General features: G+C 39.4%; 1 protein-coding gene across 1 annotated transcript; it reads left to right on the plus strand.

The window, feature by feature from the left end:
- The first annotated feature begins 13,622 nt into the window (after window positions 1-13,622).
- Window positions 13,623-41,010, plus strand: LOC128646841 (killer cell lectin-like receptor subfamily B member 1C). Its single transcript, XM_053699639.1, has 4 exons — window positions 13,623-13,866; window positions 20,158-20,297; window positions 40,419-40,507; window positions 40,711-41,010. The coding sequence occupies exons 1-4, from the start codon at window positions 13,623-13,625 to the stop codon at window positions 40,826-40,828; spliced, it is 591 nt and encodes a 196-aa protein (XP_053555614.1). The 3' UTR covers window positions 40,829-41,010.
- The last annotated feature ends 31,079 nt before the right edge of the window (window positions 41,011-72,089 follow it).

Consider the following 72,089-nt stretch of genomic DNA (forward strand, 5'->3'; position numbering starts at 1 on the left):
AGTTATTAACCCCTATCCCGCCGCTCCCAGACACCGCCGCAACCTAAATAAAAGTATTAACCTCTATCCCTCCACTCCCGGACCCCACCACCACTAATCAAATGTACTAACCCCAAATCTGCCAGCCCCCCACAGCGCCATAAATTAAATTAAGCTATTAACCCCTAAACCTAACAACCCGCTAAGTTTATGTTAAAATGACAACATCCCATCTTCAAATAAATTTAAACTTACCTGTATAATTAAAATTAACTAATTTTAAATTATTACTTAACCTACCCTAACTATTATACTAAAATTACATTAAACTAGCAATTAAATTAACTAAATTAACTAAATTACAGGGGGTGGAGCCAACAGCTGAGGAGAGCAGTCTTTGCCTTGTGCTCCAGCTATGGACTGATTATAAAACGTTGAAAAGCCAAATTGTCTTGTTTATTCATGGATTTCCTCTGCACACATAAACAGACAAGAGGGGAGCAACTAATTTGATGTTCTTTTTGGGGTCAGACATCCCCTATACTCTTCATATGAGGGAACAGATTTCTGAGGCCTGGGTGATACCCACACGGACGACTAATGTTGGCTGGTGGAGAGCCTGCCGGGTGTTCAGCGCTCCACACTTCAGTCGAAGATATAGTGGACTCCTATAGCGGCAGACGACCGATCATCTAAACAACCATTTATCAGAGGCCACGACTGCTCTTAATCTAAACTAAGTTGTCGCCACCACATGGAGGATTTTCACAATACGGCACGCCCGGCGGGTGTCCAGAAGCTAATCATGACCCTTCTACAAGACATGGCCACTCGCCTAGACTCGCACCACGAGAGCTGCATAGCTATTCTGCGATATAAAGATAGCGCACCCACACTGCCGCTCACCAAAGCCGAACTGAGTGGCTGTCACTTGGCCGGATGAAACGAAGAGATAGTGAGCTCAGTAAGTTATCGAGGAGAAGTGTGGGGCAGGATGTGGGTGCTTATAGTGCTGCACACGCAACACACTCCCGGGCTGAGTCAGGAAACTTAAAGAAATCTACGTGGACGCAGAAATCATCGACAACGACCGATGCAGTTAGGAGATCATTATTGTTTTGTGGTACACATGTCCTCACTGTTTGGAATCCGGATGTCCGCAAAATCGTAATTCTAGTGGTGACACAAACAGGGCTATGGAAGAGACTTGAGATACTGATTTATTCAGAGCTAGCTGGACAGTTGAAGAGTCCCTTTGACCCAGGGGGTTACTTCTGCCTATACTTACTCTGACTGCTTACGTGGCATGTATGAGAGCCACTGGGCACAGGAGTATATAGACGGTATCTCATATACTAGATCAACCTGTAATAAACTGTGGCTTCCAGATATGGCCTAAACAAGTCTAGGCTATGGATGTTATTTACAGTCGCGTGCTGAATGTTATGTTTCATGTTATAATATAATGTTTGTTTATACACACTGTTATTGCAGGTATATAAAATACATATCATATACACTCAGTATAAATAAGAGTTAATACAGGTGTCAGTGGGAAAAGTATAGCACTGTGGTTAGTCTACCTTTGAAAATTGTTGAGTTACTGCTATCTATTGAATACTAACGCACTGTACCTCACCCAGCACTAGGACGCCATGCGCAACACTGCCACCCTCTATATACCCTATAATTTATACTGAGCACTAGAGAACAAAGAAATGGGTGAGACTACATAGCTATTGTTACCGCACTTAGTATAAGAAAGCGTTTGGTTTTCCCCCTAAAAAAGTTAAAAGTTAATAGATTATTCCATCCCACATTATTGCTGCTTATACTGTTATGGGTGTTATTCATGCTTTACGTTGTCATACTAACGTTGAAGCTTTATTATTTATTGGCTGCTTAGTCTAACCTTCATTTTTATGTGAACAGACAGTTACCTAATGAAATAAATTGGTCCTTGGGGGTATATGTGTATATATGCAAATATGTGGGGGTACCATACACGTGTTGATCCACTGTACCTTCGGTCTCCCCCAGCCGGCGGGGGAGATGGGAGATTGCTAGTGATAACATGCAGGTTGCCTTATCTTTTATCATTGTGCAATATACAGATACTGCATATAAATAATGGTACCTATTCCATCTGAGCTCCAGTCACTGTAAAAACGACTCACACTATTGATGGTTGGATATCTGAGTAATCATTCACTACTATAGAGCTGTTACTTTAATGTGTGGGTACAGAGTAAATGAAGCAATAAGTACAGAAAGGCTCCGCTAGTAGCGTATGTATGGCAACAAGATGTATATAAGTATACATAGAGTCATTTTGGAGCAAAAGTAGATAACAGATCTGCACTGCCTATATTCAAACTACCCCCCCCCCCGGGTTAACGTGAGTTCCTGGGAGGTAATATTAGCCATTCACCCAACGTGGTGAATTTTTTTCTGCGGTTTTAATCCGTATCCTCACATTTATTCAGATTTATAATGCATGCCCATAAGTGGCTATATATCATAATATTTACCTCCAGCGTCATAAGCTTTCAGAGATGGGTTCAAGAGTAGCCTATAGAATTAGATAGGAGGTATTTAAAATTAAAAAACTGAGGTTCTTTAGCTAAATATGTTTTAGTGGAAAGATATCTCAATTTGTTCAAAATTATTTAATTGAATCTATACTCATGTAAATGACATATGCATGTTAGAACATATTTTGCATATCAATGTTATATGAAAAAACCTCAATAAAAATCTTTGATTCAAAAAAAAATAATTAACTAAATTACATATTAAAACCTTATAAAAAATTACTAAATTACAAAAAAATAAACGCTAAGTTACAAAAAATAAAAAACACTAAATTATGAAAACAAACAAACCACATTATCAAAAATAAAAAAATAATTACACCTAATCTAATAGCTCTATCAAAATAAAAAAGCCCCCCCAATAAAAAAAACGTAGCCTACAATAAACTACCAATAGCCCTTAAAAGGGCCTTTTGCAGGGCATTGTCCCAAAGAAATCAGCTCTTTTAACTGTAAAAAAAAAATACAAACACCCCCAACAGTAAAACCCACCAACAAACCAACCAACCCCCATAAATAAAAAGCCTATCTAAAAAACCTAAGATCCCCATTGCCCTGAAAATGGCATTTGTATGGGCATTGCCCTTGAAAGGGCATTTAGCGCTTTTACTGCCCAGACCCTACTCTAAAAATCAAACCCACCCAAAACACCCTTAAATAAACCTAACACTAACCCCCAAAGATCCACTTACAGTTATTGAAGTTCCGCTTGAAGGATCCATCCAGCCGGCAAGAAGTCTTCATCCGGGCGGCCTCTTCCATCTTCATCCAGCCGGCGAAGTCTTTATCCAGATGGCCTCTTCTAACTTCATCCATCCAGCGCAGAGCAGGTCCATCTTCAAGATCTTCAATCTTCAAGACATCCGGCGCGGATCTCCTCTTTAATACGGTCGCCGCCGTAAACTGGAACTTGAATGCAAGTGACATCATCCAAGATGGCGTCCCTTGCATTCCTATTGGCTGAAAAGTTCCAATCAGCCAATAGGATTAGAGCTGCTAAAATCATATTGGCTGTTCCAATCAGCCAATAGGATTTAAGCAGTTCTCATCCGATTGGCTGTTCCAATCAGCCAATAGGATGAGAGCTCAATCCTATTGGCTGATTGGAACAGCCGATCGGATGAGAGCTGCTCAAATCCTATTGGTTGATTGGAGCAGCCAATAGGATTTTAGCAGCTCTAATCCTATTGGCTGATTGGAACCTTTCAGCCAATAGGAAAGCAAGGGACCCCATCTTGGATGACGTCACTTGCATTCAAGTTTCAGTTTTACAGCGGCGACCGTAATGAAGATGGTCCCGCTCTGCGCCGGATGGATGAAGATAGAAGAGAGTGTCTGGATGAAGACTTCGCCAGCTGGATGAAGATGGAAGAGGCCACCCGGATGAAGACTACTTGCCGGCTGGATGGATCCTTCAAACGGAACTTCAATAACTGTAAGTGGATCGGGGGTTAGTGTTAGGTTTATTTAAGGTTTTTTTGGGTGGGTTTTATTTTTAGAGTAGGGTCTGGGCAGTAAAAGAGCTAAATGCTTTTTCAGGGTACGGGGGAGCTTAGGTTTTTTAGATAGGCTTTTTATTTGGGGGGTTGGATGGTGGGTTTTACTGTTGGGGAGTGTTTGTATTTTTTTTTACAGGTAAAAGAGTTGATTTCTTTGGGGCAATGCCCTGCAAAAGGCCCTTTTAAGGGCCATTGGTAGTTTATTATAGGCTAGGTTTTTTTTTTTATTGTGGGGGGCTTTTTTATTTTGATAGGGCTATTAGATTAGGTGTAATTCTTTTTTTATTTTTGATAATGCGGTTTGTTTGTTTTTTGTAATTTAGTTTTTTTTATTTTTTTGTAACTTAGCGTTTATTTTTTTTTGTAATTTAGTCATTTTTTATAAAGTTTAATAGTAGATTTAAATAATTTGAGTAGGGTTAGGAGTTTTTAATATGTAAAGTAATTTAGTTAATTTAATTGCTAGTTTAATGTAATTTTAGTATAATAGTTAGGGTAGGTTAATTAATAGTTTAAAATAGTTTATTTTAATTCTACAGGTAAGTTTAAATTTATTTGAATATAGGGATGTTGTAATTTTAATGTAAACTTAGCAGGTTGTTAGATTTAGGGGTTACTAGCTTTTAAATTTAAATTTAGTTTATGGTGACGTGGGGGGCTGGTGGTTTGGTGACAATGTTTTGAATAAAAAAAATATTAATCTTTCTGAGATTTTTTTTTCTCAGAAAGTGTATATATGAGTGTAATAGTTTATTTTTATATGTTTGGTGAACATTTTATTAACCCTTGCACTCTACGCTAGGTCTGAAGTCGCGCTAATACTTTAAGAGTAAAGTAGTTTTTTTGCGCTCAAATTCAATCATTTACTATCAACTTGTAATTTGCACATTAGCGCGGTTGTGATATTGTTTGTGTTCCACGCTAACATACATAGGTAACATAGTTACATTAGTGTTCCACTTGTAATCTAGCCCTAAATGTGTACATTGTTTTAAAGGTATATGGTATATGACAAGGTGTTGGATTAAGAAGGTGTTTATATTTGTGTGTGTGGATTTGTACCTGTATATGTATATATTTTATGTGTATGTGTGTTTATACTGTATTCCTTTAAAATGCTTAGGTCTCTATTTATCAAACCTTCAACCTCAAATACGCTGGAATTCTGCAGCGTATTTATGGCGAGGCTGATTCGCCATAGTTATCAAGTCCTACAGACCGGCAAAAGTAGAATATAGTGACGTAACACACGATCTGCCAGACTCAGTCCGACACAGATCGATGCTTACGTCACTCAAGATGTGCCGAACACAAGTTCGGCACAATCTGACTACTTTTGGTAGTTATCAAAGAACAACCAGGTACGCTCGCCACTATTCCGGCCTGGAGGTGGCGGATCCCATAGCAATCAATGGGAGTCTGACAGCAGCGAAAGCTCATGCCATTGATTCCTATGGGAAATGTCTGCACCTAATACCCTAACATGTACCCCGAGTCTAAACACCCCTAATCTGCCCCCCCTACACCGCCGCCACCTACATAATACTTATTAACCCCTAAACTGCCGCCCCCGGACCCCGCCGCCACTCTAATAAAATGTTTAACCCCTAAACCGCTGCTCCCGGACCCCACCACCACTCTAATAAAATGTTTAACCCCTAAACCGCTGCTCCCGGACCCCACTGCAACTAAATACAATGTTTAACCCCTAAACCGCTGCTCCTGAAGCCCACCGTCCCCTACATTATACATATTAACCCCTATCCTGCCCCCCCTATACCGCAGCCACCTACATTACATTAATTAACCCCTATCCTGCCCACCTTCACCGCCGCCACTATATTAAACTTATTCACCCCTATACCTAAGTCTAACCCTAACCCTAACACCCCCTAACTTAAATATAATTTAAATACATCTAAATAAATATTACTATTTACTTACCTATAAAATAAACCCATACGGCTAGATTTAGAGTTTTGTCGGTAAGGACCCGCGTAGCTAACGCTGGCTTTTTTCTGGCCGCACCTTTAAAATAACTCTGGTATTGAGAGTCCACAGAATGGCTGCGTAAGGCTCCAAAAAAGGAGCGTAGAGCATATTTAACGCCACTGCAACTCTCGATACCAGAGTTGCTTACGGACGCGGCCAGCCTCAAAAACGTGCTCGTGCACGATTCCCCCATAGGAAACAATGGGGCTGTTTGAGCTGAAAAAAAACCTAACACCTGCAAAAAAGCCGCGTTCAGCTCCTAACGCAGCCCCATTGTTTGCTATAGGGAAACACTACCTACGTCTGCACCTAACACTCTAACATGTACCCCGAGTCTAAACACCCCTAACCTTACACTTATTAACCCCTATTCTGCCGCCCCCGCTATCGCTGACCCCTGTATATTATTTTTAACCCCTAATCTGCCGCTCCGTAAACCGCCGCTACTTACATTATCCCTATGTACCCCTAATCTGCTGCCCCTAACACCGCCGACCCCTATATTATATTTATTAACCCCTAATCTGCCCCCCACAACGTCGCCTCCACCTGCCTACACTTATTAACATCTAATCCGCCTCACTAACCCTATAATAAATAGTATTAACCCCTAATCTGCCCTCCCTAACATCGCCGACACCTAACTTCAAACATTAACCCCTAATCTGCCGACTGGAGCTCACCGCTATTCTAATAAATGGATTAACCCCTAAAGCTAAGTCTAACCCTAACACTAACACCCCCCTAAATTAAATATAATTTTAATCTAACGAAATTTAATAACTCTTATTAAATAAATTATTCCTATTTAAAGATAAATACTTACCTGTAAAATAAATCCTAATATAGCTACAATATAAATTATAATTATATTATAGCTATTTTAGGATTAATATTTATTTTACAGGTAACTTTGTAATTATTTTAACCAGGTACAATAGCTATTAAAAAGTTAAGAACTATTTAATAGCTAAAATAGTTAAAATAATTACAAATTTACCTGTAAAATAAATCCTAACCTAAGTTACAATTAAACCTAACACTACACTATCAATAAATTAATTAAATAAAATACCTATAATTATCTACAATTAAACCTAACACTACACTATCAATAAATAAATTAAATACAATATCTACAAATAAATACAATGAAATAAACTAACTAAAGTACAAAAAATAAAAAAGAACTAAGTTACAAAAAATAAAAAAATATTTACAAACATTAGAAATATATTACAACAATTTTAAACTAATTACACCTACTAGCCCCCTAATAAAATAACAAAGCCCCCCAAAATAAAAAAATGCCCTACCCTATTCTAAATTACTAAAGTTCAAAGCTCTTTTACCTTACCAGCCCTGAACAGGGCCCTTTGCGGGGCATGCCCCAAGAAGTTCAGCTCTTTTGCCTGTAAAAAAAAGCAAACAATACCCCCCCCAACATTACAACCCACCACCCACATACCCCTAATCTAACCCAAACCCCCCTTAAATAAACCTAACACTAAGCCCCTGAAGATCTCCCTACCTTGAGTCGTCTTCACCCAGCCAAGCCAAATTCTTCATCCAAGCGGAGCAAGAAGAGGTCCTCCATCCGGTAGAAGTCTTCATCCAAGCGGGGCAGAAGAGGTCTTCCATCCGATTGAAGTCTTCATCCAAAAGGCATCTTCTATCGTCATCCATCCGGAGTGGAGCGGCAGCATCCTGAAGACCTCCGACGCGGAACATCCATCCTGGCCGACGACTGAACGACGAATGACGGTTCCTTTAAATGACGTCATCCAAGATGGCGTCCCTCGAATTCCGATTGGCTGATAGGATTCTATCAGCCAATCGGAATTAAGGTAGGAAAAATCTGATTGACTGATTGAATCAGCCAATCAGATTGAGCTTGCATTCTATTGGATGATCGGAACAGCCAATAGAATGCGAGCTCAATCTGATTGGCTGATTGGATCAGCCAATCGGATTGAACTTGATTCTGATTGGCTGATTCCATCAGCCAATCAGAATATTCCTACCTTAATTCCGATTGGCTGATAGAATCCTATCAGCCAATCGGAATTCGAGGGACGCCATCTTGGATGACGTCATTTAAAGGAACCGTCATTCGTCGTTCAGTCGTCGGCCAGGATGGATGTTCCGCGTCGGAGGTCTTCAGGATGCTGCCGCTCCACTCCGGATGGATGACGATAGAAGATGCCTCTTGGATGAAGACTTCAATCGGATGGAAGACCTCTTCTGCCCCGCTTAGATGAAGACTTCTACCGGATGGAGGACCACTTCTTGCTCCGCTTGGATGAAGAATTTGGCTCGGCTGGGTGAAGACGACTCAAGGTATTGAGATCTTCAGGGGCTTAGTGTTAGGTTTATTTAAGGGGGGTTTGGGTTAGATTAGGGGTATGTGGGTGGTGGGTTGTAATGTTGGGGGGGGTACTGTATGTTTTTTTTTACAGGCAAAAGAGCTGAACTTCTTGGGGCATGCACCACAAAGGGCCCTGTTCAGGGCTGGTAAGGTAAAAGAGCTTTGAACTTTAGTAATTTAGAATAGGGTAGGGCATTTTTTTTTATTTTGGGGGGCTTTGTTATTTTATTAGGGGGCTTAGAGTAGGTGTAATTAGTTTAAAATTGTTGTAATATATTTCTAATGTTTGTAAATATTTTTTTATTTTTTGTAACTTAGTTCTTTTTTATTTTTTGTACTTTAGTTAGTTTATTTCATTGTATTTATTTGTAGGAATTGTATTTATTTATTGATAGTGTAGTGTTAGGTTTAATTGTAGATAATTAAAGGTATTTTATTTAATTAATTTATTGATAGTGTAGTGTTAGGTTTAATTGTAACTTAGGTTAGGATTTATTTTACAGGTATATTTGTAATTATTTTAACTATTTTAGCTATTAAATAGTTCTTAACTATTTAATAGCTATTGTACCTGGTTAAAATAATTACAAAGTTACCTGTAAAATAAATATTAATCCTAAAATAGCTACAATATAATTATAATTTATATTGTAGCTATATTAGGGTTTATTTTACAGGTAAGTATTTATCTTTAAATAGGAATAATTTATTTAATAAGAGTTAATTAATTTCGTTAGATTAAAATTATATTTAATTTAGGGGGGTGTTAGTGTTAGGGTTAGACTTAGCTTTAGGGGTTAATACATTTATTAGAATAGCGGTGAGCTCCAGTCGGCAGATTAGGGGTTAATAATTGAAGTTAGGTGTCGGCGATGTTAGGGAGGGCAGATTAGGGGTTAATACTATTTATTATAGGGTTAGTGAGGTGGATTAGGGGTTAATAACTTTATTATAGTAGCGCTCAGGTCCGCTCGGCAGATTAGGGGTTAATAAATATAATATAGGGGTCGGCGGTGTTAGGGGCAGCAGATTAGGGGTACATAAGTATAACGTAGGTGGCGGTCGGCAGATTAGGGGTTAAAAAAATTCATTGAGTGGCGGCAATGTGGGGGGACCTCGGTTTAGGGGTACATAGGTAGTTTATGGGTGTTAGTGTACTTTAGAGTACAGTAGTTAAGAGCTTTATGAACCGGCGTTAGCCCAGAAAGCTCTTAACTACTGACTTTTTTCTGCGGCTGGAGTTTTGTCATTAGATTTCTAACGCTCACTTCAGCCATGACTCTAAATACCGGAGTTAGAAAGATCCCATTGAAAAGATAGGATACGCAATTGACGTAAGGGGATCTGCGGTATGGAAAAGTCGCGGCTGAAAAGTGAGCGTTAGACCCTTTTTTGAGTGACTCCAAATACCGGCGGTAGCCTAAAACCAGCGTTAGGAGCCTCTAACGCTGGTTTTTACCGCTACCGCCAAACTCCAAATCTAGGCCTAATATAGCTATAATATAACTAATAGTTACATTGTAGCTATTTTAAGATTTAATTTTATTTTACAGGCAACTTTGTATTTATTTTAACTAGCTACAATAGTTATTAAATAGTTATTAACTATTTAATAACTACCTAGATAAAATAAATACAAAATTACCTGTAAAATAAATCCTAACCTAAGTTACAATTACACCCAACACTAAACTATAATTAAATAAATTAAATTAATTAAATACAATCACCTACAATTAACTAAAATTAACTATAGTAAAAAAAACCCCCACTAAATTGCAGAAAATAAAAAATACATTACAAGAATTTTAAACTAATTACACCTAATCTAAGACCCCTAATAAAATAAAAAAGCCCCCAAAATCAGAAAATTCCCTACCCTATACTAAATTACAAATAGCCCTTAAAATGCCTTTTTGCGGTGCATTGCCCCAAAGTAATCAGCTCTTTTACCTGAAAAAAAAGAAATACAACCCCCCCAACATTAAAACCCACCACCCACACACCCCTACTCTAAAACCCACCTAAACCCCCCTTAAAAAACCTAACACTAACCCCCTGAAGATCACCCTACCTTGAGCCTTCTTCACCCATCCGGGCCGAAGTCTTCATCCAATCAGAAGAGGTCCTCCAGACGGGTCCTCCAGAAGAGGTCCTCCAGACGGGTCCTCCAGAAGAGGTCCTCCAGACGGGCAAAAGTCTTCATCCAGGCGGCATCTTCTATCTTCTTCCATCCGACAAGGAGCGGGTCCATCTTGAAGCCATCCGATGAGGAGCATCCTTCCAGCATGACGACTACTCAACGAATGATGGTTCCTTTAAATGACGTCATCCAAGATGGCGTCCCTCAAATTCCGATTGTCTGATAGGATTCTATCAGCCAATCGGAAATAAGGTAGGAAAAATCTGATTGGCTGATGCAATCAGCCAATCGGATTGAAGTTCAATCCGATTGGCTGATCCAATCTGATCAGCCAATAGAATGCGAAGTCAATTCTATTGGCTGATTGGATCAGCCAACTTCAATCCGACTGGCTGATTGCATCAGCCAATCGGATATTTCCTACCTTAATTCCGATTGGCTGATAGAATCCTATCAGCCAATCGGAATTCAAGGGACGCCATTTTGGATGACATCATTAGTCGAGTAGTCATCGTGCTGGAAGGATGCTCCGCATTGGATGGCTTCAAGATGGACCCGCTCCTCGTCGGATGGAAGAAGATAGAAGATGCCATCTGGATGAAGACTTCTGCCCATCTGGAGGACCTCTTCTGGCCAGATTGGATGAAGACTTCGGACCGTCTGGAGGACCACTTCTGGCCGGATTGGATGAAGACTTCGGCCCGGCTGGGTGAAGACGGCTTAAGGTAGGGTGATCTTCAGGGGGTTAGTGTTAGGTTTTTTAAGGGGGGTTTGGGTGGGTTTTAGAGTAGGGGTGTGTGGGTGGTGGGTTTTAATGTTGGGGGGGTTGTATTTCTTTTTTTTTTTCAGGTAAAAGAGCTGATTACTTTGGGGGAATGCCCCGCAAAAAGCCCTTTTAAGGGCTATTTGTAATTTAGTATAGGGTAGAAAATTGTATTATTTTGGGGGGCTTTTTTATTTTATTAGGGGGCTTAGATTAGGTGTAATTAGTTTAAAATTCTTGTAATTTATTTTTTATTTTCTGTAATTTAGTGTTTTTTTTTATACTTTTAGTTAATTGTAGGTAATTGTATTTAATTAATTTAATTTATTTAATTATAGTATAGTGTTAGGTATAATTGTAACTTAGGTTAGTATTTATTTTACAGGTAATTTTGTATTTATTTTATCTAGGTAGTTATTAAATAGTTAATAACTATTTACTAACTAGTCTACCTAGTTAAAATAAATACAAAGTTGCCTGTAAAATAAAAATAAGCCCTAAGCTAGATACAATGTAACTATTAGTTATATTGTAGCTATCTTAGGGTTTATTTTACAGGTATTTAGTTTTAAATAGGAATAAATTAGTTAATAGTAATTTTATTTAGATTGATTTAAATTATATTTAAGTTAGGGTTAGACTTAGGTTTATAGGTTAATAACTTTAATATAGTGGTGGCGGTGTAGGGGGGGGCAGATTAGGGGTTAATAAATGTAATATAGGTGGCGGCGGTGTAGGGGTGGCAAGATAGGGGTTAATAAATGTAATGTAGGTGGCGGTGGGCTCGGGAGCGGCGGTTTAGGGGTTAAACATTTTATTTAGTTGCAGTGGGCTCCGGGAGCGACAGGATAGGGGTTAATAAGTTTATGTAGGTGGTGGCGGTATAGAGGGTGTCAGCTTAGGGGTTAATATGTATAATGTAGGTGGCGGTGGGCTCCGGGAGCGGCGGTTTAGGGGTTAATAACTTTATTATAGTTGCGGCGGCGTCCGGGAGCGGCGGTTTAGGGGTTAATAACTTTAGTTGCGGGGGGCTCCGGGAGCCGTGGTATAGGGGGTAAAACAGTATAGTATAGTGTGGGTGCTTAGTGACAGGGGTATCAATAAAGCTGGGAAAAAGCCAAAGAGCACAGTCCGCTGCTCATCGCTCCGTACTTGGTGCACGGCTTAGCGATGTTAGGCGAGCGTATTGGGGCCGTCAAATGCAGGTAAGTACGGAGCTTGATAATTAGAGGCCTTAGTTTAATGAAGACATGTTTTACTTTTAATATAGGGAAATACTTTATTTTAATAAGTTTTACTTGTGTTTGTATAGACTGTTATCTCGCCCTAGCACTTTACTTCAGGTCTCCAGTTACGCTAACTTATTCACTGCTATTATATGTTGCACTCGAGCACATAATTTCCCATTTATCGTGGCTGCGCTATCTATTGAAAGTAAAGGGCAGATAAAAATGTCATTCTCTAGGGGCGGAGCTAGCCATGAACTGACATGGATGTTTCCTGCTGAAGCTCCACATTTGACCTGGCATTGAGGGAGATTATCGCTGGTCCAGACATGTTTGGACTGACAGAACCAAGTGAGAAGTGAGGGGAGAGAATGGGGAACAAGATTGCATATTTTTTATGCAGAAAGGAGCTGTTTTGACTGAGTTAGAGTCTTCTATCATGATGCGCCCCTGCTGTTTTGCCTGGAAACCCCATACCAGCTATTCTTAACATCACAACTAACTAGACTATCTAATGATCAGAGCGGCCATCAGAGGGGCAGAAGAGCCAGCAGAGGTCATCAACAGGTAGACAGAGGGCATGAACATATGTTTAAGGGATAAAAAGCTGAAATAAAAGCCTTTTAAAAACGGGCCCCTGCTGAATTGCCAGGGAAACCCTGTAGCTATTAAGGCCTTGCCTAAATTTACAGCCTCAGGCCCTTACAATCCTGTTTAGCTACAGAAGATCAAAGATTGGTGTATAGAAACCCTAACTGATGTGTTAAAAGGCTTGGTGTTTGCTGCATTTAACACCTTAATAAGCACACTTACTGGGCCCCTGTGTGACTGTATCAGAAACCCCAATTTAAGCACAGCACAGATAATCTCAGCAACAGGAGGAATCTGCTTATAAACACAGAGACTGTCATTTGATAGGGGATTATTACCTGAATCTTTTTTTTTTTGCATTCATCTCATTGCAATTTAAAGTCTGCAACATCATATGCATATGCTCTGACTGAACTCCACACCTCTCTCTATAACCTGGTATAGCTACTGTTTATCTGCATCACACTATGGCATCCAGGAGAGTCCCCAGGGTGGACAAGGGTACAAAGCCACATGCTACCTCTACTTCAAAGATGAACACATTCTTTAAAGCTATACACTCTCCAACTGTGGAGGAAGATGATAATTCACAAATGCCTCAAGAAGAGCAACAAGATCCAATTCCTCCTGAAAGAGAATCACCTATAACTAAAGCTGACCTTAAGGATTTCCCGACCAAAGCAGACCTCTCCTCTTTTTTTCAAAAGGTCAGTAAGATGCTGAAAGAGGGTTTAACAGAAATAAAGAAAGAAGTTGCGGATCTGGGAGGCAGAGTGGCCTATTTGAAAGAATTAGAGGAAGAGACTACATCCAACATGGACCTAATCAACAGGAAAATGGAGACCCGGGAATCACAAATTGAATATCTCCAATCCAAGCTAGAAGACCTCGACAACAGGGGTAGGAGACAAAATCTACGCATTCGGGGTATCTCTGAAAAAGTCACGAGCGACACTCTCCCCTCACATCTACAAAACATCTTCAAACAACTACTGAATAATCAGCAGCTACCTGATGTAGCGATTGACAGGGCGCACAGAGCTTTAAGGCCCAAGCCACGGGATGGAGAGCCTCCAAGGGATATAATCCTGAGGTTTCACAGATACACCGATAAAGAAACAATATTAAATGCTACAAGAAAACAACAATCCTTCACTTTGAATGGTGACACGCTTCAATTTTACGCAGACCTCAGCCCTATCACCTTACAAAACCGCAAAGAAATAAGATTCCTCACGCTTCATCTGAGAGATCACGGTCTACCCTACAAATGGGGATTCCCCTTCAGTTTGAGAGTACTGAAAAACAACAAACTTGCAACATACAGGACACTAGAAGATCTGGACCACTTTTGCCAAACACTGGGCATACCAAAACCTACCCTCCCTTCATTGGAACCTTCGGATATCTCTGACTCACAAAGAAATTCAGCACCGCCAAAACCTCAACGTCCTCAATGGACGAAAGCGGCAAAGAAAAGATCTAGAGATGACGCATCAAAACATCGGAAAGGGCCAGCAGATCTAGACCCGAGTTGAGGGATCTTTAGACTATCTATACAGTTCCTCTGGCAGTGAAGGCCTGGCCGGCTGATAAAGATACTTGAGACATTCCTGAGATTAGCCTTAAGCATGGTTATTATTATAGTCTTACTTTGGTGCTATGTTTCATTTGCTCCTGAGATAGATTGTTTATGCTATGGTCTTCTCTCTCCCCTTTTCTCCCCTTTAACACTGTTTCTCTCCTTCACAGGTGCCTTTCAACCTCGTTAGGTTGAAGTAATTCCCCTATGAACCCCAATATTACTTGGGAAGGTTTTACAGGGAATTTTTGTTATGAAATGTTTTTTGTTTTCAGGTTTATTGTTTGGTTGTATTGTTTTGTGCTTTGTTGTTTATGCCAAAATAATGATACTTTTGTATTGCTTACTTCTGATCCAGGACTAAGAGATGTTTTTGTATACACGTATAAGAGAGTTACTCCCATCCACTATCTAACCACAGGCAGGGGTGGGCTGGACCAACACTGCAATGGTGCCATTTTCTTTGACACTGCGATGGCAGAGTATAGACGCTACATGACTGGGCAACTCCTCCGACGTAAGGTAATGAGCTTTATCCCACAACACCGACGCAGGTACACAAATTAAGGAAATTAAATTAATCTCTCAAAACTGTAAGGGCCTAAATTCCCCAACTAAAAGATCCATAGCGCTAAATTGGGGGAGAAAAGAAAAAGCTAACATTATTTTTGTTCAAGAAACCCATTTTGTCACCAACAAAGAACCTACATTCAAATCTAGAGACTTCCCCACTTCGTACCTTCACTCTAACACAGAGAAAAAGAATGGGGTGGGAATTTTATTCAATAAAAATACACACTTCCAGCTGTTGGAGAAATTGGTGGATAGAGAAGGTCGCTATATAATACTAGTGGGTATGTTGTTTAATAGACCAATTACCCTAGCTAGCGTATACGCACCCAACACAGGACAAGCCCACATTTTGACGACAGTCAGTAACAAACTCCTAGAGGTCCAAAAAGGCACACTCCTGTTAGGGGGAGATCTAAATGTAGCATTGTTCCCGACTTTAGATTGTTCACAAGTCCGCAGTATCACTACGTCTAAAACTAGAAATCTAATTCTTAACACATTAAGGGGCCTCACCCTTTTGGACACCTGGCGCACACTTCACCCCACCGCACTCAACTATTCATTTTATTCTAATCCAGCCAAATCATACTCACGCATAGACTATTGGTTTATTAACCATAGTAATATGCCATTAGTTACAGACGCTGATATTTCTCCAATAACATGGTCTGACCACTCCTCAATATCGTTGACTCTGACCTGGCCCTCTGTACCAATACACCCGTTTCACTGGAGACTGGATGAGGCTAAGCTACATGACCCACTAGTCATACAACAAACCCAGGAAGCTTTGACAGAGTACTTTCAGCTAAACTGCAACTGCAACTCCACGACGTACTCTCCAATGACTTGGTTCGCACATAAGGCTGTTCTCAGGGGGTTGTTGCTGAAACAGAAAGCTATTAAAAAGCGTTCTTCGCTAGCACAATACAAAACACTACTACAGAAAGTACAAACTGACGAAAATTCACATAAAAGTGATCCCCAGAGACAGGATGTTTTGCAGGTGCTAGCCACATCACGATCCCAGCTACAAAACTACTTACATAAGGAGGCATGCGTAAAGGCTCTATATCTTAGGAAGATATACTTCCATGGAGGTAACAAATCTGGTACCCTGCTCGCTAGGGCCTTAAAGCGTAAAACATTACACAAACTTATTCTCAATATAACAGCAGATGCAGAATTATTAGACACTTATATTCAAAGTGCAGATTTGAGTAAGATTCAAAGAGAGGACTACATGAAATACTGAAAGTTATTAATGACCTTCCATCACATAAAAGTCCTGGACCAGATGGGTTTTCAAACAAATATTACAAAACATATAAGGATATCTTAGCGCCACATCTATTAGAGTTATATAGGTATATAGCTAAGGAAGGACATCTCCCCCCGGAATACTTAGAAGCCCAGATTTCAGTGATTCCCAAACCAGGTAAATCCCCCACGCATCCCGGTAATTACATTCCCATCTCTTTATTGAACACTGATTTAAAAATCTTTACAAAAATACTGGCTAATAGGTTGAACCGAATACTCCCACAGATTATCCACTCTGATCAGGCTGGCTTTGTGCCTGGTCGAGAGGCCAGGGATAACACCATCAGATCACTTCAATTAATAGATCACGCTAAACATACAAACATGGATATGGTGGTTATTTCCACAGACGCTGAGAAAGCGTTTGATCGCCTAAACTGGGATTTTTTATTTGCTACACTTAGGGAGGTGGGTCTGGGGGAGGGTATGCTTCGTAGAATTCAGAGCCTTTATCATGCACCATCAGCAAGGGTTAGAGTAAATAATATGATAACAAATACCATAGTATCACAAAAGAAAAAAAATGTGAAATAAATGTGATATAATGTAATAAGAACAAAATAAAATGATATATAGTGCCACAAATTTATATTAAACCATAAATAAATGTGTAAAGTTCATATAAGGATATATGGATTCTTCCTGAGACTCTTCAATCTTCTACAGAATCTGTTTACCCAACAGTATAAAAGAGGGTGTGCGCTTTTACCTGAGCTTGGCTATAGCTCCATCCCATGTGAGTAATTATTTGCACATATACAGTTTACACTGCAACAAAGTTACAGAGTTACGCTATGTGGCATATTTTCTCTTTTTCTATGAGGATCAAACAAGAACAAGCAGAAGATTGAAGAGTCTCAAGAAGAATTCATATATCGTTATATGAACTTTACACATTTATTTATGGTTTAATATAAATTTGTGGCACTATATATTATTTTATTTTGTTCTTATTAGAGTAAATAATATGATTTCCGATCCCTTCTTTATCCACAATGGCACAAGGCAGGGTTGTCTGCTTTCCCCTATCTTATTCATAATCAGCATGGAAGTCTTAGCACAGAAAATAAGAAATAATCCACTGGTTTCCGGCATTAAAGTAGGCCCTTTAGATTGTAAACTCTCGCTATACGCAGACGATGTCCTGTTCACGTTATCATCACCCCAGACATCTGTCCCTGAGGTCCTGAAAGTTCTCAAACAATTTGGTGACTTTTCCAATTTCAGGATTAATGAACAAAAGTCAGAAATCTTAAATATCTCCCTCCCACCTCAAGAATTTCAGACCCTGTTACAATCCTACACTCTTAAACACCAACCACAAGCGATCAAATATTTGGGGATGTATCTTGCTCCAAACATGAAAGCCCTCCTAGAGCTTAACTTCACTAATCTACTTAATACTATATCAACAGATTTAAAGACTTGGAAGGACCATTCCTTTTCATGGTGGGGTAGACTCCAAATTTTGAAAATGAATGTATTCCCTACATTGCTGTACGCGATTCAAGCTGTCCCTATCACCCTACCACAGGGCCGCCTTACTCAGATACAACACGTTTTAGATTCCTTCATTTGGGGTAGCATAAAACCCAGAGTTAAGAAGGCAACTATGTACAGGTCAGCCAGAGAGGGAGGGTTGGGTCTGCCTAAGATAGAAACCTATTATCAGTCCTAAGGCTTACAGAGAATCATAGAGTGGCACAGAAATAGGGACTCTAAGGCTTGGATTCCAATAGATTCACATATACTTTACTCCCCTTCTCCGGGAGCTTTATGTTGGATAGCAGGGCAGAATCGACCCCCATGGTTGAAGGCATACCCGCTTTTACACCATGTGTTCAAATTATGGGACATTCCCAGAAATATCAACACTCAGATCACCCATGTCCCCAATTTCCCTGAATGCTGAGCTATTAGGGGGGTAATGTTTGACAGGAATAACCTGAATAATTGGGAGATGGGTTACACGGTTCCCCTATTTAATTTACTCAGTGAGGGCAAACTCAAAAACAGGTCAGACCTTACAGACATCCTAGGTGGAGTTTTTGTTAGGTGGCTAAAATATAACCAAGTTCACCATTTTCTCCATACCCACCTTCTCAAACAGTCACTTACATGAAATCTCACACCCTTCGAACAGACATGCGCTATGACAAGTTCAGCACATCACACCTTATCGTGGGCTAAGAGACTCCTAGTTAATGCACATAGCTCGAAACTTCCTGATTATATAGAACGCTGGCATAGGGAATTGAATAAGACTATCACAGAAGCAGAGTGGGTTAAAAATTTTAATAACACAAGAAAATCTTCATCCTCAGCTAGATTTTTAGAGACAAGTTACAAACTCCTGACTAGGTGGTACTTGACACCTACCAGACTTAAATGCATTTTCCCTGCCTTGTCTGACCTTTGTTGGAGGGGTTGTGGGGAAAGGGTGACAATGACACACATATGGTGGGCATGTCTTAAATTGTCACCTTTTTGGGAGGGCATACAGAATATCCTACAAGTCATAATGGGGCAGTGGGATTCCTATCAGCTAGACCCGACAACGGCCCTACTGTACCTGTTACCTAAATGTAAATGTAAATTAAGAATATGACTAATTCAGTTGGCATTGAATTCTGCTAGATCCTTAGTCGCTAGGCTCTGGAAATCTCAAATCTGCCCGACCCTAAAGGACTGGCACTCTCACATGACAGATACCTTGAGAATGGAAGAATACGGTTTCTTTAAATTGAATAGGTTAGGATTCTTCCATGATTTAAAATTAATCTGGGATGAAATCCAAAATGATCTGGGGATAGAAGGGGGGAGCTTTACACAAGTTACAGGAGTGACCTAGGAGGAATGACAGGCCTAGTGTTATCTTAGAGGGGTATGGCTGACGTGGTCCCACCCCTGCCTGATACTCTAATAATGACCTCTTTAGCTTAGCACTTCTCTCAAAGGTTGATAGTTAAATACAAAGTCGAGGGATACCACTAGATGTTTAGAATATATACAAAGTGGTCTTAAATTAAGAAATTAAGAAATTTCGGCATAGTTTTGTTGTTGTTTGAGTTATGTTTTGTACATTGGTGTCATTGTCAATCACCATGCATTTATATGGAGTGGAGCTACTGTACGGGGAGTTCGTTCTCCTTTCTTTTGGAGACTGATGGTTTCTCCCTCTTTTGTTTCTGTTTAAACTTTTGTATCAACAATGACATCCTTTTGTACCATGCTGCTAAATAATGATAATAAAAATGAATAAATAAAAAAAATAAAAAAATGTCTTTCTCTGGTAATTATTTTTTTACCATTTACTTGTAATACCATATTCTTAGCATGGGCCTGTGATATCGCTATGGCAACCAACGCTATCAATAGCACTCTACTTGTAATCCGGGCCTTTATTGGCAAACAGACTATTATTAACAATACATTAATGGTTTGATAAGTAATGTATAGATGTATAATGTCTTCTAATCTTACATATTACAATATCTTAGTATTTGTTTATTAAATCCCTACAGATTGTCATCAAGATGGCTGGGAAATCATTAATGGAAGATATTTATTTTTCTCTAACATTAAAGACACATGGCAGAACAGTATTTTTGACTGTGTACGGAGAGGCTCTACACTTCTAATCCATAAAGACAATAGTCTACAGGTGAACTCTGCTGCTCTTAAATAAATATAGTAAAAATATAGAGATTATAATAAACATGTATTTATAGATTGTAATAGATTTGTGGTTAAACTTATCTGTGATGTTAAAAGCAAATGCCATATTTACATTGTTCTTGATAATCAGCAGTCGTAAATCGCTTATAATTTCTGCTCTCAAAATCCTGCATCACCTATCATTTTACACCTAGTTTCTATCATTTTGCATTACGTTTCACCAGCTTGTGAAAAACTCAGCAAGTGATAATACCAAAACTGCCATTTTACACCTTTTTTAAATCATACTCCCCATTTTTGGGATTCTATAGTACAGTATTGTCATCATTAGGAACCAGATTTTTCTCTGCAGTTGTCACTGTGATCTTGAGTTAAGTGTTTGCCATCATGTCTTGTTTTCTATCACCGTCAGAAAAAATTTGTTCTGTACAATGAGTTTTTAAAAAAAAGGTTTGTACAGTAAAAATGAGATTGTGAAAATGTGGTCTGTACAGTGAGAATTAGATTGTGAAAATGTGGTCTGTACAATGAGATTGTGAAAATGTGGTCTGTACAGTGAGAATGAGTTTGTGAAAACGTGGTCTGTACAGTGAGAATAAGATTGTGAAAATGTGGTCTGTACAGTAAAAATGAGATTGTGAAAATGTGGACTGTACAGTGAGAATGAGATTGTGAACACGTGGTCTGTACAGTAAGAATGAGATTGTGAAAATGTGGTCTGTACAGTGATAATGAGATTGTGAATATGTGGTCTGTACAGTGAGAATGAGATTGTGAATATGTGGTCTGTACAGTGAGAATGAGATTGTGAATATGTGGTCTGTACAGTGAGAATGAGATTGTGAAAATGTGGACTGTACAGTGAGAATGATATTGTGAACACATTGTCTGTACAGTGAGAATGAGATTGTGAAAATGTGGTCTGTACAGTGAGAATGAGATTGTGAAAACGTGGTCTGTACAGTGAGAATGAGATTGTGAAAACGTGGTCTGTACAGTGAGAATGAGATTGTGAATATGTGGTCTGTACAGTGAGAATGAGATTGTGAATATGTGATCTGTACAGTGAGAATGAGATTGTGAAAATGTGGTCTGTACAGTGAGAATGAGATTGTGAAAACGTGGTCTGTACAGTGAGAATGAAATTGTGAATATGTGGTCTGTACAGTGAGAATGAGATTGTGAATATGTGATCTGTACAGTGAGAATGAGATTGTGAAAATGTGATCTGTACAGTGAGAATGAGATTGTGAAAATGCTGCCTGTACAGTGAGAATGAGATTGTGAAAATGTGGTCTGTACAGTGAGAATGAGATTGTGAAAATGTGGTCTGTACAGTGAGAATGAGATTGTGAAAATGTGGTCTGTACAGTGAGAATGAGATTGTGAAAATGTGGTCTGTACAGTGAGAATGAGATTGTGAAAATGCGGCCTGTACAGTGAGAATGAGATTGTGAAAATGTGGTCTGTACAGTGAGAATGAGATTGTGAAAATGTGGTCTCTACAGTGAGAATGAGATTGTGAAAATGTAGTCTGTACAGTGAGAATGAGAGTAAGAAAATGTGGTCTGTACAGTGAGAATGAGATTGTGAAAATGTGGTCTGTACAGTGAGAATGAGATTAATAAAATGTGGTCTCTACAGTGAGATTGAGATTGTGAAAACGTGGTCTGTACAGTAAAAATGAGATTGTGAAAACGTGGACTGTATAGTGAGAATGAGATTGTGAACACGTGGTCTGTACAGTGAGAATGAGTTTTCTTTCATACAGGTGGTGAGAGGTCCCGATCATTACTCGGGAATTACTCTTCTCTACCACTAGGAGGAAGCAAAGATTCTCAAACCCCAATAGCTCTATAAAACCCCTCCCACCTCAGTCTTTACTTTGCCTCCACTGGAGGTTGTTGAAGAATAGTGATGTCCCAAATAGTTTGCCAGTGAATAGTTCCCGGCGAACATAGCTTGTTCGCGTTCGCAGCGGTGGGCGAACATATGCGATGTTCGATCCGCCCCCTATTCGTCATCATTGAGTAAACTTTGACCCTGTATTTGACAGTCTGCAGATACATTCCAGCCAATCAGCATCAGACCCTCCCTCCTAGACTCTCCCAGCTCTTGGACAGCAGCCATTTTAGATTCATTCGGAAGCTGCTTTCTTAGTGAGAGGAGGGACAGTGTAGCTGCTGCTGATTTAATAGGGAAATTGATAGCTAGGCTAGTGTATTCAGTGTCCACTACAGTCCTGAAGGACTCATCTGATCTCTGCTGTAAGGACAGCACCCCAAAAAGCCCTTTTTTAGGGCTGCTTTTTTTTTTTTTTTCCTGTGTAATCTAATTGCAGTTGCCTGCCTGCCAGCATGTGTGCCAGGCTCACAGCGTATACTGTGCCCACTTGCCCATTGCCACCACTCATATCAGGTGTAACATTAGTGTAAATTTAAAAAAAAAAAACTTTTTTGACTGTGAAACATCAGTCTGCTAGTGTAATCTAATTGCAGTTGCCTGCCTGCCAGCGTGTGTGCCAGGCCCACTTGCCCACAGTGCCACCACTCATATCTGTTGTAACAGTAGTGTAAATTAAAAAAAAAAACTTTTTTGACTGTGAAACATCAGTCTGCTAGTGTAATCTAATTGCAGTTGCCTGTCTGCCAGCGTGTGTGCCAGGCCCACTTGCCCAGTGCCACCACTCATATCTGTTGTAACAGTAGTGTAAATTTAAAAAAAAAAAACTTTTTTGACTGTTAAACATCAGTCTGCTAGTGTAATCTAATTGCAGTTGCCTGCCTGCCAGTGTGTGTGCCAGGCCCACTTGCCCACAGTGCCACCACTCATATCTGGTGTAACAGTAGTGTAAATTTAAAAAAAAAAACATTTTTGACTGTTAAACATCAGTCTGCTAGTGTAATCTAATTTCAGTTGCCTGCCTGCCAGCGTGTGTGCCAGGCCCACTTGCCCATTGCCACCACTCATTTCTGGTGTAACAAACAGTAGTGTAAATTTAAAAAAAAAACTTTTTTGACTGTGAAACATCAGTCTGCTAGTGTAATCAAATTGCAGTTGCCTGCCTGCCAGTGTGTGTGCCAGGCCCACTTGCCCACAGTGCCACCACTCATATCTGTTGTAACAGTAGTGTAAATTTAAAAAAAAAAAACTTTTTTGACTGTTAAACATCAGTCTGCTAGTGTAATCTAATTGCAGTTGCCTGCCTGCCAGCATGTGTGCCAGGCCCACTTGCCCACAGTGCCACCACTCATATCTGTTGTAACAGTAGTGTAAATTTAAAAAAAAAAAAACTTTTTTGACTGTGAAACATCAGTCTGCTAGTGTAATCTAATTGCAGTTGCCTGCCTGCCTGTCAGCGTGTGTGCCAGGCTCACAGCATATACTGTGCCCACTTGCCCAGTGCCACCACTCATATCTTGTTTAATAGTAGTGTAAGTGTAAATTAAAAAAAAAAAAAAAACTTTTTGGACTGTGAAACATCAGTCTGCTTTTTTTGTGTCAGGCTCACAGTGTATACTGTGCCCACTTGCCCAGTGGCACCACTCATATCTTGTTTAATAGTATTGTAAGGGTATATTTTAAAAAAAATGACAGGCAGAGGCAGGCCACCCCATAGGTGCCGTCGTGGTCGTGGTGCTGTGATTCCCTTAGGCCCTAGAATAATGGCCAGTGTTCAGAGGCCACGTACCATGAACTCGAAAAGATCTGAGGAGGACATAGTTGACTTTTTAACACAGGACACCCAATCGTCTATAGCTTCCGCTCCGAACCTTGACGCACCATCCTCCTCCAGCTTATCTACGGGCACCTCTCAAGTTACCACTTGCCCGCCTGTCGCCACCACCAACACTAGCACCACAGCCGCTTCACTTGATCTGGCAGAGGAGTTATTTACACATCATTTGGAAGAAATGAGTGATGTGCAACCATCATTGACAGAGGATGTAGATAACAGTGATATGTCTCAGTCAGGCAGCATTACAGACATGGACGTACGGTGTGATGATGATGATGTTGTACCCGCTGCTGCTTCCTTTGTTAATTTGTCAGATACAGGTGAAGCAGTTGATGATGACGATGTGTCCGTGGATGTCACGTGGGTGCCCACTAGAAGAGAAGAAGAAGAGGGGGAAAGTTCAGATGGGGAGACAGAGAGGAGGAGGAGGAGACGAGTTGGAAGCAGGGGGAGGTCGTCGCAAGGAGCTAGTGGCACAGTCAGACAGCATGCATCGGCACCCTGGGTCAGCCAGACAGCACGCCAATCAACGCATGCTGTTGCCACCACCAGAATGCCATCATCACAGAGCTCCGCAGTGGGGCATTTTTTTTGTGTGTCTGCCTCTGACAACAGTGATGCCATTTGCAACCTGTGCCAAAAGAAACTGAGTCGTGGGAAGTCCAACACCCACCTAGGTACAACTGTTTGAGAAGGCACATGATCGCACATCACAAACGCCTATGGGATCAACACATGAGTACAAGCAGCACACAAACTCAAAGCCACCATCCTCCTCCTGGTCCAGCATCTTCAGCCATGTCAACCACTGCTGTTCTCCTTGCCCCCTCTCAACCATCCGCCACTCCGTCTCTCTTCTGGAGCATTTCCTGGTCATCTGCCCACAGTCAGGTGTCTGTCAAGGACATGTTTGAGCGTAAGAAGCCACAAAGTATTGTCTGAACTCTTAGCCCGCCAGCTTTTACCATATAAGCTGGTGGAGTCTGAGGCGTTCAAAAAATTTGCAGCTATTGGGACACCGCAGTGGAAGGTACCCGGCCGAAATTTCCTTTCACAAAAGGCAATCCCCAACCTGTACTCGATTGTGCGAAAGGAAGTAATGGCATGTCTGGCACACAGTGTTGGGGCAAGGGTCCATCTGACCACTGATAGCTGGTCTTCAAAGCATGGTCAGGGCAGGTATATCACCTACACTGTGCATTGGGTAAACCTGCTGATGGCTGACAACCATGGAATGCATGGCTCTGCAGAGTTGGTGACACCGTCACGACTTGCAGGCAGGCCTGCTGCCAACTCCTCTACTCCTCCTACTCCATCCTCTTCCATAACCTCCTCAGGTGAGTCCTCTTCTTCTGCTGCTGTGTCTTGCTCCACATCAACGGCACCCCCCAGCTCCCCAGGTACTATTCCACATCCCGGATACGGCAGTGTCACGCCGTCTTGGGGTTGACTTGCCTGAAAGCAGAGAGTCACACCGGACCAGCACTCCTGTCCATGCTGAACGCACAGGTGGATCAGTGGCTGACTCCACACCAACTGGCTATCGGCAAAGTGGTTTCTGACAATGGAATTAATTTGGTGGCGGCATTGAAATTGGGTAAGTTGACCCATGTGCCGTGCATGGCACATGTGTGTAATCTGATCGAACAACGCTTTGTGCATAAGTACCCAGGCTTACAGGATGTCCTGAAGCAGGCCAGGAAGGTGTGTGGCCATTTCAGGCATTCCTACACAGCCATGTCGCACTTTTCAGATATCCAGCAGCGAAACAACATGCCAGTGAGGTGCTTGATTTGCGACAGCCCGACACGGAATTCAACACTCCTAATGTTCGACCGCCTGCTCCAACAAGAAAAAGCTGTTAACGAGTATTTGTATGACCGGGGTACTAGGACAGCTTCTGGGGAGCTGGGAATTTTTTTGCCACGTTACTGGACGCTCAATGCCTGTAGGCTCATGCGTCCTTTTGAGGAGGTGACAAACCTAGTCAGTTGCACCGAAGGCACCATCAGCTACATCATACCATTTGTTTTCTTCCTGGAGCGCGCCCTGCGAAGAGTGCTGGATCAGGCCGTAGATGAGCGTGAAGAGGAAGAGTTGTGGTCACCATCACCACCAGAAACAGCCTTATCAGCATCGCTTGCTGGACCTGCGGCAACGCTGGAAGAGGATTGTGAGGAAGAGGAGTCAGAGGAGGAATGTGACTTTGAGGAGGAGGAGGAGGAAGACCAACCACAACAGGCATCCCAGGGTGCTTGTTGTCACCTATCTGGTACCCGTGGTGTTGTACGTGGCTGGGGGGAAGAAGATACCTTCAGTGAGATCACTGAGGATGAGGAACGGGACATGAGTAGCTCGGCATCCAACCTTGTGCAAATGGGGTCTTTCATGCTGTCGTGCCTGTTGAGGGAACCTCGTATAAAAAAGCTGAAGGAGAATGACCTGTACTGGGTGTCCACGCTACTAGACCCCCAGTATAAGCATAAAGTGCCTGAAATGTTACCGAATTAACCCAAGTCGGAAAGGATGCAGCAGTTCCAAAATAAATTAAAAAGTATGCTTTACACAGCGTATAAGGGTGATGTCACAGCACAATGGGAATCTAACAGGGGAAGAGGTGAAAGTAATCCTCCGACTCCCACGACCACGCTGGCAAGGACAGGACGCTTTACAGACATGTTGTTGATGGAGGACATGCAGAGCTTTTTAAGTCCTATGCATCGCCACAGCCCTTCGGGGTCCACCCTCAGAGAATGACTCGACCGACAGGTAGCAGACTACCTCGCCTTAACTGCAGATCTTGACACTCTGAGGAGCGATGAACCCCTTGACTACTGGGTGGGCAGGCTTGACCTGTGGCCTGAGCTATCCGAATTTGCGATAGAACTTCTGGCCTGCCCCGCTGCAAGTGTCCTGTCAGAAAGGACCTTCAGTGCAGCAGGAGGTATTGTCACTGAGAAGAGAAGTCACCTAGGTCAAAAAAGTCTAGATTACCTCACCTTTATTAAGATGAATGAGGGATGGATCCCGAAGGGACAGACATTGGGCGATACATTCGACTAAAAAAGGCCTGATGACATGAGCTGCCTTGGGCTAAAAATGGTCCACACGCTGCTGTATTTTATCTTCGAATGCCGGATGACTTGCGTGACTTATCCGCCACCAAGTAGGGTTCAAGCCATAATGTTTTTTGTTTTCTACCTGGGAAACAAACATCAATTTTTCTGGCCGCTGCTACAGCAGCGGCTGCAACAATACCTAATTTTTCAGGCATGTGTACATGCCAAATTTTTCTGACCTCTGGTGCTGCACTGTGGCTTCAAAAACCACACCACTCATATCTGGTGGCACAGTAGATTGCACTTGCAGTGCCCCAAATTTGAAGTAGGAGGACCGACCAAGCATCTTTTTCCATCTCCCGGTTCCTAAAATCCATGCCATATACACGTCCCCTGATAGGGGATGAAACAGGGATTAAACTGATCAGAATAGTACTACTGAACACACCACTCATATCTGGTGGCACAGTAGATTGCACGCGGTGCTCTGACAAAATACAGAAGGACATTTGGCAGACGGACATTTAGCAGACGCATATTTGGCAGACTGACATTTGGCCGACAGACAGAAAGCTAAAGAATGTTCCGATTTCGGCCGAGGGCAGATACGTTCCAGAGTGCTCTGTTCTAATCAGAGCCTCGGGCGCTGCAAATGCCTCTGGGAACCTTACCATGGGTCCCAGACCGCACGTCTTGTAATTATCTGTCTTGGAAATTATCTATCTATCAAATCTATCTATTTATCTTTCAAATCTATCTATCTATCTATCTATCTATCTATCGTATCTATCAAATGTATCTATTGCATCTATTGATCTATCTATCTAATCTATGTATCTATCTATCTATCTATCTATCTATCTATCTATCAAATCTATCTATCTGGTGGCCGGACTGTTATCTGACAGTCACTTGTGTTTCGGCCATGCCATATACATATCCATGCCATATACACGTCCCCTGATAGGGGGCGTAAAAGGTATTAAACTGATCAGAATAGTAATACTTAACACACCACTCATATCTGGTGGCACAGTAGATTGCACGCGCAGTGCCCCAAATTTGAAGTAGGAGGACCGACCAAGCATCTTTTTCCATCTCCCGGTTCCTAAAATCCATGCCATATACACGTCCCCTGGCGCCGCCACTGCCTCTGGGAACCTTACCATGGGTCCTAGGCCGCACGTCTTATAATTCTCTGTCTGGGAAATTATCTATCTATCAAATCTATCTATCTATCTATCTATCTATCTATCTATCTATATATCTATCGTATCTATCAAATGTATATTGCATCTATTGATCTATCTATCTAATCTATGTATCTATGTATCTATCTATCTCGTGGCCGGACTGTTTTGTGACAGCCACTTGTGTTTTGACAAAATGTCCGTCGTACAAATGTCCATCGGCCAAATGTCTGTCGGCTAAAAGTCCGGCCACGATTGCACGCGCAGTGTCCCAAATTTGAAGTAGGAGGACTGACCAAGCATCTTTTTCCATCTCCCGGTTCCTAAAATCCATGCCATATACACGTCCCCTGATAGGGGGCGTAACAGGTATTAAACTGATCAGAATAGTACAACTTAACACACCACTCATATCTGGTGGCACAGTAGATTGCACGCGCAGTGTCCCAAATTTGAAGTAGGAGGACTGACCAAGCATCTTTTTCCATCTCCCGGTTCCTAAAATCCATGCCATATACACGTCCCCTGATAGGGGGCGTAACAGGTATTAAACTGATCAGAATAGTACTACTTAACACACCAATCATATCTGGTGGCACAGTAGATTGCACGCGCAGTGCCCCAAATTTGAAGTAGGAGGACCGACTAAGCATCTTTTTCCACCTCCCGGTTCCTAAAATCCATGCCATATACACGTCCCCTGGCGCCGCAACTTCCTCTGGGAACCTTACCATGGGTCCCAGCCGGCAAGTCTTGTAATTCTCTGTCTGGGAAATTATATATCTATCAAATATATCTATTTATCTATCAAATCTATCTATCTATCTATCTATCGTATCTATCAAATGTATATTGCATCTATTGATCTATCTATCTAATCTATGTATCTATCTATCTATCTATCTATCTATCAAATCTATCTATCTCGTGGCCGGACTGTTTTGTGACAGCCACTTGTGTTTCGGCCAAATGTCTGTCGGACAAATGTCCGTCGGCTAAAAGTCCGGCCACGATTGCACGCACAGTGCCCCAAATTTGAAGTAGGAGGACCGACCAAGCATGTTTTTCCATCTCCCGGTTCCTAAAATCCATGCCATATACACGTCCCCTGATAGGGGGCGTAACAGGTATTAAACTGATCAGAATAGTACTACTTAACACACCACTCATATCTGGTGGCACAGTAGATTGCACGCGCAGTGCCCCAAATTTGAAGTAGGAGGACCGACCAAGCATCTTTTTCCATCTCCCGGTTCCTAAAATCCATGCCATATACACGTCCCCTGGCGCTGCACCTGCCTCTGGGAACCTTACCATGGGTCCCAGTTGCACATCTTGTAATTCTCTGTGTGGGAAATTATATATCTATCAAATGTATCTATTTATCTATCAAATCTATCTATCTATCGTATCTATCAAATGTATATTGCATCTATTGATCTATCCATCTATCTAATCTATGTATCTATCAAATCTATCTATCTCGTGGTTGTGCAAATGGACTGTTTGCTGTTGTTTGCGGTGTGTTAAACGGGGAGTTTGGTCTGTCACTGTGAAGCGGGCGTAACCCTTACACTACCTGATCGATACAACATCATACCTGATGTTTTAAAGCACGTTATTCCAAACAATTTAGGAATGTTAGGTGATTTATGGCCTTTATGGATTAAAACCAGAAAAAACAGACTCTGCATCAACTATGTAATTTTCCGTGGGAGTTTTGCCATGGATCCCCCTCCAGCATGCCACAGTCCAGGTGTTAGTCCCCTTGAAACAACTTTTCCATCACTATTGTGGCCAGAAAGAGTACCTGTGGGTTTTAAAATTCGCCTGCCTATTGAAGTCAATGGCGGTTCGCCCGTTCGCGAACAGTTGCGGACGTTTGTGTTCGCTGTTCGCGAACGGAAAATTTTCAGTTTGCGACATCACTATACATGATAGTGTAGTGTAATGTGTACATGATAGTGTAGTGTAATGTGTATATGATAGTGTAGTGTATTCTGTACATGATAGTGCAGTGTAATGTGTACATGATAGTGTAATGTAATGTGTACATGATAGTGTAGTGTAATGTGTATATGATAGTATAGTGTTGTGTGTACATGATAGTGTAGTGTAATGTGTATATGATAATGTAGTGTAATGTGTATATGATTGTGTAGTGTGTACATGATAGTGTAGTGTGTTAATGATAGTGTAGTGTATTATGTATATGATAGTGTAGTGTAATGTGTACATGATAGTGTAGTGTAATCTGTACATGATAGTGTAGTGTAATGTGTACATGATAGTGTAGTGTAATGTGTATATGATAGTGTAGTGTTATATGTATATGATAGTGTAGTGTGATGTGTATATGATAGTGTAGTGTAATGTGAACATGATAGTGTAGTGTAATGTGTATATGATAGTGTAGTGTAATGTGTACATGGTAGTGTAGTTTAATGTGTACATGATAGTGTAGTGTGTATATGATAGTGTAGTGTGATGTGTATATGATAGTGTAGTGTAATGTGTACATGGTAGTGTAGTTTAATGTGTACATGATAGTGTAGTGTGTATATGATAGTGTAGTGTGATGTGTATATGATAGTGTAGTGTAATGTGTACAAGATAGTGTAGTGTGATGTGTATATGATAGTGTAGTGTAATGTGTACATGATAGTGTAGTGTAATGTGTACATGATAATGTAGTGTAATGTGTACATGATAGTGTAGTGTAATGTGTACATGATAATGTAGTGTAATGTGTACATGATAGTGTAGTGTAATGTGTATATGATAGTGTAGTGTAATCTGTACATGATAGTGTAGTGTAATGTGTTCATGGTAGTGTAGTGTAATGTGTATATGATAGTGTAGTGTAAATGTGTACATGATAGTGTAGTGTGATGTGTATATGATAGTATAGTGTAATGTGTACATGATAGTGTAGTGTAATGTGTAAATGATAGTGTAGTGTATTGTGTATATGATAGTGTAGTGTATTGTGTATATGATAGTGTAGTGTAATGTGTACATGATAGTGTAGTGTGATGTGTATATGATAGTATAGTGTAATGTGTACATGATAGTGTAGTGTAATGTGTATATGATAGTGTAGTGTAATGTGTATATGATAGTGTAGTGTACTGTGTATATGATAGTGTAGTGTACTGTGTATATGATAGTGTAGTGTACTGTGTATATGATAGTGTAGTGTAATGTGTATATGATAGTGTAGTGTAATGTGTATATGATAGTGTAGTGTAATGTGTACATGATAGTGTAGTGTAATGAGTATATGATAGTGTAGTGTATTGTTTATATGATAGTGTAGTGTAATGTGTACATGATAGTGTAGTGTAATGTGTTCATGGTAGTGTAGTGTAATGTGTATATGATAGTGTAGTGTAAATGTGTACATGATAGTGTAGTGTGATGTGTATATGATAGTATAGTGTAATGTGTACATGATAGTGTAGTGTAATGTGTAAATGATAGTGTAGTGTATTGTGTATATGATAGTGTAGTGTAATGTGTATATGATAGTGTAGTGTAATGTGTATATGATAGTGTAGTGTAATGTGTACATGATAGTGTAGTGTAATGTGTATATGATATTGTAGTGTAATGTGTATATGATAGTGTAGTATAATGTGTATATGATAGTGTAGTATAATGTGTATATGATAGTGTAGTATAATGTGTATATGATAGTGTAGTATAATGTGTATATGATAGTGTAGTGTAATGTGTAAATGATAGTGTAGTGTATTGTGTATATGATAGTGTAGTGTAATGTGTACATGATAGTGTAGTGTAATGTGTAAATGATAGTGTAGTGTATTGTGTATATGATAGTGTAGTGTAATGTGTACATGATAGTGTAGTGTGATGTGTATATGATAGTATAGTGTAATGTGTACATGATAGTGTAGTGTAATGTGTATATGATAGTGTAGTGTACTGTGTATATGATAGTGTAGTGTACTGTGTATATGATAGTGTATTGTAATGTGTATATGATAGTGTAGTGTAATGTGTACATGATAGTGTAGTGTAATGAGTATATGATAGTGTAGTGTAATGTTTATATGATAGTGTAGTGTATTGTTTATATTATAGTGTAGTGTAATGTGTACATGATAGTGTAGTGTAATGTGTACATGATAGTGTAGTGTAATGTGTATATTATAGTGTAGTGTAATGTGTATATGATAGTGTAGTGTAATGTGTATATGATAGAGTAATGTAATGTGTACATGATAGTGTAGTGTACTGTGTATATGATAGTGTAGTGTAATGTGTACATGATAGTGTAGTGTAATGTGTATATGATAGTGTAGTGTGATGTGTATATGATAGTGTAGTGTACTAAGTATATGATAGTGCAGTGTAATGTGTATATGATAGTGTAGTATAATGTGTACATGATAGTGTAGTGTAATGTGTATATGATAGTGTAGTGTGATGTGTATATGATAGTGTAGTGTAATGTGTACATGATAGTGTAGTGTATTGTGTATATGATAGTGTAGTGTATTGTGTATATGATAGTGTAGTGTAATGTGTACATGATAGTGTAGTGTGATGTGTATATGATAGTATAGTGTAATGTGTACATGATAGTGTAGTGTAATGTGTATATGATAGTGTAGTGTAATGTGTATATGATAGTGTAGTGTACTGTGTATATGATAGTGTAGTGTACTGTGTATATGATAGTGTAGTGTAATGTGTATATGATAGTGTAGTGTAATGTGTACATGATAGTGTAGTGTAATGAGTATATGATAGTGTAGTGTATTGTTTATATGATAGTGTAGTGTAATGTGTACATGATAGTGTAGTGTAATGTGTTCATGGTAGTGTAGTGTAATGTGTATATGATAGTGTAGTGTAAATGTGTACATGATAGTGTAGTGTGATGTGTATATGATAGTATAGTGTAATGTGTACATGATAGTGTAGTGTAATGTGTAAATGATAGTGTAGTGTATTGTGTATATGATAGTGTAGTGTAATGTGTATATGATAGTGTAGTGTTATGTGTAAATGATAGTGTAGTGTATTGTGTATATGATAGTGTAGTGTAATGTGTACATGATAGTGTAGTGTAATGTGTATATGATAGTGTAGTGTAATGTGTAAATGATAGTGTAGTGTATTGTGTATATGATAGTGTAGTGTAATGTGTACATGATAGTGTAGTGTGATGTGTATATGATAGTATAGTGTAATGTGTACATGATAGTGTAGTGTAATGTGTACATGATAGTGTAGTGTACTGTGTATATGATAGTGTAGTGTACTGTGTATATGATAGTGTAGTGTAATGTGTATATGATAGTGTAGTGTAATGTGTACATGATAGTGTAGTGTAATGAGTATATGATAGTGTAGTGTAATGTTTATATGATAGTGTAGTGTATTGTTTATATTATAGTGTAGTGCAATGTGTACATGATAGTGTAGTGTAATGTGTACATGATAGTGTAGTGTAATGTGTATATTATAGTGTAGTGTAATGTGTATATGATAGTGTAGTGTAATGTGTATATGATAGTGTAATGTAATGTGTACATGATAGTGTAGTGTACTGTGTATATGATAGTGTAGTGTAATGTGTACATGATAGTGTAGTGTAATGTGTATATGATAGTGTAGTGTGATGTGTATATGATAGTGTAGTGTACTAAGTATATGATAGTGTAGTGTAATGTGTATATGATAGTGTAGTATAATGTGTACATGATAGTGTAGTGTAATGTGTATATGATAGTGTAGTGTGATGTGTATATGATAGTGTAGTGTAATGTGTACATGATAGTGTAGTGTAATGTGTACATGATAGTGTAGTGTAATGTGTATATGATAGTGTAGTGTAATGTGTACATGATAGTTTAGTGTAATGTGTATATGATAGTGTAGTGTAATGTGTACATGATAGTGTAGTGTAATGTGTACATGATAGTGTAGTGTAATGTTTATATGATAGTGTAGTGCAATGTGTACATGATAGTGTAGTGTAATGTGTACATGATAGTGTAGTGTAATGTGTACATATTAGTGTAGTGTAATGTGTACATGATAGTGTAGTGTATTCTGTACATGATAGTGTAGTGTAATGTGTACATGATAGTGTAGTGTAATGTGTACATGATAGTGTAGTGTAATGTGTATATGATAGTGTAGTGTATTCTGTACATGATAGTGTAGTGTAATGTGTATATGATAGTGTAGTGTAATGTGTACATGATAGTGTAGTGTAATGTGTACATATTAGTGTAGTGTAATGTGTACATGATAGTGTAGTGTAATGTGTACATGATAGTGTAGTGTAATGTGTATATGATAGTGTAGTGTAATGTGTACATGATAGTGTAGTGTAATGTGTACATGATAGTGTAGTGTATTGTGTACATGATAGTTTAGTGTAATGTGTACATGATAGTGTAGTATGATGTGTACATGATAGTGTAGTGTAATGTGTGCATGATAGTGTAGTGTAATGTGTACATGATAGTGTAGTGTAATGTGTACATGATAGTGTAGTGTAATGTGTACATGATAGTGTAGTGTAATGTGTATATGATAGTGTAGTATAATGTGTATATGATAGTGTAGTGTAATGTGTATATGATAGTGTAGTGTAATGTGTATATGATAGTGTAGTGTGATGTGTATATGATAATGTAGTGTAATGTGTACATGATAATGTAGTGTAATGTGTACATGATAGTGTAGTGTAATGTGTACATGATAGTGTAGTGTAATGTGTATATGATAGTGTAGTGTAATGTGTACATGATAGTGTAGTGTAATGTGTATATGATAGTGTAGTGTAATGTGTATATGATAGTGTAGTGTAATGTGTATATGATAGTGTAGTGTGATGTGTATATGATAGTGTAGTGTGATGTGTATATGATAGTGTAGTGTAATGTGTATATGATAGTGTAGTGTAATGTGTACATGATAGTGTAGTGTAATGTGTATATGATAGTGTAGTGTAATGTGTATATGATAGTGTAGTGTAATGTGTATATGATAGTGTAGTGTGATGTGTATATGATAGTGTAGTGTAATGTGTATATGATAGTGTAGTGTAATGTGTATATGATAGTGTAGTGTAATGTGTACATGATAGTGTAGTGTGTATATGATAGTGTAGTGTAGTGTGTATATGATAGTGTAGTGTAGTGTGTATATGATAGTGTAGTGTGTATATGATAGTGTAGTGTGTATATGATAGTGTAGTGTAATGTGTATATGATAGTGTAGTGTACATGATAGTGTAGTGTACATGATAGTGTAGTGTAATGTGTACATGATAGTGTAGTGTGTATATGATAGTGTAGTGTATACATGATAGTGTAGTGTAATGTGTACATGATAGTGTAGTGTAATGTGTATATGATAGTGTAGTGTAATGTGTACATGATAGTGTAGTGTAATGTGTATATGATAGTGTAGTGTGTATATGATAGTGTAGTGTGTATATGATAGTGTAGTGTGTACATGATAGTGTAGTGTAATGTGTATATGATAGTGTAATGTGTACATGATAGTGTAGTGTAATGTGTATATGATAGTGTAATGTGTACATGATAGTGTAGTGTAATGTGTACATGATAGTGTAGTGTAATGTGTATATGATAGTGTAATGTGTACATGATAGTGTAGTGTAATGTGTACATGATAGTGTAGTGTAATGTGTATATGATAGTGTAGTGTAATGTGTACATGATAGTGTAGTGTAATGTGTATATGATAGTGTAGTGTGATGTGTACATGATAGTGTAGTGTAGTGTGTACATGATAGAGTAACAACATCTAAATAATGAAACTTACATTTTTACTTTTATCTCCTTTTGAATTCTTATTCACTGATGTTAATAATTACACAGCTGAACTGTAAAGAGATTACTCTACAATATAGCCTTCAAGTATAATTTAATGTAGCTGTAGCTTAAAGGGACATTCAAGTCCAATATAAACGTTCATGATTCAGATAGGGCATGTAATTTCAAACAACTTTACAATTTACTTTTAACACTGATTTTGCTTTGTTTTCTTGGTTTTCTTAGTTGAAAGCTAAACCTAGGAAGGCTATATGCTAATTTATTAGACCTTAAAGTCCGCCTCTAATCATAATGCATTTTGACCACTAGAGGGCGTTAGTTCATGTGTGTTATAGATAACATTGAGCTCATGCCCGGGAAGTTATCTCGGAGTTAGAACAAGGGGGCAGTGTGCACAGGTTTAGATACAAGGTTATCACAGAGGTAACAATTCTGGAGTAGACTGTCCCTTTAAATGTTTATGAAAAATAATGATGTAAACATAGTAACATAGTAGATAAGGTTGAAAAAAAGACTGAAGTCCATCGAGTTCACCCTATACAAATCTAAAATACTTACAAAAAGCTCCAGTTAAGCTTAAATAACCCCATTAAAATGTGACCCATTTAATACTAGCAATCATATCCATGAATTTTGTTTGAATACAGAAACTTATCCAGACTATTTTTAAATGTATCTATGGTATTGGCATTCACTACCTCCTTTGGTAATGAGTTCCACAATTTTATTGCTCTCACAGTGAAAAAACGTTTCCGTTGCAGGAGATTAAATCTCCTTTCCTCCAACCTTAAATTATGACCTCTTGTCAGAAACAATTTTCTTGGAATAAACAGAGCTTCTGCCATCTCTTTATATGGGCCTTGAATATATTTATATAAAGTAATCATGTCACCTCTCAAGCGCCTTTTTTCTAAAGAAAACAGACCCAGTTTGGCTAGCCTCTCCTCATAGGTTAATTTCTCCAATCCCCTTATTAGCTTTGTGGCCCTTCTCTGAACTTTTTCTAGTTCTGCAATATCTTTTTTAGCAATTGGTCCCCAGAACTGCACTCCAAACTCAAGGTGAGGTCTTACCAGGGCTTTATATAATGACAGAATTATGCTTTCCTCCCTTGAATCAATGCCTCTTTTAATACATGCTAGTATCTTATTAGCCTTTGAAGCCGCTGCCCTGCATTGTGCACCCATCTTTAGCTTGTTATCTATTACTACTCCCAAATCCCTTTCCTCCTGTGTTTGGCTAAGTCTTGTCCCATTTAAAAAATACGTAGCCTGCTTATTTTTACTTCCAAAATGTAGAACCTTGCATTTTTCCATATTAAATCTCATTTTCCATTCACTTGCCCATAGTTCTAATTTTAGCAAATCCCTTTGTAAAGACAGTTCGTCCTGCTCTGACCTTATGACCTTACTTAACTTAGTATCATCTGCAAAAATAGAGATGTCGCTATTTAATCCTTGCTCCAAGTCATTTATAAAAATATTAAAAAGAACAGGGCCCAGTACTGATCCCTGGGGGACGCCACTGATTACCTTTGTCCAATCTGAGTATGATCCATTTAATGCTACTCGTTGCTCCCTATCTTTTATCCAGTTATTTATCCATGAGTTAACATTTTCAGCTATTCCCAGTCCCTTAATTTTGTGCATTCATCTCTCATGTGGCACTGTATCAAATGCCTTTGCAAAATCTAAGTATATCACATCAACTGATTCCCCTTTATCTATATTTTTACTTACTTCCTCGTAGAATCTAATTAGATTAGTTTGACATGATCTATTTCTCCTAAAGCCATGCTGATTAGAACTCATAATCTTGTTTACACGAATATGCTCATCAATATAATCCCTTATAATCCCTTCAAATATCTTCCCCACTATTGATGTCAGACTAACTGGTCTATAGCTTCCTGGATCATCCCTGCTTCCCTTTTTGAAGAGTGGCACCACATCAGCTTTACGCCAATCCTGGGGTACCATGCCTGAGGATAATGAGTCTTGAAAAATTAAGAGTAAAGGTTTGTCTATAACAGTGCTAAGTTCCCTTAACACCATTGGGTGTATTCCATCTGGGCCTGGAGTTTTATTTACCTTAATATTTTCCAGTTTTTTCCTGATATCCTCTAAACAAAACCCAGTTAGTGGTATGGACTGGCATGTTCTATTATGTTCAAAAGTATCATTCAATGGTTCCTCTCTTGTGTATACTGAAGAAAAAAACTGGTTTAGTACCTCAGCCTTCTCCCTGTCATTATTTATCATGCTACCCTCCACGCATTTTAATGTACCTATATTATCCTTCTTAGATTTTTTGCTATTTATGTACTTAAAGAACCTTTTAGGGTTAGACTTAGAATCCTTAGCAATTAATTTTTCATTTTCAATTTTGGCTAATTTGATTGCTTTTTTGCATGCTTTGTTACATTCCTTATAAATATTGTATGCTGAGTCTGTACTAATTTCTTTTAATAATTTAAATGCCCTACGTTTTTTCCTAATTTCTCTTAACACATTTTTATTTAGCCATAACGGCTTTGTTTTTTTATTTTTACTTTTATAACCATATGGTATGTGTTGATATGTATATTTATTTAACACATTTTTAAATATTATCCATTTATCCTCTGTATTTTTATTAGAAAATACATTGTCCCAATTTATATTATTTAATGATTTCCTTAAATCGTTGAATTTTGCTTTCTTGAAATTAAAAGTCTTAATTAAGCCTTTAAAACACTGCATTTGAAAATAGATTTCAAATGTGACCATGTTATGATCACTGTTACCCAAATGTTCTTTAACTTCTATGTTTGATATTATATCTGTATTGTTTGATAGCACTAAATCCAATATAGCTTTACTCCTAGTTGGCTCCTCTATTAATTGTGACAAGAAGTTATCCCTGAGAACATTTAAAAATCTATCCCCCTTAGCTGAATTACTAGTTTCATTGGCCCAGTTTATATCAGGGTAGTTAAAATCTCCCATAATTACAGCACTGTTATTAGCAGCCTTACCTATTTGGATAAGTAGTTGAGTTTCCTCCGGGTCACTAATGTTGGGAGGCTTGTAGCATGTTCCTAGTAATATTTTTTTAGGATTTTTCCCCCCACTCTTTATTTCAACCCACAGGGTCTCTACATTGTCACTTGTATCATAAATATCTTCCCTTATTGTAGGTTTAAGGTTCGGTTTAATATACATGCAGATTCCTCCACCCCTTTTATTATTCCTGTCCCTCCTAAATAATGTATACCCCTCTAAGTTAACTGCCCAGTCATGTGAATCATCCCACCAAGTTTCAGTTATACTGATAACATCATAGTCCTCTTCTGCAACTAAGAGCGTCAGCTCCCCCATTTTACCTGTCATGCTTCTTGCATTTGTTGTCATACATTTAATTTTCATGTGCTTTCTGCTGCTACTTGGTGTGCTTTCCTCTATACTTTCTAATGTGACATTTCTTAAGTCATCCCTTCCTTGAGATATTAATGGAGAGACATATTCAGACACTGATCTCTCTGTTCTATTTTGTTCTAACTGACCCCCCCCCCCCCCTTTGCCTAGTTTAAAAGGTTCTCTAAACGTGCTACCATCCTTTCCCCCAACACACCTGCACCCATGTCATTCAGGTGCAATCCATCCTTACTGTACAAATTGTACCCTAGTGAAAAATCAGCCCAGTGTTCTAAAAAGTCAAACCCCTCATTTTTACACCATGTCTTTAGCCATGAATTAACAGACCTTAGCTCCTTCTGCCTTACTGAGTTAACACACGGCACTGGTAATATCTCTGAAAATATTACTTTGGAGGTCCTTGCTTTAAGCTTGCTACCTAACTCCCTGAAGTCATTTTGTAGGACTCTCCATCTCCCACCGATTCCTTCATTAGTACCAATATGCACCATGACTGCAGGATCAGACCCGCATCCCTCTAACAATCTATCAATACGCTCCACAATATGCCTAACACGAGCTTAAAGTGCTATATTTAAATGTTTTCCACTAAAGGTTTGCTATCTCACAGCTACATTTGTACTCTCACTGGTATTATTATTATTTCTATTCACATTTAAATATAGAACAAGGTTTTCCTTTAAGAACGGAATAAAATGATTATATAAACTCAGTATTATCACCATGGTTAAGCTGTTTTATCTTTTTATTTAAACGTTTTCTTTATAAATATATTTGAGCACTGTAATATTTGGATGAAACATTTGTATGCATAAGGTTTTACAGATGTATTTAAGGAATAACCAATTATTTTTAGGATAATCTGCCACGAAATTATAATTACTGGATTGGACTAAGATACTTCTATCAAACTTCTTCCTACAGTTGGCTTGATGGAAGCACAGAGTGAGTCTGAACATTTTGATATTTTGGATAAATAACTGATTAGACACAGAGCCAAAGCAAGTTCTTGTGCACAGTCTATATTACTCCTTGTTCTTGTCTTATTGTTGTTTCATTTCAGATTAATTCAAATAAAAGCCCAGAATTCTCTTTTCTATTGCCTTAATATTGGCAGTAATTGTGTTTTGTTTTTTCTCATATTATAGAACCAAGATGAGAGGATACTATTGTGGGTTACTTATTAATGGAAAGTTACATGATGCACGCTGCTCGTTCCAGAACAGATGGATTTGTGAAAAGAAATGCTGTCCTTTTGTGCCTTAATAATAATAATAAGTAGACGCTTTTTGCAAGCAAACAATCACTACTGACTACTGAATAAAGTGTAAAGTAAAATATTAAATATGATTTATGTTTGTGTCAGTGATAAGAAAATATTCATAGATAAGCAACACCTGAATGTCACACAGCACAAACGTGTTAATAAAAGTTCAGTTTAAAAGAGAGCTTGACTACATGCACTGTTTTTATGCATAGCGTATGTATGAATTGTAAACCATTTCTATTAATCTAATGAATTAAAAGACACTTTGGGCTCCATGTACGATGCAGCATAGGCTGCTTTAGAGCCCTTGCGGGGCAGGTTTGCATGTGAGTCAGCTTCCTGCAATGTAAAAAGCAGTGGTCATTAGATTAATGCTTCTTACACTCTTTGCCACCTCTGAGGTGGGAAAGAGAAATCACAAGAGCTTACTGGCTGTCATTGATTGACCGTACCTTCACGCACATGATTGGTCACACAAATGTAGGGGCGGGCATTACACACTTATCATGTAATGATACTTACTGGCCAGCGGACTAACAAATCTGCTGCCCGCATGCAGCGAAATGAAATTCTTTTTACTGTGTATTGTGACTAATCCATACTTAGTCAGTTTTTGTCTTAAAGAAAAACTCTAATGGCTATTTACATCTTTATCTTACTGCCTTCTCAAAGTATGGTTTAGTCACAAATTCCCAATACACAACAGTAACAATAATTTCATCTAGTTCAGAATACTTTATCATTTCAGGAACATTGTATTGATATGGGAGGCATTTATTAGTATATCTCTAGGGGTAGCAGTTTATGCTGTACCATTACTAATTAGGGTTAAAGGGACAGTCAACACTAAAATTATTATTGTTTTAAAAGATAGTTAACGCCTTTACTAAACATTCCCCAGCTTTGCACAATCAACATTGTTAGATTAATATACTTTATAATATGTAAGCCTCTAAATGTCTGCCTGTTTCTAAGCCAGTACAGACAGCCTCTTATCACATTCTTTTTTTATTAGCTTTTCACAACAGGAGACTGCTAGTTCACGTGTACCATATAGATAACATTGTGCTCATACCAGTGGAGTTATTTAAGAGTCAGCAAAACTCAGCACTTATTGACTAAAATGAAAGTCAATAGATAAGAAATATAATGTCATGTGATCAAGGAGCTATCAGAAGAAGCTTAGAAACAAGGAAATCACAGAGGTTAACATTATCTTAATATAAGTGTTGGTTATGCAATACTGGGGAATGGGTAATAAAGTGATTATCTTTTTAAACAATAACAATTTTGGTGTTGACTGTCTCTTTACGATTAGAGATGACTAGGGGCGAGTGTCTTTCTGCCAAAACTGGAAGTCTTAGACTACTGCTTCTAAAGTGTTTAAAGGGAAAGTCTATTTGAAAATGTGTATTGCTTAAACAGATAGATAATCCCTTTAATATAACTGACAGTTATATTACTATACTTTTTATCTATGTGATTACCTTGTATCTAACCCTCTGCAGACTACCCCCTTATCTCAGTTATATTAGTATACGTTTTATCTCCGTGATTACCTTATATCTAAGCCACTGAAAACTGCCCCTTATCTCAGTTATATTAATATACTTTTTATCTATGTGATTACCTTGTATCTAACCCTCTGCAGACTACCCCCTTATCTCAGTTATATTAATATACATTTTATCTCTGTGATTACCTTATATCTAAGCCTCTGCAGACTGCCCCTTATCTCAGTTATATTAATATACTTTTCACCTCTGTGATTACCTTGTAGCTAAGCCTCTGCAGACTGCCCCTTATCTCAGTTATATTAATATACTTTTTACCTCTGTGATTGCCTTGTAGCTAAGCCTCTGCAGACTGCCCCTTATCTCAGTTATATTAATATACTTTTTACCTCTGTGATTACCCTGTATTTAAGCCTCTTCAGACTGCCCCTTATCTCAAATTATTAATATACTTTTTACCTCTGTGATTACCCTGTATTTAAGCTTCTGCAGACTGCCCCCTTATCTCAGTTATATTAATACACATTTTACCTGTGTGATTACATTGTATCTAACCCTCTGCAGACTGCCTCTTATCTCAGTTATATTAATATACTTTTTACCTCTGATTACCTTGTATCTAAGCCTCTGCAGACTGCTCCCTTATCTAAGTTATTTTAATATACTTTTTAGCTCTGTGATTACCCTGTATCTAAGCCTCTGCAGACTGCACCTTATCTCAGTTATATTAATATACTTTTTACCTCTGTGATTACCCTGTATCTAAGCCTCTGCACACTGCTCCTTATCTCAGTTATATTAATATACTTTTTACCTCTGTGATTGCCTTGTATCTAAGCCTCTGCAGACTGCCCCTTATCTCAGTTATATTAATATACTTTTTATCTCTGTGATTACCTTTTATCTAAGCCTTTGTGGACTGCCCCCTTATCTCAGTTGTATTAATACACTGTTTACCTCTGTGATTACTTTGTATTCAAGCCTCTGCAGACTGCCCCCTTATCTCAGTTATATTAATATACTTTTTACCTCTGTGATAACCTTGTATCTAAGCCTCTGCAGACTGCTCCTTATCTCAGTTATAATAATACACATTTTACCTCTGTGATTACCTTGTATCTAATCCTCTGCAGACTGCCCCATATCTCAGTTATATTAATATACTTTTTACCTCTGTGATTACTTTGTATCTAAGCCTCTGCAGACTGCCCCCTTATCTCAGTTATATTAATATACTTTTTAGCTCTGATTACCTTGTACCTAAGCCTCTGCAGACTGCTACTTATCTCAGTTATATTAATATACTTTTTAGCTCTGATTACCTTGTATCTAACCCTCTGCAGACTGCTCCTTATCTCAGTTATATTAATATACTTTTTACCTCTGTGATTACCCTGTATCTAAGCCTCTGCAAACTGCCCCTTATCTCAGTTATATTAATATACTTTTTACCTCTGTGATTACCTTGTATCTAATAAGTATCCAAAACGAAGAAGTAGATGACAAGCAGTTTGGAAGGTTAAAAAGTCAATACTTTAATACAAATCCATTAAAAAAGTATTCCAGGGAGGAACAAAAAAGTAGAAGGTTACAAAGTGCACGGGTACACACAAACCAGTATACGCTTTTCGGCGTGAGCTGTAATCACTACTGTCATACAATTTCATTCACAGGTGCATTTAAAAAGGGTATAGTACAATCCCATTGGCTAAAACAAAATAATGTTCAACCAATACCCGTGCTGCAAGGTGTGTAGTTAAAGAAAAAGATTATTAACTACACACTCATGCCTGTCTTTAAACAAAAGTTTTAAATTAAACAAATAACTGAAAATTTATAAATTTGTTACAATTCTACAAGTTGAAATCACAAATATAAACTCACAATATGTAAGCCATCTGATTACTAATATAGATACTTTAGATTGTACTAGAGCGTGTTTAAGATTTACAATACTTGTCAACCAATAAAGGGAAAAATATATATATATATGGTTGTATTGATTGCTCAGGACCATAATGGATAAATGTGTATCAAATCTATAAAGTAATAATAAGGGGATAAGAACCATGCAAAAAATAAAAATAGTAAATGATTCAATATAGGAAATTGAAGGATAAGTAAAAAGAGTATATTGTACATACACATAGTAAGAGATGCATTAAACACCTCATAGATGGGACCTAGAATGATTACATGGTGATGTTAGAGATGTACAAATTCTATTTCGTGCCTGAATCAAATGTGCAAGTAAATAGATAAAAAGTACAAATGAAATTAATCACAGGCTGCACATACTAAAATGTAAATAATTAGAGACAAATAAAAAAGGGCATAGAAAAAGTCCTAGATGTTGTGCTAAACATATCAATTACTCCCAATAGTTAATGAGATCAAATTCAGCATTCAGACCAAGGGGAATTTTTGTACATAATTTAAAGATCCACAACATCTCTCGTCTCTCCAAAAGTCTCTGTCTGTCCCCACCTCTCTTGGGTTGCATAACTCTGTCTATAGCCAACCATTTGAAACTACTGACACTCTTCTGATGGCAAGTAGAGAAATGTTGTACTATAGGGGACGTGGATTTTCCTATGGTAATTTTTGAGATATGCTCTCTTATCCTAGTTCGGACATCACGGGTCGTAAGTCCTACATATTGTATGTTACAAAGTGTACATGTGATGAGATAAATCACAAAGGTGGACGTGCAATTTAAACAAAAATTAATCTCAAAGGAACGACCTGTGACAGCCGATGCTCTCCCCTCCCTGTAGCTGGGTCTGTCGCTGGGGATCTGGGCTGCCTGCCCAGCATCCCTGTAGGGCCGGTAGAGAGACTGCGGTCCCATCTCCACCTGTCTGCTGGGGGTCCTCCCAGGACCAGTCTATGAGGCCTGCTGCCTCTGGTATCTCTGGTTGGGGTTGGGGAAGGAGACCGGTTGTCTCTTCCCTCTGCACGGTATACTGCCGCTGGGGAGGGAGGTCGCTGCTCTCCTCTCCCTGTAACTCACTTTCTCGCTGGAGACCAGGTGTCCATACCCTCAAACTCCACAGTTGGCGCTCAAAGGCTCGTGCCGCTTCGTTCTCAGTATCCAATTCCCGGATGATGCGACTGACTACCTCCTGCGCAGGGTCTGGACCATATCGGACCAGCTGCCTCTTTACCTCTGGAACGAAATCAGCGCCCTCATAGCGACGGATCCGGTTGAGGTGCTCTTCACAGGGTTCTGACCAGTATCTTGTCAGCTCCATGCTGCTGTAGGTAGGGACGCTGCGCAGTGGCTAGCGTTGCCCTCAATAACTCTCCTACGATACCAGTGCTGTTGGGGTGCTGCTCCTTGCGCTAGGACGCCATCCCACCGCTGCCGCCAAATGTTACGGTTGCCTCCAGGCTGGCTGGAAGTTGGACCATAGAAAAGGATGCTCTTAGCGCTCACCAAAGGGTCACCAGCACCGCAGACACCACAGACTACTGCGTAGCCACCATACGTAATGCAGACTCTACGAACCACCGCTGCTGGGCTGGTATCTCGCCATCTGCTCTGCGCCCTGGACCTACGACCAGGCTCCAGTAGGTGAACCTCTTCCTTCTGTACAGCGAAGCAGGATCAGGAACAAGAGCTCTTACAGGAGCTCAGTAGCTAAGGGAGTATATAGAGCATAGCAATCCCTGTAGTGATTATAGCTGTCCCCTACAAACATGAGTCAAAGCTGCAAGTTAGAGGGTCAGAAAAGGTCTGATGTGCTGGAACACACAGCCTGCTTTTTATTGAGGTTACATGCAACAAAGACACTCTCAGGGGGAGGCATAAAATCCCCAATCACACATTTGATACATTTAGATAGAGAGAGACAACGCCCTTTGACAGGCCATAGTAGAATTACATTACTTCAGCAGATAACAAGAAAACAATGCAGAACATCTTATCACTAGCAGTCTGATTAGAAAATGGGAATGTTTATCACTAAACTTAATTAGAGCTGATCCCAGCAAACTTGTATTTAGAATAGGTTCTTGAAGCTGAACAAAATTAACTCTTAATGGCACACAATGAAAACCAATGCCTCTGTAACAGTGCTCCCCTTCTGTGGAACACTCTGCCTGTGTGGTACTTGGTTCAGTAAGCCCTATTTACTGAACCAAGTGGGAGAAGCCAGGGACAAGTTATTTTACAGGTCTGGGGACATAGTCTTAAAGGGGCATTGTTCCCCAAAGTCACAATATGTCCCCAGACGGTTCTTAAAGGGCCATACACACCCAATAAAAGTTAATATGTTTTCAGGGGCACAATCTTCCAGGGGCCATAGTCATGAGGAAGGAGGCTGGCAAATAGGCTTCTCCAAAATCCAGGGAAGCAGGGCAATTTTCCATTTAAAGGGCCAGTTACAAATAGCAGTTTGTAACATATCTCCCCTTTTGGAGGGAGACTAACCAGGCACCTGACCTTCTGTCGGTCAGTGCCTAAGTTAGTCTCGCAACCCACCCACAAATAAACATTAGCAGCAAAGTAGCCCCCCCACAATAAGTAGTACTGGCCTGTAGGTTCCAGGTTGTAGGATGAAAGTGTAGCATCCTCGGCCTTCCTGGCGCAGCTGGGCAAATAGCTGATGGTACTTGGGGGGCAGAGGCCAGTGGCACTCTGCCCTGGTGCCAGCGCTTCTGCTGGGGTGAGGGGTTTGCAGGCCAGTCCTGTAACAAGGGGGTCTGTAGGGCAGAGGCCAGCAGTGCTCTGTCCTGATGCCAGCTCTTCTGCTGGGGGAATTGGGGCATAGTCCTGCCCGGTGGCAAAGGGAACGTGGGGGTCAGTGGGGGTTAACATCTCCACTGTTAACCCTGGGCCCAAGTTAGGAGTTAGCTGGGGAGGGGGAGATTGGCTTTCCTCCTCCTCCTGATACTCCGGTGGCCGTTGGGAAGGGAGGTCGATGCTCTCCGCTCCCTGTGGAACATGCTGCGGCTGGGGAGAGAGACTGGTTGTCTCCTCTCCCTGGAAGGCACACTCCGGCTGGGGAGGGAGGTCGATGCTCTCCCCTCCCTGTAGCTGGGTCTGTCACTGGGGATCTGGGCCGCCTGCCCAGCATCCCTGTAGGGCCGGTAGAGAGACTGCGGTCCCATCTCCACCTGCCTGCTGGGGGTCCTCCCAGGACCAGTCTATGAGGCCTGCTGCCTCTGGTATCTCTGGTTGGGGTTGGGGAAGGAGACCGGTTGTCTCTTCCCTCTGCACGGTATACTGCCGCTGGGGAGGGAGGTCGCTGCTCTCCTCTCCCTGTAACTCACTTTCTCGCTGGGGACCAGGTGTCCATACCCTCAAACTCCACAGTTGGCGCTCAAAGGCTCGTGCCGCTTCGTTCTCAGTATCCAATTCCCGGATGATGCGACTGACTACCTCCTGCGCAGGGTCTGGACCATATCGGACTAGCCGCCTCTTTACCTCTGGAACGAAATCAGCGCCCTCATAGCGACGGATCCGGTTGAGGTGCTCTTCACAGGGTTCTGACCAGTATCTTGTCAGCTCCATGCTGCTGTAGGTAGGGACGCTGCGCAGTGGCTAGCGTTGCCCTCAATAACTCTCCTACGATACCAGTGCTTTTGGGGTGCTGCTCCTTGCGCTAGGACGCCATCCCACCGCTGCCGCCAAATGTTACGGTTGCCTCCAGGCTGGCTGGAAGTTGGACCGTAGAAAAGGATGCTCCTAGCGCTCACCAAAGGATCACCAGCACCGCAGACACCACAGACTACTGCGTAGCCACCATACGTAATGCAGACTCTACGAACCACCGCTGCTGGGCTGGTATCTCGCCATCTGCTCTGCGCCCTGGACCTACGACCAGGCTCCAGTAGGTGAACCTCTTCCTTCTGTACAGCGAAGCAGGATCAGGAACAAGAGCTCTTACAGGAGCTCAGTAGCTAAGGGAGTATATAGAGCATAGCAATCCCTGTAGTGATTATAGCTGTCCCCTACAAACATGAGTCAAAGCTGCAAGTTAGAGGGTCAGAAAAGGTCTGATGTGCTGGAACACACAGCCTGCTTTTTATTGAGGTTACATTCAACAAAGACACTCTCAGGGGGAGGCATAAAATCCCCAATCACACATTTGATACATTTAGATAGAGAGAGACAACGCCCTTTGACAGGCCATAGTAGAATTACATTACTTCAGCAGATAACAAGAAAACAATGCAGAACATCTTATCACTAGCAGTCTGATTAGAAAATGGGAATGTTTATCACTAAACTTAATTAGAGCTGATCCCAGCAAACTTGTATTTAGAATAGGTTCTTGAAGCTGAACAAAATTAACTCTTAATGGCACACAATGAAAACCAATGCCTCTGTAACAGTGCTCCCCTTCTGTGGAACACTCTGCATGTGTGGTACTTGGTTCAGTAAGCCCTATTTACTGAACCAAGTGGGAGAAGCCAGGGACAAGTTATTTTACAGGTCTGGGGACATAGTCTTAAAGGGGCATTGTTCCCCAAAGTCACAATATGTCCCCAGACGGTTCTTAAAGGGCCATACACACCCAATAAAAGTTAATATGTTTTCAGGGGCACAATCTTCCAGGGGCCATAGTCATGTGGAAGGAGGCTGGCAAATAGGCTTCTCCAAAATCCAGGGAAGCAGGGCAATTTTCCATTTAAAGGGCCAGTTACAAATAGCAGTTTGTAACAATCAATATGGTCACATGCCTTGCACCTGTTACTCCCACATCTGTACATGCCCTTGCTAGTAAGCCAAGAGCTAATGGGGACAGCAATTTTAGGTAACACTGTGGGTGAGAGATAGTTACATAGGGATTTGTTTTTTCTGTATGAACATCTTAAGCCATCTTTTACACAATCCACTAGTCTATCATCAGCTACCAAGAGTCTAAAATGTTTTTTCACGATACTGCAAATGTCGTGATATTCAGTGCTGTACTCAGTCACAAAGTTTACTTGATTACAAGCTGCTTGTGGGGTGTTAGACTTATCAACCAGCAGACTCGACCTATCAATGGTGTCAACCTCCCTCAATGCCCTATTGATTATCTTTTTGGGATATCCTCTGCTTTTTAAACGGTTTACTAGTTCCTTCTGGTGACACTCAAAAATTTCCTTGGTGGAACAGTTTCGTTTTGTTCTCACCAACTGTCCCTTTGCTATAGAGTATGAGATGTTTTTGGGGTGGCAGCTGTTTGCGTGCAGCACAGAATTACCTGATATTGGTTTTCTGTATATGCTACTCTCAATGCTGCTATATGTATTACCTTTAAGTGTCACATCAAGGAAGTGAACCGATACAGTAGATGTCTCAAAAGTAAATTTGAGATTACAAGTGTTGGCATTTATGAGTTCAATGAACTGCAACATATCTTCATGTGTTCCACGCCAAACCAGCAGGAGGTCGTCAATAAAGAGACCATAATACACAATGTAGTCCCGAAGGGGGTTCAAATCTCCAAAGATGTGGGACAGCTCCCACCAACCCATATATAGGTTGACATAGGAGGGGGCAAATTTAGCCCCCATAGCTGTCCCACACCTCTGGAGATAGAACACCCCCTCAAACTCAAAGTAATTATGGTCGAGTAAAAACTTTTTGACCTCAACTACAAAGGAACTAAAGTCCTCTCCCAAGTTGGAATATAATCCTAGCATCGATCTCAATGCCTCCAGCCCCTTCTCATGGGGGATGGAGGAATAAAGGACAGTGACATCAACTGTGAGCCAAGAGAAAGATGGATCCCAATTAAGATTGCTGAGATCTCTGAGTACATGTTTAGTGTCCCGTATATAGCTGGGTAGGGACTGGACCAGGGGATAAAGTATGGCATCGAGCCACTCGGATACATGTTCCTTCAGTGACCCGATGCCACTAACAATAGGTTGCCCTTGAACTGAGATCAAGGACTTGTGCACCTTCGGAAGGTGGTGAAACACAGGGGTCACAGGATGCTGAACGCATAGGTAATCAAAAGTACTGTGATCTATAAAACCCTGTTCAAGACCATCATCCAGAAGGTGCAAAAGTCCTCTCTCAAATTTTCTGACTGGGTCTGCAGGTAACACAAAATACTGAGTATTATCACTTAGTTGACGCAGAGCTTCATGTCTGTAAGATATCCTATCCATGACCACCACTGAGCCGCCTTTATCGGCCGCTCTGATCACGATATTGGTGTTAGATTGTAAATCTTTCAAGGATTGCCTTACCAAATTAGTCAAATTGTCATTAGTTTTATTGGTTCTTTTTAGGGAAAGTTCTCTGAGATCTTTCTCGACCCTGTTATAGAACTTTTCCACCAAAGGACCCCGACTGTGGATAGGGTAGAATGTCAAAGCTGTTTTAAAGCCTCCAAATTTCTCTATTTTAGTAGACTCCTGTTCACTGGGTATACCCTCTGCAATTGAGTCTAGTAGAATAACGTCACAGGTGTCTTGGAAATTAGAGTTAGTGTTAAAGTTAATTCTTGCCACCCCATCACATGTCTTTCTCTTGTTCAGAACCATGTCAGGAGTGGATGTACTACCTGAAAAATGTTTCTTGAGAGTTATGTTCTGCACCAAACGGTTCACATCTAACATAGTCCCGAACAAGTTAAAGCCAGTCAAAGGTACAAACCCCAATCCTAAACTAAGCAATCTGATCTGTATAGGGCTAAGTGTCACTTGAGATTAATTACACTGATGGTTTGTATTTGTTCACTTGCTTGGCCCCTCTTAATTGATATCTGTTGTGATGTTCTGGTGGATTCGTTCCCCCTCCCCCTGTCTGGGTCCTCGGGGTGACAGAAAAAACCTGTTCAATCTGACTGATACCAGGTTGCGAACCTATCACTGCCCAATTTTCTGGGTTCTGTGGTTGTGCCTGTTGTTGTGATACATTAGTTGAAGATAAAAAAGTATTCTTTTCTTTAGTTCTTGTAGATTGTGTGCTGTCCCTTCCTAATGGTTGGTTACTAGACTTTAGTATGCCTGGTTTCTCTTGAGGGATAGATTCTGTTGTAGGGGGAACTGGATCTTCACCAGAGTCTCCATCACTATCAGAAAAAGTGACCCTACTACCACTAGAGGATCTAAACCCCGGGTTCCTATATTGTGATCTCCCTCTACGTCTATTCCTATTGGAATGGGGAGAGATGTTAAGTGAGTGCAAGTCTTCACTCTGTTCCCTCTCCCTCTCGCACCCCACTTTATCACTCTGAGCGGCCACATTGCTTTCGAGCACTTACACGGATAACACTGCTTAACACCACCTGAAGGTATCTTTCTATTTGGAGGCTGGGAGGTACATCTTATGGTCCTAGAGCTGCCTGGTTTTCAGTTCTTGAGGCATTGGGTTCTGTGAGCAGACACACCAGGGAATACAGCCCTGTGATTGGAGCGTATGGGTCCTGAACCTCAGTTGTACACATAAAGCTATCCCTGGGCATGTGAATCACAGAACTTGTGCAGTCCGATTATACCATCATTTATACACTTCATAGTGTATTACTGCAACTCCTATACAATTCTATAGTTAGTTTATTGCTGTTGCATGGGAACTATGGCCTAGATTTAGAGTTTGGCGGTAGCCGTGAAAACCAGCGTTAGAGGCTCCTAACGCTGGTTTTAGGCTACCTCCGGTATTTGGAGTCACTGAAAATAGGGTCTAACGCTCACTTTTCAGCCGTGACTTTTCCATACCGCAGATCCCCTTACGTAAATTGCGTATCCTATCTTTTCAATGGGATCTTCCTAACTCCGGTATTTAGAGTCGTTTCTGAAGTGAGCGTTAGAGCTCTAACGACAAAACTCCAGCCGCAGAAAAAAAGTCAGTAGTTAAGAGCTTTCTGGGCTAACGCTGGTTCATAAAGCTCTTAACTACTGTACCCTAAAGTACACTAACACCCATAAACTACCTATGTACCCCTAAACCGAGCCCCCCCCCCCCACATCGCCGCCACTCGATTAAATTTTTTTAACCCCTAATCTGCCGACCGCACACCGCCGCCAGCTAAGTTATCCCCTATGTACCCCTAATCTGCTGCCCCTAACCCCGCCAACCCCTGTATTATATTTATTAACCCCTAACCTGCCCCCCACAACGTCGCCGCCAGCTACTTACAATAATTAACCCCTAATCTGCCGACCGCAAAGCGCCGCCACCTACATTATAGCTATGTACCCCTAATCTGCTGCCCCTAACACCGCCGACCCCTGTATTATATTTATTAACCCCTAACCTGCCCCCCTCAACGTCGCCGACACCTGCCTACACTTATTAACCCCTTATCTGCCGAGCGGACCTGAGCGCTACTATAATAAAGTTATTAACCCCTAATCCGCCTCACTAACCCTATCATAAATAGTATTAACCCCTAATCTGCCCTCCCTAACATCGCCGACACCTAACTTCAATTATTAACCTCTAATCTGCCGACCGGAGCTCACCGCTACTATAATAAATGGATTAACCCCTAAAGCTAAGTCTAACCCTAACACTAACACCCCCCTAAGTTAAATATAATTTACATCTAACGAAATTAATTATCTCTTATTAAATAAATTATTCCTATTTAAAGCTAAATACTTACCTGTAAAATAAATCCTAATATAGCTACAATATAAATTATAATTATATTGTAGCTATTTTAGGATTAATATTTATTTTACAGGCAACTTTGTATTTATTTTAACCAGGTACAATAGCTATTAAATAGTTAAGAACTATTTAATAGTTACCTAGTTAAAATAATAACAAAATTACCTGTAAAATAAATCCTAACCTAAGTTATAATTAAACCTAACACTACCCTATCAATAAATTATTTAAATAAAATACCTACAATTACCTACAATAAAACCTAACACTACACTATCAATAAATAAATTAAATACAATTCCTACAAATAACTACGATTAAATAAACTAACTATAATATAGGGGTCGGCAGCAGATTAGGGGTACATAGGGATAATGTAAGTAGCGGCGGTTTACGGAGCGGCAGATTAGGGGTTAATAATATAATGCAGGGGTCAGCGATAGCGGGGGGCGGCAGATTAGGGGTTAATAAGTGTAAGGTTAGGGGTGTTTAGACTCGGGGTACATGTTAGGGTGTTAGGTGCAGACGTAGGAAGTGTTCCCCCATAGGAAACAATGGGGCTGCGTTAGGAGCTGAACGCTGCTTTTTTGCAGGTGTTAGGTTTTTTTTCAGCTCAAACAGCCCCATTGTTTCCTATGGGGGAATCGTGCACGAGCACGTTTTTGAGGCTGGCCGCGTCCGTAAGCAACTCTGGTATCGAGAGTTGCATTTGCAGTAAAAATGCTCTACGCTACTTTTTTGGAGGCTAACGCAGCATTTTTTTGAACTCTCAATACCAGAGTTATTTTTATGGTGCGGCCAGAAAAAAGCCTGCGTAGCTAACGCACCCCCTTGGCCGCCAAACTCCAAATCTAGCTGTATCTAATTTACAGAGACAGCTACGAGTTTTGAACACTCAGTACCACACCTTTCTCTTTTTGGTTTTCTGTTTCTACCTTGTATCTAAGCCTCTGCAGACTGCTCCTTATTTCAGTTATATTAATATACTTTTTACCTCTGTGATTACCCTGTATCTAACCCTCTGTAGACTGCTCCTTATCCCAGTTATATTAATACACTTTTTACCTCTGTGATTACCCTGTATTTAAGCCTCCGCAGACTGCCCCCTTATCTCAGTTATATTAGTATACGTTTTATCTCTTTGATTACCTTGTATCTAAGCCTCTGCAGACTGCCCCTTATCTCAGTTATATTAATATACGTTTTACCTCTGTGAGTACCTTGTATCTAAGCCTCTGCAGACTGCCCCTTATCTCAGTTATATTAATATACGTTTTACCTCTGTGATTACCTTGTATCTAAGCCTCTGCAGACTGCCCCATATCTCAGTTATATTAATATACTTTTTACCTCTGATTACCTTGTATCTAACCCTCTGCAGACTGCTCCTTATCTCAGTTATATTAATATACTGTTTACCTCTGTGATTACCTTGTATCTAAGTCTCTGCAGACTGCCCCTTATCTCAGTTATATTAATATACTTTTTACCTCTGTGATTACCTTGTATCTAACCCTCTGCAGACTGCTCCTTATCTCAGTTATATTAATATACTTTTTACCTCTGTGATTACCCTGTATTTAAGCCTCTGCAGATTGCCCCCTTATCTCAGTTATATTAATACACATTTTACCTGTGTGATTACATTGTATCTAACTCTCTGAAGACTGCCTCTTATCTCAGTTATATTAATATATTTTTTACCTCTGATTACCTTGTATCTAAGTCTCTGCAGACTGCTCTTTATCTCAGTTATATTAATATACTTTTTACCTCTGTGTTTAACTTGTATCTAACCCTCTGCAGACTGCATCTTATCTCAGTTATATTAATATACTTTTTACCTCTGTGATTACCCTGTATCTAAGCCTCTGCACACTGCTCCTTATCTCAGTTATATTAATATTCTTTTTACCTCTGTGATTACCTTGTATCTAAGCCTCTGCAGACTGCTCCTTATCTCAGTTATATTAAAATACTTTTTACCTCTGTGATTACCATGTATCTAAGTCTCTACAGACTGTTCTTTATCTCAGTTATATTAATATAATTTTTACCTCTGTGATTACCTTGTATCTAAGCCTCTTATCCCAGTGCTTTTGTCAAACTTGCATTTTAGCCAATCAGTGCTGATTTATAAATAACTCCAATGTGAGTGAGCACAATGTTATCTATATGACACACATGAACTAGCACTGTCTTATTATGAAAAACTGTAAAAATGCACTGAGATAAGAGACAGTTTTCAACGGCTTAGAAATCAGGTTCAGCCTACCTACTGTAGGTTTAGCTTTCAATAAAGAATACCAAAAGAACAAAGCAAAGTCGATGATAAAAGTAAATTGAAAAGTTGTTTAAAATTACATGCCCTATCTGAATCATGAAAGTTTAATTCTGACTAGACTGTTCCTTTAACTATTTATCCGACAAGCTATGATTTTATTTGCATATAGGACAGAAATGCTTTTAAAGGGACAGTCAAGTCCAAAATAAACTTTCATGATTCAAATATGGCATGCAATTCTAAATAACTTTCCAATTTACTTTTATTACCAATTTTGCTTTGTTCTCTTGGTATTCTTAGATGAAAGCTAAACCTAGGAGGTCTATATGCTAATTTCTTAGACCTTGAAGGCCGCTTCTTATGTGCATGCATTTTGACAGTTTTTCTCCACTAGTGGACTTTAGTTCATGTGTATCATATAGATAACATTGAGCTCATGCATGTGAAGTTACCTAGGATAAAGCACTACCATAGCTCTACATTCTGTCAGTATATTTATAAAAATCTTAGCATTATTCTTAAAACAATGTGTTAGTATATGGCAGAAAATATATTTAACAATCTTTCTTTAGACTGAACCCACAATCAATATACTTCTACTAAGACAACAAAATTAATACAAATATCTGAATTCTTTATTATTAGTAAATAACTATGAACATGTTGATACATAAATATTTGTAATAATTAGAATATGAGTCAATATTTTATGCGTTAAAACAAAAACTATTTAAAATATGCTATGTAAAGCTCATGCAAATTTACTTTAAAAACCAGCCTTGCATTCAGACTGCATTTAAAATATTACAATGAGACCTAAAATAGCAGCTACAAACCTTCAGCAATACGATTTACAGTGCTAATTTAAACAATAGTACAATATACACTTCTATTAAAACATCAGAAATTGTATATATTATTTATGCAAAAACCCAATTCTGAGTTATAACTATATATTTGTACAGATAAAACAATTTAGCATCAAGGATATGTATTTAACAATATACAGACTAAATACTAGTAAAATGCAGACTGCTCTCTAAATCTATTGAATACAAATTGACTATGTTCTTACCAATAAGCTTTGTTTCAAGTTTTTAAAAATTAGAACAATTATACTTTACCAATTTGAACCAATTTGTAGCGGTCTTTAGGTCATCTCATTTAAAGGAAAGTTATTACATAGATCAGGGATAAGCTTCCAGTTCCTTGCTGAAGTGAAATGTATTTCCAGGCAGCCAAAATTAAAAACACTTTTGGCTCAGCAAGTCACAAAAAAAACTGTCCCTTGTGCATTCACTACTCCCATTATATAATCATTGAAGACCTGTTTCGTTCACGCCCTTTTTGCTTGTCCCTTGTCATTGGATAATTGGTTTAGTATACATTGTTGTTATGGAAACGCATCCTTTAAACCAGTGATTTTCAACCGTTTTTTTTTTTTTTTTTAACAGCTAAATCCTTTAACTGCTATCCCGGCACTGGCCCCTAGGCGGCAGCAGACATGCAACACAGCAATACATTTAAACACATCTCTGAACATTCAAAATCTTTCCTTAAAATATGTAATAACTGCCATAATTCCCTCATATTAATAAATTTGCAATATCAATCACAGATGGGTAGGATTACATTACCTCTCTGGTCATTTTGATATGAAACATGTGTCTAACATTATTTATATTGAATAATTTATATTGCTAACTATTCAATTTTTCCTATTAAACATATTATAATTTATTGTATTAGTACATTTCTTTTGTTAACATTTATATTTTATTTAGCCTAACAGAAAATTTATATTTCAATATCAGATGTCAATATTTGATAGTCATATCACATCAAAGTAACTTCCATATATCCATCTCACTATATTTCAAGAGATGTATTTAAAACTTTATAAACATCTATTTCACATTCATATGATATGACTTATTTCATCCCATGTATCGTCCTGTGTGTGTCATCTCTTAGTTCCACCTGGAAAACAGGAAAGCATGTTATATATACATATATGGGTTATTTGAATTATTTTAAACATACATGGAAAACTGGCATTGTTCCCTTTGCAAAATGTATTTAATTCTATTTGAGTCACCTTCCCCCCCAGCTGTGTGTCTGCAGCACATGTCTTACTTTGAATCCACAAAGATTTAGGTGATAAATTCCAGAGGGCTCCTGAGCACATTCTCCACCCAAAACACAGATCATTTATTCTAAATAATCAAAGGGGTTTCCTGTAAGTACTATGCTTATCCAGCTATTTCAGATTTTATCCTTTTAAGTGATTGTTTTAAATTGGGTAGACCAAATGTTCAATTGTCAGGGGGAAGTTGTAATTACAATTTGGTATGGCTTCATGTTCACACTTTAGCTAGGAATGTCACTTTTAAAGTAATCTTATGAGTTTCCTGTGTAATTGAAAAAGTGGGGGAGAACTAAACATTATTGAAGTCAGTCTTTCTGAATGAAATGAATCTTTTTCTATTGACCAGCCAAACATCTGAATAAATATATATATATATTTATTAACCGTAAAATATATGATTAATTTATATATATTTATTAACCTTACATATACCTTGACATAAATCCCCCTTCCAATTTTAAATAGATGTAGGACATATGTATTTAAATTGGCTCAGAGTCAATGGTCTTTGGTGAGGATGTTGACCGTACACACCGTAGACAGTCTTCTATGTAGATAGTCTGTCATTTTTGAGCCTTCATGTTCATCAGCTAGGCATCTTTAAACTATAGTATGTCTTTAGTGCATTTGGGGATATGACACTTCATTCTCCCTCTATGACTTGTAGTTGGGATCTGGGGTGACATGTCCGCAATTGATTGATATGGACCCATTTATCTATGAAACTTTCATTTTTGGGGATCCTTATTTTATAGGCCACTGGAGATATTTTGTCAGTAATGACAAAAGGACCTTTCCATGAGGGAAGAAATTTCTTCTCCCTAACCTGATCTCTTCCAAAGTTATAAAGATAAACTTTATCATTTATTTCATATTCCTTTTTGGATGTTTTGAGATCATAATAGGTTTTAGTGGCAGTTGCGGCTCTTTCTAAATTCCTTTAAACAAATGCAAAGGCATATTGCAGGTGCTTTCTTAGGTTCTCCACATATTGATGTGTATTGGCAGCGTTTATCAAGTTTTGGTCTGATGTACGGTACAGCAGATGCTGAGGTAGAACCATTCTTCTGCCAGTCATCAGTTAAAAAGGTGACATCTTGGTAGCAATAATTGGAGTTGCTCTTAATGCCATTAGGACTAGAGGTAGTTTTACATCCCAGTCTTTACGCGTTTCACTCACAAACTTTTTGAGGATTTTCACAATGGACTGGTTGTAACGCTCTACACCACCACTTGAGGCAGCTCTATATGCAATATGGAGCTTTCTTTTTACCCCTAGTATTTTCCACATTTTGGTCATCACTTCGCTAGTGAAGTGGGTTCCTCGATCTGATTTGATTCTTTGAGGCAAACCAAATCTGGAAAATACGTGGTTGATGAGCAATGCTGCACATGTTCCAGCACTATTGTTAGGTGCACTAATGCACTCTACCCATTTAGTGAACAGGCATGTCACTGTTAACATGTATTTGTTACCTCTCAACATGTGTGGCCAAAAAGCGTAATCAAGCAATATTTCATACATGAGTTTGGCACCATTATGACCAGATGTGGGAGCATCATGGGCATGTTGAAGCATTAGACCTCTGAACTTGGTGGGTACTACCCATTGCTGAATGCCAGTTTTGGAGGTTATAATTAACAAACCATCCTATAACTTGAATTGTGGATTTCATTAAGATTCTAAAATCTTCTTTGCCAATACAATCATCTTTTGAGATGGGGTTGCCTTCAGGATCTTCTATGTGTTTATAGAAGATGCCTACAAATGGGTCTTCTTTTTGACTAGTGATCAGGTCCTCACTAGGAGAATCCTGACTCCATTGTACCAAGTTAGGCTCACTCTGTTGTTTTGTCTGGTTTCTGGTAATGGCTTCTACCTGAATTGCACCCATTAAGTTGTCATTATTAAGGAGTTCTCCAGTTATGGCTCCTTGTTTGGTTAATGAATCCGCAAGATCCTTGCCTTCCTTATCAGGAACTAGAACGCTGGAATGACCCTTGGTCTTTTTCCAGTGTATGGTTAAATCATTGGATACCACCAGATTATCTATCTCGCAGAACAACTTGCCATGCTTGACTGGTTTGTTATTGCTTTTCTGCATGCCATTTCTTTCCCAAGTTGGCAGATATTCAACAAAACTGTCACGCACATAATTTGAGTCAGTTATGATCACAAATTCATGAATACCATGTTCAATAGCCATTTCAATGGTTTTGAAAACGGCAGTTAGTTCTGCAACTTAACTGGATCTTGGTCCAATGTTGAAACCTATAGATATATTCGGGAATCCGTTTGCCCCAGTTTTACCAATGCCAGCGACTAATCTGCGCTCATTTTCAATAGTGGCATGGTAAGAACAACCATCAACATACACCCAAGGTAATGTTTGGCAATTTTCCTCATTGTACATTTTATATGGGGAAAGCAATTGTTCCTCCAGAAAATCATCTTCTGATAATTCTTCCCCAGGATCTCTAGCAGTACAGTCGTGGAGCTCAGCAAGCCCTTGTGCGACTGGATTCTTTTTATTCTGATTGTAGCGAATTTCTAGTGGCCAGCCTTGTAAGGAAAGAGTCCACGCTGTTATGCGGCTATTTGACAAATTCCCATCTCTTATTCTTTCACTTTGCAAATATATCAAAGGCTGGTGGGCCGTTTCTACAATAATTTTCTCGCCCTGTATATAGCTGCGGAAATTTTGTAGAGCCCATACAGTAGATAAGAGGGCTTTTCCGCAATCGTTAAACTTTATTTCTACTGGGGATAGATTTTTGCTCGCATAAGCAATGGCTTTGTTTAAATTATCATGCTTTTGGTATAAAACAGCACTCATGCTTACATCTGTGTACCCTGTTTCTAAGTAGAAAGGTTTACCACCTTCAGGGTATGCTAAGTAAGGTGCTTGTGTGAGTTTTCTCTTCAGCTCTTTGATGGCTGTCTCTTGAGATTCACTCCAGTGCCATTTCACATCCTTCTTTAGAAGAAGTAGTAGTGGTTTAGCTAACTCTGCATAATTATCAATGAATTTGCGAGAATAATTTGTCATACCCAGGAATGATCTCAATTCCTTTGTTAGTTGGGTTTTTAGAATTCACTTCCACCTTTTTCTTCTGAGGATTTAGCCCTTCAGAAGTAACTTCATGTCCCAAGAAGTTTACACAGGTGCTGCACCATTGAGCTTTTTGTAGGGATAATTTGACACCTGCCCTTTTAAGTTGGCTGAGGACGTGTTTAAGCTCTGCAATGTGTTTTTCAAAGTCTGTGCTTTTGATTAAAACATCATCAACATAAGATAAGGTCCCCCTTTCCAGTGCATCAGGCATAGCCTTGTGCATGAATACAGCAAATTCATGTCCAGAATTTATGTATCCAAATGGAAGTCTCTGGAATGCATATTGGACCTTTTGGAAAGAGAATGCCAGCTTATATTGGTCCTCTTCATGTACCTTTATGGTCCAATATCCCTGTGCAAAATCAATGGCAGTGAATATGTTGGATCCCTGCATCTGCACTAGGCACTGGTCAATGTATGGTACAGGCCAACCAGACATGTACACTCGTTTGTTTAGCTGTCTTAAATCAGCACACAAATGCCATTGTCCATTGGGCTTAAGGACACCTAGAATAGGATTATTATAAGAGCTGTGCACCTGTCGTATGATACCCCTTTCTTCCAAGTTCCTTATGATTTCTGCAAGAGAATCATATGAGGCTAAAGGAAGTCTGTATTGTTTAACAAAGACAGGTGGTGCATTGGGATCTGTTTGTATTTTTGCAATGTGCAAGTCTGTAGTACCACAATCGTAAGAATCCCTAGCGAAAATATCCTTGTACTCCATCAGGAGTTCTCGCAGCAGTTGGCGTTCATCATCGCTGGAACAGCCATTAGCTAAGGATATTTGTTCCTCGACTATATGCTTAAATCCTGGAAAGATTTCAGGCTGTCCTATTTCATAGGCTTCTTCCAACCTAGAGGTGAGATCCCCTTGATTATTATTTACATTGCTCCCATGACTCTGGGTATTGGGGTAATCTTGCTGTTTGATTGGCTGATCAAACACTAGAGAGGCTTCTTCAATTTTACAGATGCCTTCCTCTGAGCTGAAGGGATAAATAGACTGAATATTAAATAGACCCTCTGGCATAGATGCAAAGGATTGTTCTATTAATTGTTCTTCAGTTACGTATCCTTCAGGGATCAGTCCAATTACAATATTCTGGAATCCAAAAGTGTAATAACTTGATTCCAGTGCATATCCTATGGTAGTTCCCTTGGATAAGGTTATATCTAGTGATGTCCCGAACTGTTCGCCCGCGAACGGTTCACAGCGAACATAGCTTGTTCGCGTTCGCGGCTGCAGGCGAACACATGCGATGTTCGATCCGCCCCCTATGTGTCATCATTGAGGAAAATTTGACCCTGTTTGTCACAGCCGTCTGACACATTAGAGCCAATCAACATCAGACACTCCCTCACAGACCCACCCAGCTACTTGGAAGCCGCCATTTTAGACTCATAACGACCTTGCTTTCTTAGTGAGAGGACGTGTTGTGTTTGTGCTGCCTACATTATAGGGAAATACATAGCTAGGCTAGTGTATTTAGTGTCCACTACAGTCCAGAAGGACTCCACTCATCTCTGCTGCAAGGACAGCACCCCAAAAAGGCCTTTTTAGGGCTATAATTCGAGCCGTTTTTTTTCGTTTTTTTATCGTATTTTTATTAGCATTTGCCTGGCTTTCAGCCTGTGTGTTTAAGGCTCACAGCATATGCTGTGATTACTGCCACCACTGATATCTCCCTAACAACATTAGTTTAAATTTAACCAACCAAAAATTTTAATTATTTTGCTAGTGTATTTTTTTTTTCATTTTCTATCAGGCCTGTGTCACACAGCATATACTCTGGTTCATTGCTCTGTGCCAGCCACCAGTGTTAATATCCGTTTATAACATTATTTTAAATTAAAAAAAAAAATAATATTAATTTTGCTAGTGTAATCTAATTACATTTTCTATCAGGCCTGTGTCTGTCAGGCTCACACAGCATTAATATACCTCATTTTTTTCAGTCTTTTGGTTAATTGGTCTGTGCCAGGCAGCCACCACTCATATCTTCTTCACTTTAATTTAAATATAAAAAAAAAAGTTTACATTTTTTTGATAGTGTAATCTAATATAATTTTCTATCAGGCCTGTGTGTTTTGCTGACATACAGAGCCTACTGTGTTTACTTGCTGCCCTCCATAGTCTATGAGCCACGACTCATATGTGTTTAACCTTTTTTTAATATCCCCCCCAAAAAAATAATATAATAATAATTAAATAATTTTTCTAGTGTAATCTAATAGTATTTTCTATCAGGCGTGTGTGTATCTGACTTACAGAGCCTACTGTTTTTAATAGCTGCCCTTCCAAGGCTATCAGCCACGACTCATATATATGTGCTTAACCTTTTTCTTTAAATTCCCAAAAAAAAGTATTTAAATCATTATGCTAGTGTAATCTAATTTTATTTTCTATCAGGCCTGTGTCTAACTGTCTATCTGACTTACACAGCATACTGTTGTTAATTGCTGCCCTACGTAGCAGCCAGCCAGTGCGACCACTCATATGTGCATTGCACTTCTTAACATTATTTTAATATTAAAATCTAAAATTTTAAAATATTTTGCTAGTGTAATCTAACTTAATTTTCTATCAGGCCTGTGTTTTTGTCACTTACACAGCATACTGTGTTAAATTGCTGCCCTACCTACCAGCCACGACTCATATCTGCCAGCCTGTGTGCCAGGCCCAACTAGCCAATTAGTGGCACCAATCATAATTCTTGTAACAGTATCAAAAAAATTAAAAATCATAATTTTTTGGACTGCAAATATTCAGTCTACTAGTGCCATTGAATTGCAGTTTCCTCCTGCCTGCCAGCCTGTGTGCCAGGCACAAACTAGCCAATTAGTGCCAGCAATCCTAGTTGTTGTAAAAGTATTGTTAATCTTTAAAATTCCAAATTGATCGCTTGTGATTCATCAGTTTGCTTGTGCCATTGAATTGCACTTTCCTCCTGCCTGCCAGCCTGTGTGCCAGGCCCACCTAGCCAATTATTCCCAGCAATCATATTTCTTTTAACAGTATTGCAAAAATTGTCATTCATCACTGTTTTGACTGTCAGTATTCAGTCTCCTAGTGTCCTTGAATTGCATTTACCTCCTGCCTGCCAGCCTGTGTGCCAGGCCGTCTTGCCAACTATTTACACCAATCATAATTGTTGTCACAGTATTGTTACTAATTAAAATTAAAACAATTTTGATTGTTATTCTTAATCCTCAGTTTGCTCGTGCCATTAAATTGCACTTTTCTCCTGCCTGCCAGCCTGTGTGCAAGGCCGACTTTCAAAATATTTACACCAATCATATTTGTTGTCACAGTATTCTTAATAATTAAAAATTTAAATTTTTGGTAATTGTTGTTCTGAATCCTCAGTTTGCTCGTGCCATTGAATTGCACTTTCCTCCTGGCTGCCAGCGTATTTTCCAGGCCCAACTAGCCAATTAGTGGCACCAATCATAATTCTTGTAACACTATATAAAAAATTAAAAATCATAATTTTTTGGACTGCAAATATTCAGTCTCCTAGTGCCATTGAATTGCATTTTCCTCCTGCCTGGCAGCCTGTGTGCCAGGCCCAAACTAGCCACTTAGTGCCAACAATCCTAGCTGTTGTAACAGTATTGTTAATCTTTAAAATTCAAAATTGTTCTCTTGTGATTCATCAGTTTGCTTGTGCCATTGAATTGCACTTTCCTCCTGCCTGCCAGCGTGTTTTCCAGGCCCAACTAGCCAATTAGTGGCACCAATCATAATTCTTGTAACACTATATAAAAAATTAAAAATCATAATTTTTTGGACTGCAAATATTCAGTCTCCTAGTGCCATTGAATTGCATTTTCCTCCTGCCTGCCAGCCTGTGTGCCAGGCCGACTTTCAAAATATTTACACCAATCATATTTGTTGTCACAGTATTCTTAATAATTAAAAATTAAAATTTTTGGTAATTGTTGTTCTGAATCCTCAGTTTGCTTGTGCCATTGAATTGCACTTTCCTCCTGCCTGCCAGCCTGTGTGCCAGGCTCACCTAGCCAATTATTCCCAGTAATCATATTTCTTTTAACAGTATTGCAAAAATTGTCAATCATCACTGTTTTGACTGTCAGTATTCAGTCTCCTAGTGTCCTTGAATTGCATTTACCTCCTGCCTGCCAGCCTGTGTGCCAGGCCATCTTGCCAACTATTTACACCAATCATAATTGTTGTCACAGTATTGTTACTAATTAAAATTAAAACAATTTTGATTGTTGTTCTTAATCCTCAGTTTGCTCGTGCCATTGAATTGCACTTTTCTCCTGCCTGCCAGCCTGTGTGCCAGGCCGACTTTCAAAATATTTACACCAATCATATTTGTTGTCACAGTATTCTTAATAATTAAAAATTAAAATTTTTGGTAATTGTTGTTCTGAATCCTCAGTTTGCTCGTGCCATTGAATTGCACTTTCCTCCTGGCTGCCAGCGTGTTTTCCAGGCCCAACTAGCCAATTAGTGGCACCAATCATAATTCTTGTAACACTATATAAAAAATTAAAAATCATAATTTTTTGGACTGCAAATATTCAGTCTCCTAGTGCCATTGAATTGCATTTTCCTCCTGCCTGGCAGCCTGTGTGCCAGGCCCAAACTAGCCACTTAGTGCCACCAATCCTAGTTGTTGTAACAGTATTGTTAATCTTTAAAATTCAAAATTGTTCTCTTGTGATTCATCAGTTTGCTTGTGCCATTGAATTGCACTTTCCTCCTGCCTGCCAGCGTGTTTTCCAGGCCCAACTAGCCAATTAGTGGCACCAATCATAATTCTTGTAACAGTATATAAAAAATTAAAAATCATAATTTTTTGGACTGCAAATATTCAGTCTCCTAGTGCCATTGAATTGCATTTTCCTCCTGCCTGCCAGCCTGTGTGCCAGGCCGACTTTCAAAATATTTACACCAATCATATTTGTTGTCACAGTATTCTTAATAATTAAAAATTAAAATTTTTGGTAATTGTTGTTCTGAATCCTCAGTTTGCTCGTGCCATTGAATTGCACTTTCCTCCTGCCTGCCAGCCTGTGTGCCAGGCTCACCTAGCCAATTATTCCCAGTAATCATATTTCTTTTAACAGTATTGCAAAAATTGTCAATCATCACTGTTTTGACTGTCAGTATTCAGTCTCCTAGTGTCCTTGAATTGCATTTACCTCCTGCCTGCCAGCCTGTGTGCCAGGCCGTCTTGCAAACTATTTACACCAATCATAATTTTTGTCAAAGTATTGTTACTAATTAAAATTAAAACAATTTTGATTGTTGTTCTTAATCCTCAGTTTGCTCGTGCCATTGAATTGCACTTTTCTCCTTCCTGCCAGCCTGTGTGCCAGGCCGACTTTCAAAATATTTACACCAATCATGTGTATTATTACACACGAACAATGGCACTACAAGGGCTTTTTCCCTGTTATTCAATAATTACAGACTATATAATATGTATTTGTGAAACAAATATTGCTTATATAGGGAATGGTGCTAATGCATAAGTAGATAAATTTCAGAAAACTAAGGAGAATCACACAAGGAGTGTGGATATCTCCTGGAAGTATGCACCTGAAAGCACTCTTAGCCTAGACTCTGTGGCAGTAATTCCAGAACGGGTAAAATTAAAATATAACTTTTATTATGAATTGCTCTTAAAATAAGGGTAACACACAAATTAAAAACGACACTAGCACCTCCAAGACATCTATTAAGTGGTTCACTCTTTAGGAGGACTTATTAGATAAAAGGCCTAATGTATATAATTATATTCTCCTTAATAGAGTTATCTTTGTTCTGCTATACTGCTGCTATTGGGTCCAAATAATGTATGTGTGCAGTCATAATATGACTACCACCCTATATAAGGATATTTGGTTACCCTAATGACTCTGGATCATGTGGTGTTAGCCAGAATTGTGTCTGTTTGTATAAATATTTTCTGAGAGGACAATAACTGATTGATTTCTCTCAGTGAGGCCAAATATCCTCACTGTTTAATGGTACAACATGTGGATGTTTATTGAAAAAACAATATTCAGTGTTGCTTGTATCTAGATGTATACTATTTAGACTCTGTACTCTAAATAATAGTTGTGAAGTTTTGTGTGCAACACTATAGTGTTATATTATATTGACCACATATGTGAAATAGTTTTCTGATATCTAAGCTCAATATAATCCCCAACCGTTTACTCAGTGCAAATCCTTGTTGTTATATTATTACTATTTTGTTCAGTTATCATTCACTTTGTAAGTAATATGGGAGTGCTCTCAGTCAAGCTAATGTTACGGTCACTGCTTGACTACTGATATATACAGCATTAGCACAACAGCACTAAACAATATCACTATAGAGTTAATGTGGGTTACAATATTTTCTTTTATCTTAGCGCTGCATCAATATCCTTTGTGGTATCTAGTATTGGTTGCAAAGCAGCAGCACTGTTATTGTGTTTCTATTTTGTATCACATTTCAGTTACATTCAATTCGTGCTGTAAACTTGTAACTAATTCCTATACTGGATAGTATAGTTCTATTTGAATTGGTTGGTATCTATACTCGTGTCAATTCAGATTGCAACTGACTCGGTAGGTTCTATTATACCCTCTATTGTCCTGCACAGTAATAAGTAAGACTGATTGTATTTCAGTTAGCCAAAAATTCTAGCTAAGTCTGGCACAACCCAGACTGTACAACAAGTTAACTACGTATAGCAGATATTGAGTATTAGATTGTCATTGAGGTGCTAGGCTTTTAAAAAAATTGAGAGCGCCCAAACACTCGCTGTGACTCCTGACTAGTTTCGCCCCTCCGGGCTTTGACAAAGCCCGGAGGGGCGAAACTAGTCAGGAGTCACAGCGAGTGTTTGGGCGCTCTCAATTTTTTTAAAAGCCTAGCACCTCAATGACAATCTAATACTCAATATCTGCTATACGTAGTTAACTTGTTGTACAGTCTGGGTTGTGCCAGACTTAGCTAGAATTTTTGGCTAACTGAAATACAATCAGTCTTACTTATTACTGTGCAGGACAATAGAGGGTATAATAGAACCTACCGAGTCAGTTGCAATCTGAATTGACACGAGTATAGATACCAACCAATTCAAATAGAACTATACTATCCAGTATAGGAATTAGTTACAAGTTTACAGCACAAATTGAATGTAACTGAAATGTGATACAAAATAGAAACACAATAACAGTGCTGCTGCTTTGCAACCAATACTAGATACCACAAAGGATATTGATGCAGCGCTAAGATAAAAGAAAATATTGTAACCCACATTAACTCTATAGTGATATTGTTTAGTGCTGTTGTGCTAATGCTGTATATATCAGTAGTCAAGCAGTGACCGTAACATTAGCTTGACTGAGAGCACTCCCATATTACTTACAAAGTGAATGATAACTGAACAAAATAGTAATAATATAACAACAAGGATTTGCACTGAGTAAACGGTTGGGGATTATATTGAGCTTAGATATCAGAAAACTATTTCACATATGTGGTCAATATAATATAACACTATAGTGTTGCACACAAAACTTCACAACTATTATTTAGAGTACAGAGTCTAAATAGTATACATCTAGATACAAGCAACACTGAATATTGTTTTTTCAATAAACATCCACATGTTGTACCATTAAACAGTGAGGATATTTGGCCTCACTGAGAGAAATCAATCAGTTATTGTCCTCTCAGAAAATATTTATACAAACAGACACAATTCTGGCTAACACCACATGATCCAGAGTCATTAGGGTAACCAAATATCCTTATATAGGGTGGTAGTCATATTATGACTGCACACATACATTATTTGGACCCAATAGCAGCAGTATAGCAGAACAAAGATAACTCTATTAAGGAGAATATAATTATATACATTAGGCCTTTTATCTAATAAGTCCTCCTAAAGAGTGAACCACTTAATAGATGTCTTGGAGGTGCTAGTGTCGTTTTTAATTTGTGTGTTACCCTTATTTTAAGAGCAATTCATAATAAAAGTTATATTTTAATTTTACCCGTTCTGGAATTACTGCCACAGAGTCTAGGCCAAGAGTGCTTTCAGGTGCATACTTCCAGGAGATATCCACACTCCTTGTGTGATTCTCCTTAGTTTTCTGAAATTTACACCAATCATATTTGTTGTCACAGTATTCTTAATAATTAAAAATAATTTTTTTGGTAATAGTTGTTCTGAATCCTCAGTTTGCTCGTGCCATTGAATTGCACTTTCCTCCTGCCTGCCAGCCTGTGTGCCAGGCCCACCTAGCCAATTATTCCCAGCAATCATATTTCTTTTAACAGTATTGCAAAAATTGTCAATCATCACTTTTTTGACTGTCAGTATTCAGTCTCCTAGTGTCCTTGAATTGCATTTACCTCCTGCCTGCCAGCCTGTGTGCCAGGCCGTCTTGCCAACTATTTACACCAATCATAATTGTTGTCACAGTATTGTTACTAATTAAAATTACAATTTTTTTGACTGTTGTTCTTAATCCTCAGTTTGCTCGTGCCATTGAATTGCACTTTTCTCCTGCCTGCCAGCCTGTGTGCCAGGCTGACTTTCAAAATATTTACACCAATCATATTTGTTGTCACAGTATTCTTAATAATTAAAAATAAAAATTTTTGGTAATTTTTGTTCTGAATCCTCAGTTTGCTCGTGCCATTGAATTGCACTTTCCTCCTGCCTGCCAGCCTGTGTGCCAGGCCCACCTAGCCAATTATTCCCAGCAATCATATTTCTTTTAACAGTATTGCAAAAATTGTCAATCATCACTTTTTTGACTGTCAGTATTCAGTCTCCTAAAGTCCTTGAATTGCATTTACCTCCTGCCTGCCAGCCTGTGTGCCAGGCCGTCTTGCCAACTATTTACACCAATCATAATTGTTGTCACAGTATTGTTACTAATTAAAAATTAACATTTTTGGTAATTTTTGTTCTGAATCCTCAGTTTGCTCGTGACATTGAATTGCACTTTCCTCCTGCCTGCCAGCCTGTGTGCCAGGCCCACCTAGCCAATTATTCCCAGCAATCATATTTCTTTTAACAGTATTGCAAAAATTGTCAATCATCACTTTTTTGATTGTCAGTATTCAGTCTCCTATTGTCCTTGAATTGCATTTACCTCCTGCCTGCCAGCCTGTGTGCCAGGCCGTCTTGCCAACTATTTACACTAATCATAATTGTTGTCACAGTATTGTTACTAATTAAAATTAAAAAAAATGTGATTGTTGTTCTTAATCCTCAGTTTGCTTGTGCCATTGAATTGCACTTTTCTCCTGCCTGCCAGCCTGTGTGCCAGGCCGACTTTCAAAATATTTACACCAATCATATTTGTTGTCACAGTATTCTTAATAATTAAAAATTAAAATTTTTGGTAATTTTTGTTCTGAATCCTCAGTTTGCTCGTGCCATTGAATTGCACTTTCCTCCTGCCTGCCAGCCTGTGTGCCAGGCCCAACTAGCCAATTAGTGCCAGCAATCATATTTGTTGTCACAGTATTGTTATTAATTAAAAATAATTTTTTTTTGATTATTCTGAATCCTCAGTTTGCTCTTGCCATTGAATTGCACTTTCCTCCTGCCTGCCAGCCTGTGTTCCAGGCCTTCTTGCCAACTATTTACACCAATCATAATTGTTGTCACAGTATTGTTACTAATTAAAATTAAAAAAAATTTGATTGTTGTTCTGAATCCTCAGTTTGCTTGTGACATTGAATTGCACTTTCCTCCTGCCTGCCAGCCTGTGTGCAAGGCCCAACTATCCAATTAGTGCCACCAATCATATTTCTTTTAACAGTATTGCAAAAATTGTCAATCATCACTGTTTTGACTGTCAATCTGCAGTCTACTAGTGCCCTTGAATTGCATTTTCCTCCTGCCTGCCTGCCTGTGTGCCAGTCCCAACTAGCCAATTAGTGCCACCAATCATATTTATTGTAACAGGATTGGAATTTTTGTTTATCATAACTGTTTTGACTGTGATTCTTTTCCTAGTGCCATTGAATTGCAGTTTCCTTTCTCCCAGCGTGTGTGCCAGACAGGCCCATTTGCCAACTAGTGCCAACAACCATATTTGTTGTCACAGTACTTTTAATATTTTAAAAAATTAACAATTTGTGATTTTTAAAACATCTGTCTTTTTTGTTGTTGTCAGTCTCACAGCGTATTCTGTGCCCACTTGCACAGTGCCACCACTCATATAATTGGTGTAATAGTATTGTTAGTGTCCATTTTAAAAAAAAATGACAGGCAGAGGCAGGCCACCCCGCAGGTTACGTGGTCATGGTCGTGGTGCTGTGATTCCTTTAGACCCTACAAATATGCACATTGTTCAGACGCCGGGTGCCAGGGGGGATGCGAAAAGTTCTGAGGAGGACCTAGTTGAATGGCTAACACAGGACACCCAATCTTCTTCAGCTTCCGCTGCTAGTCCTCCTAACCTTGACGCACCATCTACGTCCAGCTGTGCTTTGGGCAGGTCTCAAGTGACCAGTGCCACTCACCCGCCTGTCGCCACCACCAACACTAGCACCACAGCCGCTTCACTTGAACTGTCACAGGAGTTATTGACATATCAGTTGGAAGAAATGAGTGATGCGCAACCATCATTGACAGAGGATGTAGATAATAGTGATCAGTCTCAGTCAGGCAGCATTACCGACATGGAGGTACGGTTTGATGATGATGATGTTGTACCCACTGCTGCTTCCTTTTTTGATGTGTCAGATACAAGTGAAGCGGTTGATGATGATGTGTCGGTGGATGTCACGTGGGTGCCTTCTAGAAGAGAAGAAGAAGAGGGGAAAGTTCAGATGGGGAGACAGAGAGGAGGAGGAGATGATTTGGAAGCATGGGAAGGTCGTCTCAAGGAGCTAATGGCACAGTCAGACAGCATGCATCGGCACCCGGGGTCAGCCAGACAGCATGCCGACACCCATCAACGCATGCTGTTGCCACCACTAGAATGCCGTCATCGCAGAGCTCAGCAGTTTGGCATTTTTTTTGTGTGTCTGCCTCTGACAACAGCGATGCCATTTGCAACCTGTGCCAAAAGAAACTGAGTCGTGGGAAGTCCAACACCCACCTAGGTACAACTGCTTTGTGAAGGCACATGGTCTCCCATCACAAAGGCCGATGGGAAGAACAATGAGTAGAAGCAGCACACAAAGTGAAATCCGCCCTCCTCCTCCTGGTCCAGCATCTTCAGCCATGTCAACCAGTGCTGTCCTCCTTGCCCCCTCTCAACCATCCTCCACTGAGTCTCTCTTACGTAGCAGTTCCTGGTCATCTGCCCACAGTCAGCTGTCTGTCAAGGACATGTTTGAGCGTAAGAAGCCAATTTCTCAAAGTCACCCCCTTGCCCGGCGTCTGTCAGCTGGCTTGTCTGAACTCTTAGCCCGCCAGCTTTTACCATACAAGCTGGTGGAGTCTGATGCTTTCAAAAAATTTGTATCTATTGGGACACCGCAGTGGAAGGTACCTGGCAGAAATATCTTTTCACAAAAGGCAATCCCAAACCTGTACTCTGTTGTGAGAAAGGAAGTTATGGCATGTCTGGCACACAGCGTTGGGGCAAGGGTCCATATGACCACGGATAGCTGGTC

Source organism: Bombina bombina, chromosome 2 (assembly GCF_027579735.1).
Source record: "Bombina bombina isolate aBomBom1 chromosome 2, aBomBom1.pri, whole genome shotgun sequence".
Taxonomy (NCBI): domain Eukaryota; kingdom Metazoa; phylum Chordata; class Amphibia; order Anura; family Bombinatoridae; genus Bombina; species Bombina bombina.

Bases quoted from the DNA above. Each gene is read 5' to 3' on its own strand.
- LOC128646841 (XM_053699639.1), top strand. From the start codon at position 13,623: ATGGCATCCAGGAGAGTCCCCAGGGTGGACAAGGGTACAAAGCCACAT. The intron at 13,867-20,157 runs GTAAGATGCTGA...AAATCCCTACAG, and splicing joins CTCTTTTTTTCAAAAGGTCA to ATTGTCATCAAGATGGCTGG. The intron at 40,508-40,710 runs GTGAGTCTGAAC...CTCATATTATAG, and splicing joins TGGCTTGATGGAAGCACAGA to AACCAAGATGAGAGGATACT.